General features: G+C 45.1%; 1 protein-coding gene across 1 annotated transcript; it reads left to right on the forward strand.

The window, feature by feature from the left end:
- Window positions 1-41,224: 41,224 nt before the first annotated feature.
- On the forward strand, window positions 41,225-48,138 carry LOC147865125 (uncharacterized). Its single transcript, XM_087317876.1, has 15 exons — window positions 41,225-41,613; window positions 42,235-42,513; window positions 42,639-42,951; window positions 43,375-43,521; window positions 43,606-43,694; window positions 43,783-43,875; window positions 45,150-45,276; window positions 45,374-45,438; window positions 45,569-45,734; window positions 45,861-46,028; window positions 46,120-46,167; window positions 46,555-46,692; window positions 47,202-47,284; window positions 47,355-47,470; window positions 47,571-48,138. Exons 1-15 carry the CDS (start codon window positions 41,240-41,242, stop codon window positions 47,639-47,641), a joined length of 2,277 nt encoding a protein of 758 aa, XP_087174002.1. The 5' UTR covers window positions 41,225-41,239; the 3' UTR covers window positions 47,642-48,138.
- The last annotated feature ends 18,479 nt before the right edge of the window (window positions 48,139-66,617 follow it).

The raw sequence follows: 66,617 nt of genomic DNA on the forward strand, positions 1-66,617 counted from the left end.
ATCGTTAAACTCGTCAATTATCCCGAAGGGGCCTGTCCATCGGAATCGTAATTTCCCCGGCATAGCACTGAGTCGTGTTTGGAAGACCATCACCGGTTTGCCGATGGTAAGTGCTTTCTCCGTACCATTCCAGTGTATCGATCGATGAAGGTTTTGCGTTGTCGTTGGCATTGTTCCAAGTGAGCCATGCTGGCCACTCGATGTTCGCCGAGTTCGAGGAGTTGTTCGAGCTGAGATTGCTCTAATTGGTCCTCGGGTAGCCTTTCCTTAACTTGAACTCGGAGACTCGGAACTTGGAATTCGATCAACATGACTGCTTCCAAACCAAAGGCCATCCGAAACGGTGTAGACTGAATGCTAGTTTTGAATGTGGTGTGATACGCCCACAATGCACTCTAGAGCTTGTCATCCCAATCGGTGTGGTTCTCATTGACGATCTTTTTCAAGATTGTTTGCAAAATTTTATTAGTAGACTCCGCCAATCCGTTTGCTTGTGGATAGTATGGCGTACTTTTCTTATGTACGACCACGTAGTGTGTAGTGAGCTCGCGAATTATGTGGTTTATAAAATGCCCTCCTTGGTCACTAATGAGCTCAATTGGGCATCCATATCGACACCATAGATGTTCGTATACGAATTTTGCCGTGGATGCAGCTGTGTTGTCCTGCAGTGCCTTAGCCTCGACCCATTTTGTGCAATAGTCCGTGGCCATGATGATGTATTTGTTACCAGTGCGGGCCGCAACTGGTTTGAAAGGTCCTACAAAATCTAACCCCCACTTTTGAAATTGCTCTAACGGAAGAATGGGTCGGTGCGGCATCCGAGCTTACTCGGTTGGTTGTCCCATGCGTTGACACAGATCGCATTGTCGACAGAATTCATGAGCATCTTTTTTGTTGTGGGCCACCATAAACCACTCTGCCATATTTTTCTTGTCGTGGCCTCTCCAACATAATGTCCCCCCACGATTTCGTGATGTGCTTCCTGGAGGATTGCGGGTTTCTTGAATTGACGGATTGCACGACGCCAGATGTCGTCCGAGCCTTTGTGGTAGAGGGTGTCGGAGACGAGACAAAAGTTTCAGCTCCTGACAGCTAGTCGTTTTCGAGCGTCGAGGGTCAAGTGGTCAAGAGGAAGACCAGTGCTGAGAAAATGGGTCATCTCTACGATCCATTGATCCTCATTTTTGTTTGGCACCGTTGCAAGACTTAAAAGGGCGGCGTCGGGTAGATCATCGTACGTGGACTCGGCTGGTTAGCCTGACTCGAGGTGGCTCAGGTAGTCAGGTACGACGTGTTGAACGTCGGGCCGATGTTGTATCTGAAAATCAAACTCCTATAGCAGGAACATCCATCGGGCCAGGCGACCTGTGAGGGCCTGCTTATTAACCAAGTAGAGGAGGGTCGAGTGGTCAACGTGGAATGTGAAGTTCCGGCCCAAGAGGTAATGCCGGAATTTGTTGATGTTGTAGACCATACCGAGGGCCTCGCGTTCAGTTGTTGAGTAGTTCTTTTCCACGGCCGAGAGTCGATGACTAGCGTAATACACAGCATGAGCGTGTTGCCGATGGCTATATCTGATGCGTCTACGAAGACATGAAAAGGTTCCGACCAGATTGGTGGATGTACCACAGGGGCATGGGAGACCATTAACTTCAAGGCTTGGTACGCTTCGTCTTCTATTGAAGACCACTGAAATGGGAGTCTATGCACCCCCGCGTGCAAAGGAGTCGCGAAATCGGCCAGGTGTCGTAACATCCGGCTATGCCATCTAATTTGACCCAAGAATCGGCTGAGAGCCTTAGCGGTAGAGGGCGTGGGAGCATTCAGAATGGCATGCACTTTATCCGGGTCCATGGCAATACCTTCCTGGCTGACTATGTGTCCGAGCAGGTTGCCGCTTGACACCAAGAACGCGCATTTTGCCAGATTTAAGCTCAACCGAGCGTGTCGACATCGCTCGAGATAGAGGCGTAGCTGGGTCATATGCTTCAACCGCTGGCCATACACGACAAAGTCGTCAAGGAATACTTGCATGAACGTCGGGATATACTCGTTGAAAATCTCTATGATGATGTGTTGGAATGTGGTCGGTGCCATTTTTAATCCGAACATCATTACCTCGGCGACGAAGTCACCCCATTCCGTTACAAACACCGTTTTCTCCTGATTGTCCGGGTGCATTCTGATTTGATTATAGCCACTGAACCCATCGAGGAAACTGTAGCATTCATGACCAGCCACCGTGTCCAGGACACTATCCGTGAACGGAAGAGGAAACCCATCCATGATTGTCGCGGCATTGAGTTTGCGGTAATCAACGCAAACGCGGATTTTCCCGTTTTTCTTGGGGACAACGACGATTGGGCTTAACCATGTGGCTCTTTTTACTGGCCATATAAAGCCTACTCGAAGGAGTTTGTCGATTTCCTCTTTGACCTGAGCCGCGTAGTTGGGGTTCATATGGTACCGTTGTTGTTGGATCGGCCGAGTGTCCGGTAGGAGGTGTACTTGGTGTTGGTAAATTTGGGGATCCAATCCCTTCATATCAGTGTAAGACCATGTGAATACATCTTGATACTCCGTGAGCAGGCGTATCAAGACGGACCATTCGTCAGCTGGTAAGTTATTAGCGATTTGTAGTTTACGCGGGTTCTCGTTTGAGCCGAGGTTTAGTGACTCAAGCGTTGATGCTTTGACCCGCTGGGAGATGATGAGTTCTCATTCGAACGCGTCCCCAGCTTGTCGTAGTTCTGCGATAGTTGTGGAATCGGCTTCGTCCTGCGGAAGGGAATCGGCCGTGACATCCTCGTCCAGTGGTGTGTCGAAACTCGACATGGCGTTTATTTTGAAGACGGGTATAATAGTGGGGTGATCTTCCATGAAGTCATCCACCTCTTCATCGGCTAAGCCGTCGTGCATGTGTACCCCTTCCGCGTTCCGCGTATAAGGGTGTAGTGTTGTGGGGCGTGGTTAGGCGTTCTTCTGTTATTACCCGTACCTTGGACTTCCCCCGGCGGAAAGAGATCATATTCCACTGCCAATGTTGTTTAATATTTGTTGCGCGCAGCCAGGGTCGGCCAAGCAGCATTGGGTAAGCGCCCGCAGCTTCGAGGCGTAACACGACTGTCGAGATAGTGAACATGTGGCCGCCAAACATGAAACGAAGGTGGCGGATTAAACTGATGGGGCGAACCGATCGCGTATCGGCCATCCGAAGCCAAAAGGGACAAGGTTCCCATTGGTTTAGGCCGAGGTTGTGACATGTGGCCTCACTGATGACATTCACGCCGGAGCCCCCGTCGATTATGACCCATGAAGGTTGCATCCTTTAATCATGATTTTCACGGTTGGATTATGGGAATCCATGAGGGGTGGGCACATCCCTAGCTCCGTCAGGTTAACAGGGGGTGTGACCGATTTGTCATTAGCCGTGAGCGTAGCCAAGGTATCCCGAAAGCGCGGCATGAGCGGTAAAAACTTATGTAATGGCAGCGAGATCCTATCGCTTGTAAGGGTTTCCCACATATGGTCATCTTCTGCCGTGGTGGATGGTCCTGCGGTCGGTGGTGCGCCGATGGTCACGTCCTGCATCTCTGTGTGCATCTGTGCCACGTTGCTTTTATTGGTGGTCTCAATCCAGTCCTTGGCTGCTCGTCGGACGTCATCTTGTTCTTGCCATTGGTTGGCTTGGGTCTTGCTACGTGTAGTGACGTGTTGAACGTCGGCCATAATAGTATTCACAGTCGGGGCCTTGCCGCGGTCCGTGGTTGGGCATTGGGTAGCGTAGTGGCCGGGTTGGTTACACTTAAAGCAAGTAACGAATGCCGAGTTGATGGTGTCACCGTGCGTAGTGTGTGGGAAAAGTTGTGAGTGGTTCCCGGCCGCTTGTGTAGGCGTGTTGGCCCATGGCGCGTTGTGTGAGACGTTTGGAGGGGGGTCCCGACGGCGATTATCATTCTGTCGTCGATTGTTCCGCGAACCGCTATAAGAGTTTCTTTGATCGTTTCGTGAATACCGTTGATCGTACCGGTCATCCCGGTCGTCGTCATACCGATCATACTCATTGTTTGCTCTATATTGGTCGTCGTGGTACTGGTCACGGCAGTCGTCTGATCTCCTGCGATTGTCATGGCGGTACCGATCGTCGTTGTGACGGTAGTCGTCGTCGCGACGGTAGCGATCCGGGGATCGTGGTCGCTCGTTTGCCCGATGTTGGTATGACTAACGTTCATCCTGTCGGGACTATGTATTGCGCAGCTCGATTTGGCGAACTAGAGCCGTCGTTGTGCGGTTGAGCATGTTGTACTCACATTGTTCGATCGTGTTAGCTTAGGACTGACATATTGGGCAGTGTGGCCGATGAGGGCACTCAAGAGCCAGATGGCCTGAGCCTGAACAGGCCGTGCATTGGAGGGCTTGTCGGAAACGATTGTCCTCCTGAGGAAGGGAGCTTTACAAAGAGCCCATGGAGAAAACCGTGTTATGCTGTGTCCGATGACGCGTGCGATGATTTGCTCGATAGACAAGTTAGAGAAATTTGTAAGCGCGAGAGTCGTCCGTAGAGGCTCCCGTAGGCTAGACAGGACAGGTATCAGGAATGTGATGAGCAGAGACATCGTCGGCCAGTTGTTGGTAGAGATCCTGAAACCGGATCGTGAACTGGGCGACCGTCTTGCGAGGTTCTTGGCTCATGGAAAAATACTGTCGGAGTAGTTCACACTTCGGGACTTGGTGGTGAAATAATTCTAGAAACTTTGTCCGGACGTCCTAGAACGTTGTGACCTCCCCCATGTCGAGGCGGGAGTACCATCGAGCAGTCGGGCCATGAAGGGATAAAGCAAAATCCGCGATTTTGGAGGCCTTGATTTCGGCAACCGATAACCGCTGCGTCGAGTGGTTGGCCTGCCATGTGGACACGAAAGCACGAGTGTGTGATTCCGCGTCGGGGCCGTCGGTATATCGTGGGTAAGGGTAAGGCATGGTATCGAGATCCGGGTCCTCAGGTAAAGCCGGAAAAGGGTTAGGGTCAGGTTGGGTGACCTCTTGAGGGCTCGGCAGGGAGGTCGGTGCGGAATCAACTCGCGACTGGGTATCGGGTGGCGAGGATTGCAACCGGTGAGCCTCCGATAGTTCCTGGAACGATTGGTCAGTGACCGCCGAGTCGGAAGTTCCTTCGACTGGCTCAGGGTGTCGGGAAGGTGGCCAAGACCGCGTGATGTGATTGGGCGCCGTAATGGTGGCTGGGGTTTGCCTCCTACGTAGTTCCCTGTGACCTTACAGCTGTAACCGGGCGTGCCAAATTGTGTTAACCGTTTTTGGGGAAACACCTTCGATGAGCCCACAGGCTACAACCCATTAGGCATAAACGTAGCTCGGTTTATGAGTACGGGGAGAATACACAGATAAAAGAATAGTAATAGCGAAACTTATATTTAATGATAAGCTCCTAGTGATTACAGTACACGGCTCTCGGCCGGAAACAGTTTGTGCAAAGCTCGGTGCTACGATATTAATCTTGCTAGGTGTGCATATCTCGGGTTATATAGTTTTCCTCTTTAGACAGAGCCGAGTCATCGGCTGATTGTGAGGGCTAAAACTCGGTTATTTCTAGTTTTACCTATTTCCTCACCTACTCTTCTACCTAACGGCGAGTTTACATAATATATTTATATTTCTAGCCTATGGACAACAAAAGGCAGGATCACCATGACAATGTGCTAAATATGAGCATCGTGATAATGCATCTACTTCTCCTTGTTGCTTCCCTCGACGAAAATTAATTTTGAAATCAAAATGGATAAGGAATTTGGCCCATTGAACGTGTCATATGTTTAATAAATAAGCACCCTAGAAATATGTGAGATTTTTGTGATTACTAAATACAATTATTTGATGAGGAGAGCCTTCCAAGGAATATCATCATTGTTTACAAGAATGGACTAAGCTAATAACTCTTTATCATGTACCTCATTGTTTATCTCAACAACATCAAATTTGTGTGAATAGAAAGCCATTATCACCTTGTTGTGACAAAATGCTACCAAGAGCAAAATCTCATGCATCTACTTCAATAATATGGTTTTTATGGAGCAATATGGACTAAAATAGGGGCAGATTTAGATGCCTTTTTATGATTAAGAAAACACTTATTTGCCTCAATAGTCCAAACTGACAGGAATATGCGGAATAATGCTCGGCCACAACCGAGACTTCAATCACTTCATTAGAATCACAAGCACAGAAGAAATGGGCAATGAAGGTAAATGCACACACACACACGCAACATGAGAAAGAGTATACAGTATGTTTACGTGGAAAACCCTAAATGGGAAAAACCACAGGAGTCCACAAACTCCAACTATCACTATGTAAGGAGAATACAACAGGTAAACACAGAGGCAACAACCTCTTGCTCACAATCTTTGCCTGGCGACAGTTACACCAGAGATTCGCTCAAGGTCTCTCTCTCTCTCTCTCTCTCTCTCTCTCTCTCTCTCTCTCTCTCTCTCTCTCTCTATGTGTGTGTTACGCTCTGTACAACAGTTACACCAATAACTCTATACAACAAAAAAGACAACTCAATAATCTACAACATTCTTCACTCTGTTTGCCCTAGGTTATATTTATACTAATATGACTTTCGGGCTATTTACAAATATAGCCATAATGGGCTAACAGAAACATATTTCCATATATGTCCCTCCATCCGCTGAGAGGTTCTCACCGGGCCTGCGTCATCCGGTTCTCACCGGATCTTCCTTGCTGGGAACTCATCATCCGATTCTCACCGGGTCTTCCTTGCCGAGTACTCATATCCCATCCGGAGGGACCGAAATCCTAATGATTAAATCTTTTACATGAGTTGTGTGAGAGGCAAAATAAGTTTTGAATATTCTTTTATGAATTTGTGATAGAAATTTGCAAATCTTAGAAAATATTGCACATCTCACAAAGAACATGCGATCTAACCAATCCAATATTGTTTGGCCTTCAGTTAGATCCATAGAGATTCCTTCAAAGGAGATGATGTGACTTAATGTAAAAGAATACATGTGCGGAAGTGTGTGTGTAAACACAGAGTACACAGTTCGGAAATAAGACAGTTCAGTAAACGCAAAAAACAAAGAGATGGAGATGGAGATGCAGAGAGAGAGAGAGAGAGAGAGAGAGAGAGAGAGAGCAGACAACTCAACTCTATTCAAAAATAATACTCAATCTATACATTCTTCGTGCTCAGTGAGCACCTTTTATACAAGCCCTGACTATCGGGCTGACACAAGTACTAACAGTACTTGACTACTCATAAATGAGCCTACTACACTAACTCCCAAAATTATTCCTTATGAGAAATACCATACTAACGGCCTTTCGGTTTACGCACCGATACGGCCATGTTATGCGTACTGTTTTACGGACCCAGTTTATGCACTAGGTTACGCATCGTATTACGCACCCAATGTTGAGCTTGTCACTCAACACTCCCCCTCAAGCTCAACTTGAGGTTCCGTCTACCCAGATCTACGCTCCTTTTGGCTTCACACCTCACTCGCGCTCCTCGACCTATTCGATTTCGCGCATTTCGACCTTTCCAGTAGGCTTGTCTACTCATTCTGCCCTTCTCAGCTCCCTTGTTGTCGCGGTGTTGGTGCGTCCTTCGCTACCCTTTCCTCGGCATGGCCTTCAGTTGATTCGAAGTATCCGAATCGAACATTCCGATTGAATCGAACACTTCCGATTCAATTCCGCTCTCATCCGAACTGGTTGTCTCCAATTCGTCTCCTGTCTTTAGGCCTTTGACTGCTTCAGACCACGTCTTGGTCTTGGCCTTTACGCCCTTCTTGGTTGTATCTCCCCCTGATTCGGCTATCCTCAGCTCTTCCCTACGGTTATGGCCCTTTCTCTTTTCTTCGACTTCTTCAGCTGGCCCGAAATTGAATTCTTCATCCAATTCCGCGTCACGATCACTTTCGCCGTGATGAACACCTCCACTCCTTTCACGCTCTTGTTCCTGTTCTTCCTTTCTCCCCCTTAACTTCAGCGTGTCGAGGTGATGCAACCCAAGATCGCTCGAGAAATGTCATAACTTGTCGAGACCAAGAGGCTTGGTGAAGATGTCAGCACCTTGTCAATCAGTCGAAACATGCACCAGTTCAACTTCACCTTAAAGGATCCGCTCACGGACAAAATGGTAATGCACCTCAATGTGCTTGGTCCGGGCGTGGAACATGGGGTTTTTCGCAAGGTGGATACTACTAAGGTTGTCACAAAAGATCGTCGTTGGATCAGACACCTCTACAAGCAGATCCCGTAATAGTTGTTTTAGCCAAATGACTTCGCACGTACCGACAATCGCCCCTCGATACTCGGCCTCCGTGCTATTGTCGGTTGCTTCTTACTGCTCCACGCAATCGCCACACTTCCTAGAGAGAATGCGTATGCGGATGTGGATGTGGATCTACAATCGTGGGCGTTTCCAGCCCAATCGGCATCCGTGTAGCCGATATAGCAAGGACATGTCTTTTGTGCCACTGACATATCCCAATATCCTTTGTGCACACTGAAAGTGTTCGACCGTAGGCTGTTGTCATGATATGGCAAGACTCGAACCCATGACCTTATGCTACATGGGTCGATCTCTTGACCATTAGACCATACATTGTAATACGTAGAATATTATTTTCATTTATGTTTTATTATAGAAAATTGATGTATATTCCAGATTTCTCTAGAACATTCTGGAAACTTCAGGAGTATTCCTTAGAACACTATAAAAGGAGGCACAAGGCATTATTTCGAACCAAATCAGTTCAACGCCAGTCTTAAGCCTCCTAGCTATTACTGTACATTCTCTTCACATAATATATATCTTCTCTTATCATCACTCTCTCTCTCGATCTCTTAGCTTAAGAGCTTGAGGATACCAGATGACATGGTTTGGGCCATCTACGCACTATATTCAAACAAGTGTCCGGATGTGTTTGATGCCCATGTGGCATATCCGATAGTTTCACTAGCACTATTGGTGTAAAACAAGGTTGCCCCTTATATCCGACTCCTTTTGGGATCTATATTGATGAGATCACAGATTTTATTGCTCGTAAGGGAGGCAATGGAGTAGTCCTTGGGGATACGCAGGTGCGTATCTTGCTCTATGCAGACGACATAGTTTTGCTCTCTGAATCCGAACACGACCTACAAAGGCACCTTAATGCCTTAGATGACTTTTGCACACAACGAGGATTGGTAGTGAATCTAGGAAAAACTAAAGTCCTTATCTTCCACACATCGGCCCAAGTTAGAGTTGAGTGTCACCTAACTATCTCCCATAGCCCAGTTGAGGTGGTTGGATCATATGTCTATCTCGGAGTCACTTTCAGTGCCCGCTCAGGTAAATTTTCGATGACACAAGCAGCGAAGGATAGACTTACAAGAGGACATGCATCCCTCTCACTCCTTGAGAGACAATGCCACCAAGCATACTTCCAAGAGCCACGAACTAAAGGGTGGCTCTTTGACTCATTAGTGACTCCCTCTCTCATGTATGCATCAGCGGTTTGGGCTCCAAGACTACCATCTTTCATGTGGACGCAATTAGAGAGACCATTGGTGATGATGTTATCACGCCAACTCCGACGCAAATCATCGGTCCCACATGACATTATTAGGGCTGAGTTCACTCTACCCCCTGTGTTAGTAGAAGCACTTTTTCAACTTGTAGGCTTTATCCACAGGATACATAACCAACCACTTGATAGAATATCCCACGAAGCCTTTAAGGCTTCTCGAGCACTGTATGAGTCCGGCTATACTAGCTCATGGTATGGCATGATGGGGAGTTGGCTTCTTGCCAACGGTCTAGAAATTAATAACCTCCCCCCCCTTAAGTACGACCACACCACTAATAACACTTTAATCTCTCATGAGGACCGTAATAAAGTAATACACCAAGAAATATGGCAAATTTATACTCGGTATAAATGGATCACCCCACTAGAGCCACTCCCATCTAAAATGTCGTACTATAAGGAACACTTTATGCACTTCGCTGAGTTAGGTTTTATCACGCGCCCAAAATATCTAGATGTATTCTTACCACATGCACTAAGGGTTGCCATTGGTCAACTTAGAATATCATCTCACCAACTTGAGATTGAGAATGGACGTACTGATGGAGTCCCTAGGGAGGAAAGGATATGTAGGTTATGCCACGTAGAGATAGAGGATGAGTACCATTTTACATGCAAATGCCCCACCTATGCCGAGATAAGGGCAAAATACCAAGACATACTTGGTTCCTCTCCCACCCTCCCTAAACTATTAGATACACTAGATATAAAGAAATTAGGTAGATACATCTTAGAATTGAAACAACACAGAGAGAATAAGTTACAAAACGTTGATAATAATGTTGCTAATGTTTACCAACATGTAACAAATGAAGTTTTTCAGGAACAGGGGGAGACAATGAATGTCGACACACCTGCACCACTCGGGCTTTTCCTTGATGAAGCAGAAAATCAAAGAAGAACCAAACGCCCTTGGATGCCGGGTTTCAAAGCAACTCGACGAGATGGAGAAGCAATAAAGAAAATAAGGGAACGTGAACTACACCGCCTAGAAGCCATGGCTAGGGCACTCTATGCATCATGACCATGGGTCACACCCACACCAAAAACTTTTGACCTCCCACTTCTTTTTGAGAGACTTGGGTGGAAATGAGATTAGGCTTAGTGCAAAGTTTTGTACACTACTAGAACTTTCTTAGCTTAAGCTATTTTCTTTTATTTTAGTTTTGATGATTGGATAAACACTCATTTTTGTTGTAACCCAATTGTCTCATGGGCCAAATTTGGCCTTAGAAGACGTTAATATATCTTTCTTTCTTTCTTTCTCTCCCTCCCTTTCACTCACTCTTTCCTTCCCTCGAGAGTTCTTCACCTCTCTTAGTACTAATACTTCTTTTAGTACTAATTCCTTCTCTGTCTTAGTATTGTTCCTGAAAGTTTGAATCAATTTTGGTCGATCTTCCTTCTATATCTTCCTTTCCTCCTATTTCTTTTATCTTCTTATTAATCCTCTTATCCTCCCTAGTAAAATGGAAACTGTTAGCGCTCAGGAATACCAATCTGTTTTCTCGGAGCTCCAGTGCTTAAAAGTGAAATTTGTAGCACTAGAACAAGAAAATCATTGTTTGTTGGGGGATCTTCAACAAATAGCGCTGGAAAAACAACAACAACATGGGGAGCTGACGTTACGTGTACAACAACTCGAAGCGACTATCATATCATTACAACAACAAGGATCAAGCACTCAAGGGATTCACAAAGAACCCAAGATCGGTCTTCCTGCAAAATTTGATGGGACTCGATCACAGTTTAGAGGATTTTTGAATCAGGTACGTTTAGTGATACAAATGCATCCTTCTTGATATCCCACCGATGCATCACGAGTGGGACTAGTAGGCACTCTCCTTAGTGGCTCAACGTTAGCATGGTTTGCTCCATTGTTGGAAAAGGAATCTCCATTACTAAATAGTTTTGAAGAATTTATAAGTGAGTTTAAGGCCTGTTTTGGAGATACTGACAGCATAAGGACTGCAATCAACAAATTCCGGCAATTACGCCAAGGTGATCGTCCAGCCTCCGCATATGCTGCAGATTTCCGCCTACTCGCTGCTGATATCCCTTGAGATGATCACGCATTGATGGAGCAATTCCGTTATGGCTTACGCAACGATGTCAAGGATTTACTCTTGACCTTCCCCGAAGAGCCAAAATCATTAACAAAAGCAATTAGTTGCGCGGTGAGATGCGACAACCGCCTCTTCGAACGACGTTCGGAACGACAATTCCAGATTCCGAGGGTAAGATCAGAGCCTACCTACGCCTCAGTGGTAGCAAAACCTTTTCCGAGGGAGTCATATAATGTGCCTCCAGTAAGTACTCCAACTCCGATGGAAATTGACACCACACGTCGTCGTGGACCTCTATCAGAAGAATAAAAGCAACGACGTCGAGCAAACCGACTATGTCTTTATTGCGGTGGACCGGGGCATATCGCGGTAAATTGTCCCCATAGGCCAAGAAGGCAGGTAAACCAAATAGTTGCTAGTTCTAATTGTACTAAACCCGAGTCTATTTCAGTAGGGATATTTGATAGTCCTAATAGTACTAATAGCCCAAATCTAGCGAACAAATTTGATGTCCTTAGTCAGTTAGAGGAAGAGTTAAACGACTGAGTCCAGCCAAAATAGGAGTCGTTTGGTTGGACAACCCTAGATCTGTGCAGCCCATTAGTGGTTCCATTCCCTCTAAGCAAGTTAGTTATGTGTTCGTAGCCCAAGTAACAGTTAGTACTAAAAGTACTCCTCCAGTACATGTCTTAGCACTTCTAGATTCCGGAGCTAATTCTTGCTTCATAGATAGGAAATTTGCCCAAGCTCATCAGATATCTCTCAGAAAACACCCGTGTCCTGCCTCTGTAGTAGTCATTGATGGTCGTCCCATTGCTTCCGGAAATATCATAGAAGAGTCAGAGCCCGTTAATATTGTCCTAGATAATCTAGCATGTGTCGTATCATTTAATATAATTAGCATCCCAGAACACCCCATTGTCTTAGGATTACCATGGTTCGAATTACATAACCCAGTCATAGATTGGTGGACAAGAGAAATCCGGCATCGAAAAGCCCGAGGGTCTACTCATGAGATTGCAACGATTTCACTACATCAGTTGCATGAGGAAGGACGCAAGGAAGAAATGTTCCTCTTTGCAATATCAGTAAAACCCTCCAGCACCACCAAATGTTGGGAGACAGGTCCCTCCGGATGGGAAGGGAGAAGAACAATGCCGATGAACAAACTCAGATGAGGAGTACCCGGCTACGGAGAGTCGGATGGTGCAGGCCCGGTGAGAACCGGATGAGGAGCACCCGGCTACGGAGAGCCGGATGATACAGACCCGGTGAAGACCGGATGAGGAGTACCCGGCTATGGAGAGCCGGATGGTGTAGGCCCGGTGAGAACCGGATGAGGAGTACCCGGCTACGGAGAGCCAGATGGTGCAGGCCCGGTGAGAACCGGATGAGGAGCACCCGACTACGGAGAGCCGGATGACGTAGACCCGGTGAGAACCGAAGGAAGAGACATATTCGTAAATATGTTTCTGAGAGCCCATCGAGGCTACATTTGTAAATAGCCAAAAAGTCATATTAGTATAAATATGACTTAGGGCAAACTTTTTTTGTTGTTGTCATTGTTGTCATTTTCTTGTTGGTGTAAGAAGAAGAGAGAGCGCGTAACTGTACAGAGAGAGAGAGAGAGAACGAGGTCGTTGCCTCTGTTGTAACCGCCGCCTGTGGCGAAGATCGTGAGCACGAGGTCGTTGCCTCCGTGAACTCACTGTTTGTACATTCTTACATAGTGACAGTTTGCAGCCTGTGGGTTGCCGTGGTTTTTCCCCTAGTTTGGGGTTTTCCACGTAAACCTCCTGTGTATTGTGTGTATCCTCTCTCACCTCGTGTCGTGCATTTGTTTCCCGTTTTCTGCGTATGAAAAGAAGCTCGATTGTGGCCAAGCGTTGGACATAAGGAGCGTTGAGTTCCCGTCAAGTGGTATCAGAGCAGGAGGACACAAAAAATGGACGAATCGTTAGGCGGCATGTTCAAGCTCACCGGCTCCAACTATTCAGTGTGGAAGTCGAAGATGAGAGACATGCTTGTGGTTAAAGACCTCTGGCTACCGGTTCAGTTCGGGGACAAGAGACCGGACAAAATCGACGCCGCGATATGGGAGGTGATGCATATGAAGACAACGGCGTACATACGGTGCTTCATCGACATGAGCCTATACAACAACTTCAATGAAGAGAGCAAGGCTCATGAGCTCTGGGAGAAGATCGGCATAATGTTTCAAAACAAAAATGCTGTCAATCAGGTGTCGGTATTCCGGAAGCTAGTAAGACTCCGGTACCAAGATGGCTCCAGCATGGCGGAGCACATGAATGCCTTCCAGGGGCTGATACACCAGGCAACTTCATTGGAAGTACCTCTTGCCGATGAGGTACTAGCGCTACTCCTGCTCGGTTCCCTCCCGGATAGTTGGGAGACGTTGGTTGTCACTTTGGGCAACGCCGGGCCGGAAGGAAAAAGGTTATCCCTAGCAAGGGTGAAGTCAAGATTGCTAGATGAGGAGGCGCGCCGGAAAGATAAGGACACGAGCTCCGACTCCAAAGCGCTCCTTACCGAATCGGAACGAGGAAGACAAAGAAACCGTAGTCCCCAGAACCAGGAGAAGTCGGGGACACGGTCAAAGTCAAGGGGGAGGCCCACTTGCTTCTATTGCGGCAAGCCGGGTCATTTCCAAAAGAATTGTCAGCATTTCCATAAAGACAAGGAAACCGACGGTACCGATTCGAAGCGGACCCCGGACCGGAATGGTAAAGACCGGAGGGGGCCGGACCGGAAGGGAACGACGGCAATCGCGGCGAGTGAAGAAGAGTTGATGCTCATCACCGAGGAGAGTGAGATAAACCTTGCCGGCGACGAGATGACCTGGGTGGTAGACTCCGGAGCGTCGTTCCACCTTACCCCGGACCGGAAATGCTTCTCATCCTACTCAACCGGTGATCACGGCTGTGTCCGGATGGGGAATGAAGGTACATGCCGAATTGTCGGCATAGGAGACGTGTGGCTGACGACACCAACCGGATGCAAGTTGTTGCTGAAGGATGTACGACACGTTCCAGAGGTTCGACTAAACCTGATATCAGTCGGTCGGCTAGATGATGAAGGCTACATGGGTAGCATCCGGAACGGTGTCATGAAGTTCAGCAAAGGGAGCCTGATTGTGGCTCGGGCCCAGAAGGTCAACACATTGTACCTGATGAATGCCCAGTTATGCCCGGAAGAAGTGAACGTGGCATCCGACACTGCCGGTGAGCTGTGGGACAAGAGGCTGTGCCATATGAGCGAGAAGGGGATGAAGAGGCTTGCAGACGACAACCTCATTCCAGTGAAGAACGTGCACTTAGAGAAGTGCGATGATTGTCTGGCCGGTAAGCAAAACCGGACCTCCTTCCGACCAAGGCCACCGATGAGACGTAATGCACCACTGGAGTTGGTGCATATGGATGTGTGTCAAGTAGACACGAAGTCACATGCTGGAGCGCAGTACTTCGTGACCTTCATAGATGACCACAGCCGGAAGTTGTGGGCCACACCGTTGAAGACGAAGGATCGGGTGTTATCCGTCTTCAAAGAGCTCCACGCGAGAGTGGAAAGAGAAACCGGCCGGAAGCTGAAGGCGGTTCGAGCAGATAACGGAGGAGAGTACCGGGGGCAGTTCGAGGAGTACTGCCGCTCGAAGGGAATCCGGCTCGAATTTACCGTGCCGAAGACGCCGGAACTAAACGGACTGGCCGAGAGGATGAACCGGACCATAATGGAGAGGGTCCGGAGTATGCTAGCGCATGCAAAACTAACCAAGAAGTTTTGGGTTGAGGCATTGTCGACAGCGACATACGTGATAAACAGATCACCCTCAGTACCCTTGGACGGACACATGCCACAGAGAGTGTGGACCGGTAAGGACGTGTCCTACCGGCATCTGAAGGTGTTCGGGTGTCTCGCGTACGTGCATGTAGCTAAGGACCGGAGAGGAAAGTTAGATCCAAAGACCCGGCCATGCATATTCCTCGGTTACGGTGACGATGAGTTCGGCTACCGAGTGTGGGACCCGGTCGACAAGAAGGTATTCCGGAGTCGAGATATTATCTTCATGGAGGACAAGACGCTCGCCGACTGGGAGTCGGAGAAGAAGATGATGAACTCCGAGTCGACCGGTAAGGATCGACTCTACGATGAGCAGACCCAACCGGCAAGAGACCGGTTAGCACTCGAAGAACCAGCCGGATACGGTGAGGATACCGAACCGGCAGAAGAAGAAGTAGAGGAAGCAGAGACTGGAACCGGCCAAGACCCCAAATCGGATTCGGAAGAAGAGCAAATGGAGGAGCCGGTTACCGAAGCCCGAAGACGTAGATATCCTCTCAGAGAGAGAAGGGCCCCCCGGAGATTTCCGGATGCAGAGCATGTTCTACTGACCGGTGAAGGGGAGCCGGAAAGCTTCGAAGAAGCGAAGGTTGACACCCACAACCGAAAATGGTTAAGTGCCATGCAGGACGAGATGGACTCCCTGCATGAGAACCATACGTACGAATTGGTGGAGTTGCCGAAAGGAAAGCAGGCACTCCGAAACAAGTGGGTGTACAAGTTGAAACCGGGAGATGCCGGAAACCCCCCGAGATACAAAGCCAGGATCGTGGTGAAGGGGTTCCAACAGAAGAAGGGTGTGGACTTCGACGAGATATTTGCCCCGGTAGTAAAGATGACCTCCATCCGGACGGTGCTGAGTATATCAGCAAGCATGGACCTCGAGGTAGAGTAGCTGGACGTGAAGACGACATTCCTTCACGACGACCTCGAAGAGGAGATCTACATGCAGCAACCAGAAGGATTCATGGAGAAAGGGAAGGAGCACCTGGTATGCCGGCTGAAGAAGAGCCTTTACGGACTGAAGCAGGCTCCCCGACAATGGTACCGGAAGTTCGACTCCTTCATGACCGATCAAGGGTACCACAAGACGCAGGCCGATCATTGTGTGTTTGTGAAGAAGTTCGAAGGAGGCGACTTCCTGATACTCCTTCTGTACGTGGATGACATGTTGATCGTCGGACGGGATCAAGTCAAAATACGGATGCTGAAGAAGGCTCTCAACCGGACCTTCTCAATGAAAGACTTGGGTCCGGCAAGACAGATGTTGGGGATGCACATCATCCGGAACCGGTCAGCGAAGCAATTATGGCTGTCACAGGAGAAGTACGTGACAAAGGTGCTTCACCGGTTCAACATGTCAGAAGCAAAACCGGTCGGATCAACACTTCCGGAAAACTGCAAGCTATCTGGCAAGCAAAGCCCGAAGACGAAAGCAGAGAAGGCGGATATGATGAAGATTCCATATGCCTCTGCCGTCGGGAGCTTGATGTACGCAATGGTTTGTACTCGACCGGATATAGGATACGCAGTCGGAGTGGTGAGCCGGTTCATGAGCAATCCCGGCAAGGAGCACTGGAACGCGGTCAAATGGATACTCCGGTATTTGAAGGGCACTTCAAATATGTGTCTCCGATTCGGCTCCGGAAAACCTCAACTGGACGGTTTCACCGATTCGGACATGTCGGCTGATGTGGATACCAGCCGGTCTACATCCGGGTATGTGATGACATATGCAGGGGGAGCTATTTCGTGGCAGTCGAGGCTGCAGAAGACGGTTGCATTGTCAACCACGGAGGCGGAGTACATGGCAGTTGTGGAAGCCGGCAAGGAAATATTATGGATGAAGGACTTCATCGGAGAGCTCGGTATCCAGCAAGAGGAATACCGACTCTATTGCGACAGTCAAAGTGCCATCCACCTTGCTAAGAATGCGGCCTATCATTCTCGGACGAAGCATATCCAGCGGAGGTACCACTGGATCCGGGAAAGAATAGATGACCAGGAGTTCGCACTGACGAAGATCCACACGGCCGAGAACGGGTCAGATATGCTGACCAAAGTGCTGACACCCGACAAGCTTGACGCATGCCGGAAGAGGATCGGACTGGTAAGACACCCCATGCCGGAGTGAAGGGGGAGTTTGTTGGGAGACAGGTCCCTCCGGATGGGAAGGGAGAAGAATAGTGCCGATGAACAAACCGGATGAGGAGTACCCGGCTACGGAGAGCCGGATGGTGCAGGCCCAATGAGAACCGGATGAGGAGCACCCGGCTACGGAGAGCCGGATGATACAGACCCGGTGAAGACCGGATGAGGAGTACCCGGCTACGGAGAGCTGGATGGTGCAGGCCCGGTGAGAACCGGATGAGGAGTACTCGGCTACGGAGAGCCGGATGGTGCAGGCCCGGTGAGAACCGGATGAGGAGCACCCGACTACGGAGAGCCGGATGACGCAGACCCGGTGAGAACCGAAGGAAGAGACATATTCGTAAATATGTTTCTGAGAGCCCATCGAGGCTACATTTGTAAATAGCCAAAAAGTCATATTAGTATAAATATGACTTAGGGCAAACTTTTTTTGTTGTTGTCATTGTTGTCATTTTCTTGTTGGTTGCAAGAAGAAGAGAGAGCGTGTAACTGTACAGAGAGAGAGAGAGAGAGAACGAGGTCGTTGCCTCTGTTGTAACCGCCGCCTATGGCGAAGATCGTGAGCACGAGGTCGTTGCCTCCGTGAACTCACTGTTTGTACATTCTTACATAGTGACAGTTTGCAGCCTGTGGGCTGCCGTGGTTTTCCCCCTAGTTTGGGGTTTTCCACGTAAACCTCCTGTGTATTGTGTGTATCCTCTCTCACCTCGTGTCGTGCATTTGTTTCCCGTTTTCTGCGTATGAAAAGAAGCTCGGTTGTGGCCAAGCGTCAGACATAAGGAGCGTTGAGTTCCTGTCACCAAAGAGGAATCCACCGTTCAATTTCGAGAGAAGTATCGTCATTATGCCGATGTGTTTGATAAAGTACAAGCCAATACGCTTCCTCACCATCGACCATATGATTGCCCCATCGATTTACAACCGGGGAAAGAGCCACCATGGGGACCGATCTACAATCTGTCACCAACCGAATTGGAAGTCCTTCGAGCCTATATAGAGGAGAATTTGGAGAATGGTTTCATACGGCATTCGAAATCTCCAGCCGGCGCACCCATTTTCTTCGTCAAGAAAAAAGATGGCTCACTTCGTCTCATTGTAGATTATCGTGGCTTGAATAAGGTTACAATCCGAAATAGGTATGCACTCCCCCTTATCTCAAGTCTTTTAGAACGGATCAATGGTGCCAGGTTCTTCACGAAGATCGACTTACGGGGAGCCTATAACCTCGTACGGATCCGACCAGGAGATGAATGGAAGACCGCGTTCCGCACCAGATATGGGCACTTCAAGTATACGGTCATGCCGTTCGGCCTCACTAATGCGCCAGCAGTCTTCCAACACATGGCAAATGATATTTTCCGAGATCTCTTGGATGTATGTCTAATCATCTATTTGGATGATCTACTGGTTTACTCAAAGACCCAAGAAGAGCATGATTCTCATGTATTGTTAGTACTAAAATGACTTTGAGAACATGGTCTTTATCCAAAGCTGGAAAAATGTAGTTTCGGGTGCAACCAGGTGTAATTTCTCGGCTATGTCATCTCCTCAGAAGGCATCTCCATGGACCCAGCTAAGGTCAAAACGGTGGTAGAATGGCAGACTCTGCGTTCGGTGCGGGATGTGCAATGCTTTCTCGGCTTTGCCAATTTTTACCAAAAGTTTATAAAGGATTACTCAAAGCTTGTTTTGCCTCTTACACAACTTACTAGGAAGGGACAATCGTTCGTTTGGTCTGAAGAAGCGGACATGGCTTTTGAGAATCTTAAACAGGCATTTACATCGGCTCCGATTCTAGCTCACGTTGATCCAGAAAAACCATTCATCATCGAAGCGGACGCATCGGATTTTGCATTGGGGAGCATTCTATCACAACGAGGTAATAATGAAAAGCTACATCCTGTGGCTTTTCATTCACGCAAGTTTGACGCCGTCGAAATCAACTACGAAATTCATGATAAAGAGCTATTGGCTATAGTGGACTCTTTTATGCAATGGAGGCATTTTCTAGAGGGATCTTCTCATCAAGTCATTGTATTCAGTGACCACAAAAACCTCGCCTATTTTCAAGACGCTCATGTATTAAATCGACGTCAAGCTCGGTGGGCCCATTTTCTCACACGTTTCGACTTCAAGATTACATATCGACCTGGGAAGCATCAAGGGAAAGCAGATGCATTATCACGACGTTCGTACCTAGCACCGCGTCTCAGCGAGCCAGCTTTCGATAACCAAAAGCAAGTAATCTTGGAACCGGCACAACTGCAAGCAACACAGGTCTTTGGCATGCCCATGGATTCCCACGTTATCAATATCATACGTGGAGACCTGAAGACGGATGCTTTCGCCCAAGCTATACTAGCACAAATTGATCCCTCTCGAGCGTTGTGTTCACAGTCGCAACCACCAGGTACGGACTATCGGCAATTCAAATACCATGATGGATTACTCTTCTTTAAAGAACTTTTATATGTTCCTAATGGTTCTTGCCGCCTTCGAATAGTACAAAACTGTCATGACACATATACATCTGGGCATTTTGGTAGTACTAAAACATTAGATTTAGTACAACAATCATTCTGGTGGCCTCGTATGCGACAATTTGTCGAAGATTTTGTTCAAACTTGTGATATATGCTATAGAGAGAAAATGCCAAGGCATCATCCATATGGTTTATTAGAACCATTACCAATTCCAAGCAAGTCATGGCAATCCATTGCTCTAGACTTCATCACAGATCTTCCAGTCTCTAAGGGGTTCAATGCAATTCTAATAGTGGTAGATCGATATACGAAGATGGCTCATTTCTTGCCATGTACTAAGGAAATCTCTAGTGAAGACACCGCTGAAATTGTCATGCGTGAAGTATGTCGGCATCATGGACTTCCCGATAGTATCATCAACGACCGTGAACCCCAGTTCGTGTCAAAATTCTGGAAGCACCTTTTCAAAATGCTCAAGGTCACTTGTAACCTCTCCTCCGGCTACCACCCACAAACCGACGGCCAAGCCGAACGAACCAATCAAACGCTAGAGCAGTATCTGCAGTGCTTTCTCAGCTATCATCAGGATGATTGAGCAGATATTCTCCACTTCGCCGAATTTGCCTATAATAACTCTATCCACGCATCGACTAAAGTTACACCATTTTATGCTTATACGGTGTCGCGATGTTTCGTGCTTGCGTATAGAAGGGGCGGGACCACGGCGGTCTTGGACTAGGGAGTGACGGAGCGTAGGAAGCCGACTTCTCTCCGGTCCCGGTTGCGCTGGTGGTGGCGCGAACCGGAGCGATTCCGGACACGTACCGGTGGCTACCAAACGCGAGAGAGGAAGAGAGGGCGAGGACACGCGTGCAACACCGACACAACGCACACCTCTTATGTACAGGAAACACAGGGAAGGGAAAGCACCCGACACCGAGAGAGACACAAATATGCACAACCCTGTATATATATATAAATATAATGACAAGAGTGAGTAACAAACGCTACTCCGACTCGGACTGAGGTAGGCTAGATCGCAACGGCAATCTGCCGCCAAGCCGTCGTCGGGGAGCTCTCGGGCTCATCGCGCCGAGTGTGGTCTTGCACAGGAGGCCGAGCGGAAGCAATCTACAACAGGGAGAGATACCACCTCGGCCGCGAGCCGGCTATGCACAGAAGAAGAAAACTAACCTAACAGCTTGTCGTCATAGCTCCTGCTCGACTCCTCGAGAAGAAGCAGAAAAGAAACGAAGAAGAGAAAGAATGTAGCTAACCCTAGAAACACAAAATGGTATACCCTTAGGACTCAAAATGGGCAACCCCTCTACAAGGGACCATCCCTTCCTTTTATAGAACAAGGAGGGGGATGCGTTATAATGTGGGATAAATCCCGATTTACATGGGATTCTTCGTCCCAACTTAACTCCTATTATTCACACAATTATACGAGGGTGAGTGCACATGGTGCATCCCGCCGATGTAGCCAATATTTCTTGGTTTCCGCCTCTGTCTGAAATTCTTCATGACAACGGGATGTCACCCCCGGTGGTGTGTACTTGAAATCCTCGAGCTGTCCACAAATCCTTGCGCGGAGGATCATTTGGCGCGGTTACGCAAGATACAAGCGGATTTATCTACTCATCTCCAACAAGCTCAACAAACATACAAGGTTTATGCGGATCGTCATCGACTCCCATCCAGTTTTAACATTGGAGATCAGGTATGGCTACTACGACGACACATCAAGACTACCCACCCATGCGAGAAGTTGGATTTTCGGCGATTAGGTCCTTTCCGCATTATAGGAAAGATTAATGATGTTGCTTTTCATCTTGATCTACCTCCGCAACTTCGGATACATCTGGTGTTTCATAGTTCTCTCCTCGAACCCTATCAAGAGAGCACCATCCCAGGACGTATTACACAACCTCCACCCCCGATCAAGCTTGAAGATGGACCTGAGTACGAGGTTGCCGCCATCCTTGATTCCAAGATTGTTTGCAACAAGCTCTACTATCTAGTCGATTGGCTAGGATATAGTCCCAGCGAGCGTACTTGGGAACCTATAGAGAATGTCACCAATGCTCGTGCTCTTCTTGAAGACTTCGATCGTCAATATCCAGACAAACCGGGTCCTCAATCCAAAGCGACTCGTTACACTTGTCGTATGAAGGGGGGATAGTGTCATGATATGGCAAGACTCGAACCCATGACCTTATGCTACATGGGTCGAGCTCTTGACTATTAGACCATACATTGTAATACGTAGAATATTATTTTCATTTATGTTTTATTATAGAAAATTGATGTATATTCCAGATTTCTCTAGAACATTCTAGAAACTTCAGGAGTATTCCTTAGAACATTATAAAAGGAGGCACAGGGCATTATTTCGAACCAAATCGGTTCAATGCCAGTCTTAAGCCTCCTAGCTATTACTGTACATTCTCTTCACATAATATATATCTTCTCTTATCATCACTCTCTCTCTCTCTCTCTCTCTATCTATCTATCTCTCTCGATCTCTCACTCCCTCCCTTTCACTCACTCTTTCCTTCCCTCGAGAGTCCTTCACCTCTCTTAGTATTAATACTTCTTTTAGTACTAATTCCTTCTCTGTCTTAATATTGTTCCTGACAGTTGCAACATGAATTGATTGATCAGTTCGATCTGGTAACTGAGGTCTGGCCGAGTAATAGTCAAATAGATGAGGCTTTCGACAATCTGTCAGAACCGTGTCGAGTCACACGCTTTTCCCGAATATAACAGAAGGCTTACCGAGCCGTGTTGACCTTACCGAACAAATAATGAAGAGTCTGACTTCGATGTCGAAAACCCCATCTTACGCAACCGTTGCGTAATCTTTGCGTTCCAAGATCGCGGGGCTTGCTTGATGTTAATCCTTAGGGTCGGACAATGGCCTAACACAGGGTGTCTCCGGAAGCCACTTCACCAAAGGGGTGTTATGGCGAGATAACTTAAGACACAACGATTAATCCAACTTAGTTGGCTACTTAGCAATAAGGCATTCACTTAATACACGCGTAAGATATAACAATTAAGACAGAACGGTAATCAATACATGAAGATAAAACCAGACACTTATATTAATTCTCCATTAAAGTTTTACATTGTAACCGGGCCTTTATATAGGTCACCAGTGCTGCGTACAAAACGGTGCCAACCGGCACCTGTTTGGAATCGGTCCGGATCCGGATCGGCATACCGATTTCAGTCCGTCCGTTCACTACATAATTATAATCTACTTTACTTAATTAAATATATTCCGAATAACCATCCCTTTCACACTCTGGTCTCTGCTCCTTTGTTGGCCGGGTAACATATGGCACGCCCGTGGGACAGTACCTTGTACGTCGAATCCCACTATCCGGCCCTTAGCCTTCGTCCAAGATATCCAAAATACTCTACTCCAAGGTATCTAATGGTTGTTCGGAATTCGGTTGTTGCTGTTGTTGTTGTTGTGGTTGTTGTTGATGTGGCTGTTGTTGTGGTTGTTGTTGTTGTTGTGGCTATTGTTGCTGCGGTGGCTGCGGCTCCTCCGACTGTTGCACCTGAGAGGGCGTTTGTTCGGCTCCCGATACCGGCGGTTGTGACAATGATTCCTCTGTTAGCTGCTCCGCCGGATTTGACTCCGGTTGACTCGCCCCGGCCTTGTCACCGTCCGGTCCTTGCTCCGGTGATGGCTCCTCATCGTTGAGGTTGACGATCGCTGCCTGCTTTGCTTCTTCTCTCCGTAGCCTGTTCCGCTCATAGCTCTCAAACTGGATTTGAGCATCCAGTCGATCATCATCTAGTTGGGTTACAAGTTCCCAGACCACTACTACCTACTCCTCCGCCAGAGTTACAAAATCTTCGGCTAACTCATCTCTTATGGTGGTGAAGTCCGCCTTCGTTAGCATGTAGCAGTCGTCGCCCTCCTTCTGCCGGTTTTCCGCGTCCGCTCGTAGCAACTGGAGCTCGGCTCTGTGCTTTGCCCATTTGTCCCACCATTGCACGGAGCTTTCGTCAATCAAGTGTTTGGTCTTGTTCCTCCATGCCTGGACAATGAACTGGATCCGCTCCAATCCCATCTTTGATTTGTCCTCCGCAGCTTGTCGTTCGTCCTTCAACTGCTTGATGAGTGCCACTGTATCCACCTCCTGCTCCTGATAATGTGACAGTTGGGTTTGATAAGTGTTTTGCCGCCTTTGCAAGATCATCGTCGCTCTTTCCTTCTCTTCATAATGCTGCTTATGCAGCTCCAGCCGTTCTTGCGCGGCTTCCTCTAACAGCGTGGTTTTTTCAGCCCGTTCCTCCGCCAACGCCGTCTCAACTCGATGTACCTCCTATCGGAGCTCTGCCATCTTCTCCTGTTGTTTCTTATGCTCCGTATCCAGGTGCTTGTAGTCCCGGTGCAAGTTCTCAAAATCATCGGTCTTCTGCTTCAGTTTTTGGTTGAGTTGTCGGCGGGCGCGGTCTTCCCGGTCCTTCTGCTGACGGAGTTCTTCTTTCAGCCTTTCGATCTCTATTTCCGCCATCCTTCGCAGCTTCTCCTTTTCTTGCAGCGCCTTCTCTTTCTCCTCCTTTAGCCGGTCGTAGGCTTGATTGTCTTTCCACATATTCTCTTCTACCCGGCGGAGGTTCTTAGTAGTCTTTCGTTGTTCTTCTTCTGCCGCTTTCTTCAAGTCCCGCTCTTGGGTGCGTAATGCTTCCTGTGCAGCCAGTTCATCTCTTAATTCAGCAAGCTCTTTTGCTTGCGCCGCCACTATCTCCGAGACTGGTTCCGTCTCCGGGGTCTTATTGCTATGTATAGGTGTCGATGCTTCTTTATTTTGTACATCTACCGGAGTCACCAGTGCTTGGAGTTGTGGTCTGGTTAAGGCCATTTTGGCCAATTCTTCTGTGGCCAGGTCCAAGTCTTGTTCTAGGCTCCAAATCCTTGACCGGGCCGTCTCTAGTTCTCCGGTTGTGACGAGTAACCGGTCCATCTACGCTTTCTCTTCCGCCTCTATGTAGTGTACCACTCTGGCAATCTGTTCTCCAATCCACCGGAGCCATTGGCTGCCGGTGCCCTGTTGTTGCGTCTGCCCGGAGGGTTGGCTGTTGGTGTCGTTGGCCGGTGGTCGGTTTTGTCCAGTTGCGTCGAGCTGCGTCGAGCTGCAACTCTGGCTCTTGTTGGTGACCACTTTGCCGTTCTGGTTGCCACTCCATTGGCCGCTCCGCCTCTGAATTCTCTTGGCCTGCCGGTGGGGTCGGCAAATGTACTTCCGGCGCTTGCATTTCGGGTCTTGCCGTATCCTGACCCGCCGGTAGAGGTTGTTGTGCAGGGAGCTCTGTGGTCGGTTCGTCCGAACTGGTTCCGGTTCCATCCTTGGTGCGGGCTACTCAGGGCGGGGTACAAGTGTTCCATCCTTCTTTGGGTTCGAACGCTCCTCGGCATGTTCAGAGGTGCTTGCCTTCTAGCGCCGCTGGAGGTGCTCTAACGGTTCCTCCTCCGCTTCCTCCTCCTTAGTCCCGATGCTGATTTTCGCTACCAAGGGGTCCGGTGCTTGTTGAACCGGTCGGCTAAGCCTGATCTTGATAGGTCGTACCGGTGGCTCTTCCTGCGTTTCCGCCTGCTGCTTCCTATTGGCGCGCTCCTTTGCTGCCTGGTCCGTGTCGGCCGCCTTCCCTTTGGTTTCCTTAGAAGCCAACAATTGTTGTCGTTTCGAGGCCATTTTCGGGGTGCCTTCGGTTGTCCTTCCCCGCTTCATGGTCTTGACGGGCTCGATAGGTGGTGCCAATAGGGTGAGCCATTGCGCCACTGCCGTCCATATCTTCCGACCCTCTTTGCCTCTGACAGAGTCGATGGCCGCACAAAGGCCATCCGCAATTAGTACCGCCCAGTCCACCTTCACGCCTTCATATGTGGCTATGATTAAGCCGGCCCGGTTCTGGGGCATGCACGGGGGTCGAGGGTATACATGTCCGAATTCATGGAGTACACGGGCAATCTCTCGAAAGAGAGGATCTTCGCCGCCCTATGTCCGGTAGGCCTTGCTTGCCAGAGAGTATTCCCCAAAATATTTTCGGAGTTGTTCCGGGGTAGGGTTGTCGATATTGAAGATTCCCCCTTCCGGATGGCCAATCAACACATGGATGGCCTCCTCAGTAATCAGCTCCGTGTCGATTTCTTTGACTATCTTCTCCGCCTCCTGGTGCGATGGCGCCTCCATGATGGTGAGGAAACCCTCTAAGCCATGTTGCCTTCGCCACTTCTTGGCTGCTTTAGAGAGTGCTTGGCAGTCCATGGCTTCGTCGAGGTCGGTGAGCGCTGGTGAGGGTTGTGTGTGAGGAGTCTCTGTGTGTGTGGGTTCATGTCTGTTGATCTTCAATCGTCTGTCTGCGTTTGTGCTCCTATGTTCGCGAAATGTGAGGGTTTCTATGTGGCGGGGGTCTTTCCTGCTCCTCTTGCGGTGTCGGAGGCTTCTCCTCCTCAACTTCCGGTGTCGGAGGTCTCTCGTCCTCGACTTCTAGTTCCGGAGTGTGGCCGACTTCCGGTACCGGAGTTTCCAGCCTTGTCGATTCAGGTTCTGGTGTCGGCAAAGTATCTGATTCCTCGTCCTCTGGTCCGCTTGGGGTGTCACTACTGCTGCGGTAGTTTGTCTGCGCGTTGTATTCCCCGTCTAAACCCGATTCAAATGTCGAAAATGCTTCGGATTCGCCTTCCCCCGCTGCCAATGCTTGGAGAAGGGATTCCGCTTCCCGGAGGCTGCTTAGGCTGCTTCCTTCGTCCGGGTAGGCGTTTTGTGATAGCCGAAGTGATTCCTTGGCCACTCTCCGGATCACTTTCGAAAATGAGCGATCCGCTCTGATTTCTTCTACCGCTTGCTAGAAAGCCTCTCGCTTCCTCAGTCGTTCAACAAGTCACCTTGCTCGCTCCGTAACCAGGTCGTTCGTTGGTCGCGTCATTCATTCCCACCGTTGTTCGCTGCGATTGTGCAGGAATCGTGATCGCCAAAAACTGTGTTAATCCTTAGGGTCGGACAATGGCCTAACACAGGGTGTCTCCGGAAGCCACTTCACCAAAGGGGTGTTACGGCGAGATAACTTAAGACACAACGATTAATCCGACTTAGTTGGCTACTTAGCAATAAGGCATTCACTTAATACACGCGTAAGATATAACAATTAAGACAGAACGGTAATCAATACATGAAGATAAAACCAAACGCTTATATTAATTCTCCGTTAAAGTTTTACATTGTAACCAGGCCTTTATATAGGCCACTAGTGTTGCGTACAAAACGGTGCCAACCGGCACCTGTTTGGAATCGGTCCGGATCCGGATCGGCATACCGATTCCGGTTCGTCCGTTCACTACATAATTATAATCTACTTTACTTAATTAAATATATTCCGAATAACCATCCCTTTCACACTATGGTCTCTGCTCCTTTGCCGGGCGGGTAACACTTGAGTTCGTAAAGTGACTTCTTCAGTCGGCAAACCGCCGAAGTGTTCTGTTCTGATAGACTTCGCTCTTCTTCGCGATTTTTCACACCCACGTGTGCCAAGTGAAGTCGTCGATGAAGGTTACAAAGTAACGGCTTCCACCGAGACTCACGTTCTGTGCCGGTCCCCACACATCCTAATGGATCAAATCCAGCGGATTTCAACTACGATTACGCTCATTGGGGAATGGAAGTCAGTGTTGTTTTCCCATCTAATAGGCTTCGTAGACTTTGCCATTCCGGCCACGAAATTTCGGCAACCCGAAAACAATGTTCTTCATCTGCATTTCACGAAACCGTGGGAGGTTAATATGGCCGAACCACTTATGCCACAGGTCGATGTCCGACGCGACCTTCTGCCCTTTCACAAACATAGTGGTGCCCACATTATTGGTTTCGAGGATAAACGTCCTACCTTCACGGTGCCCTTGCACGATCACTTTACCTTCTTCTTCAATGAAGCAGCCGAGATGCGTGAATCGAACCTACATCCCTTGGTCGATGATCTGACCAACCGAAACCAAGTTCTTCATTATTGTTGGGATGTGTAGCTCGTTCAAGAGTTTCCCTTTCTACCCAACATGGTTGAGGGGAACATCACTGACATGTTCGATGGTATGCGGAGTGTCATCTCCCGTTTCGACTACCCCCTGCTTTTCCGGCTTCTCAAAGTACGAGAACCATTCCTCGTGACTCGTCATATGATTTGACGCTCTGGAATCAACGTACCACACTTCGCTCGATTTCGAGGTATTCACGGCCATTGAATTAGCCTTGTGCTTCATTACGAAGGTAGGGCCCGATCCATTTCCGGCTCGTTCGAAGCCCTCAACGCAGTGCGACTTTTGACGCCTTCCTACGTCTCTTCCGCTCAATCCAACTTTGTTTGAATCATCTTGCTTCTTCCAGCACTCACTCTCCTTGTGGCCTATCTTGCCACAGTACCAACATTCCGATGCGACCTTCTCTTGTCGGCTTCCGGCGCCACCACAACTCCCCCTGTTTCCGGAGGGTTCAGAATTGCTTCCGACATTTCAATTATGCCGTACATTCTGCTCTTTTCAGCCACCTCCATTACGTGCTGATCCGCCTCGTCCACCACGACCACGGGACATATCTTCCTCTGTGTACAGCATCTTGCCGTTAGCGTGCATACCCACATGGTATTCCTCCACGAGCAACATTGACTGAAGCTCGAAGAATGAAGGCGTACTCTCCCTCGTACAAACCGTCGGTCGGAGAGCTCCGAACTTGGACATTAACCCACCAAGACAAACCTGCACCATTTCGTCCTCCTCGACGTTCACATTGACAGAGGCGAGAGAGTCTCAGATTTCCTTGATTCTGGTCGTATTATCGACCACAGACAAATCTTTCTGTTAGACATTGTTGAGCTCCTGTCTGAGTTGCAGCTTCCTGGTCGTTGTGCTTGCAGTGAAAATCCTTTTGAGATTCTCCCACGCGTCCTTTGGCGTCTTAGTATCCCGAATGTAGCTCAATAACTGGTCGCTCACACAGGAAGCAAAGTAGTAGAGAACTCTGCTTGTTGCTTGCTCCCAAGCCGAAAAATCTCTGTGTGTTTGTCATTAACACATGACCATTATGGCATCACCCAGACTTGAACCTCGAACCTTGTAATCCATACTTGAAAACCTCAACCATTAAGATAGCTTATTGTTATATGAAACAATAAAAGCTACTTCTTGTATTACATTGATTATTGTAAAACCTCTAGATTATTCTAGAATGTTCTAGAATGTCCTAGAGCATTCTAGGTCTAGAACATTCTAGAACATTCTAGAAATCTCTAAGCTATTCTATAGGAACCTATAAATAAGGGAATACATGTATTCTCAAATCAATTTGAATCAACACCAGTCTTTAGCTCTCATTACATATCTTGTATCCATTCTCTTTCTTTCTCTATCTTATACATCCATTCTTCTCTTAGTATTTCGTTCCTTTCTTCTCGTGTTCTCTAATATCCTTCTTCCATCACTCTATCTTTTATCCTTGGTTCTGACAGTGTCAAATTTGGTGCTACATCATTAGCTCCTTCGACATAACTCCAGTAGCCATGACCAAGCAGGTATTGGTGCATATTATACGACCAAGATGCGTAGTTGCTCCTGTCGAGCTTCTCGGTCAGTAGTGAGCTTCCCATTCCTCTGTCCATGTTGTTGTCTTTTTCTTTTCCAAAAAAAAAAAACAAGGAACAACTTCAACTCTGTTTTGTGGCAAGCTTTTCTTGTCGGCTGCAAAGGACTTCAACCCTCGTGCTCTGATACCATATAAAAGAATATGTGTGCGGAAGCGTGTGCGTAAACACAAAGTACACTGTTTGGAAATAAGACAGTTCGGTAAACGCAAAAAACAAAGAGATGGAGATGGAGATGCAGAGAGAGAGAGAGAGCATACAACTTAGTGAGCACCTTTTATACAAGCCCTGACTATCAGGCTGACACAAGTACTAACAGTACTTGATTGCTCATAAATGAGCCTACTACACTAACTCCCAAAATTATTCCTTACGAGGAATACCATACTAACGGCCTTTCGGTTTACGCACCGATACGGCCATGTTATGTGTATTGTTTTACGTACCTAGTCTATGCACTGGGTTACGCACCGTATTACGCACCCAATGTTGAGCTTGTCACTCAACACTTAAGAATTCCATTTGTTTGCAATCAAAACTGCACTTCTCTAGTTTTGCATAAAGGCCATAGACCATATCAGAAGGTGGGCACCTCTTGTGCGTTTAAATAAATTAGTAGATCATCTAAATAGAATATCTAAAAGATGTTCAAGTGATCTTGAAAATATCATTAGCCATATGGTGGAAAATTATTGGGGCATTTGTGAGACCAAAGGGCATGAATGTATACTCAAAATGACCATATCAAGTGTCGAAGGCTATCTTCCATTTGTTTGCTAAGCGAATCTGTATAGGGTTATATGCACATTTGTGTCATTCCTGTGTGATACATCGATGAAGTTATCCTTTTTGTCGATGTCATTGGCCTAGGATCCATAGTGCCTATTATCTTTTTTGTGGCGAATAGGGCCAAGGTGGTTATCAAGCACGTTAGAGCTGCGAGCTTACTTAACTATGATTATTAGTACTTAAGCTCACACACACACACTTTATTCTCTCTTGCACGTGAACATGAATGTAGAGACAAATAAGATATAAACAAATTCACCCCTTCTTATTGCAAAGAGGTTTAACACCATACAAGAGGAGGAGATTAGGGTTTGGCTTATTCACAGCTTACTTAGTTCTAATGGAATATTAGGGGGATACACTAGGAGCTTTACTACACCAATGAGAAGGATAAAGTCTAAGATTGGAGAAGAGCTAGAAAATTCACCAAAATGTGGCATTTATAGCTTTTTACAAGGTGAGGCAGTTCCTTTCACACTAGGTTACCCATTGCCTTATATTGCTTCCTATTTGGTTTGTTCTATCCCCCTTTTCCTATGATTAGTTGAACTTGGTGTCCTTTGTTGGTGCCACAATCTCCACAACTGGTGTCTACCGAGTGATGAATACTTAACATTCACCCTAACCTAATGAATGTGCACTCTGGGTGGACCACATTAGGTGTGCGTCGTGAGTGAAGATTGTGGAGGCAAAGGAGGGGGCTCAGGAGTGAGCCTAATGAATTATGGTGGATTGGGTGGGTGAGAGGGGCTGAGTGGGTGTTGTGAATAGGGACGAGGTTGAAGGCATTGGATGTTGATGGGGGAAGTCTTATATCCTACATTTGGTCAGTGGTTATGAAGAACTCTTTTAATATGCAAGAGAGTCATGTGGAGATGACATAGTCAACGAAGAGGGAAGGAGGTCTTCTATTAAAGCTAACATACGCGGCTATGAACCATGTGTCAATCATGGTTTAGGTTGTAGGGAGAACGCTGACATGGGTCTAGAGACCAACCATTTGTCGACGTGTTGGTCCCTTATTTAAGCCGAACACTAGACCCCATGATGAATGGCTATGGTTGCGAAATTCATTTGCGTCAATTTGAAGTGAGTCAAGTAAAACTATCAAAAGTCGCAAAATGTGAATGTTGGGTTCAATGCTTGAGTGTTCAACTTGAATGCAAAATGTGAATCTCGATAGGTTTGAATGAATTGCCACATTACCCAGAGGGCTTATGAAAAGGGGTTGGTGCACCTTTGCCACACCGCAAGGAAGTTGGGCACAACCAATGGGTAGGGAAGTGGGAAGAAGGTAGGATTGATGCAGAAGTTCATCTGGTGCATCGTGAACCCTTGCCGAAACTGTTGGCAATTGTGGGAGTTCCACAGAGGCTGAAGGCCAAGTTAGGGGGTCAACAACTACACCTGACCATCCTTGTGCATAAATTGGCTTTCCATTGAGCAGATTTGATATGTTTCTTTCCCTATTGAGATGGGGTCTTCAATTTGAATGAGCCTTGGATTTATGCGAGGTTAAGTTGTATGGGACGTGTGGCATCGCTAAGTATTTCCTCTCATTCGTTAGGAACATTGTTTGTTATGTATGCAACATAGTGATCTAGGTTGGTTCCACAGGTAAAATTATTTCACATTAGGAACAACCATTATGGGGGCAGCGGAGAAAAGGTCAAGCACGATAAAAAGGATGGCTTAAATTATGGCAACAAAGTTTGGATGGATTGGTCAATGTTTTACCAATTGGAGGGTGGGGGTGTCATGTCGAGATTGTGGCAATCATGTTACGCCAAACCTGATTTTATGTATTAATTGTGTAATACTAGGTGTTTGTGAGGGAGCGTACATATAATTTATGTATAAATGAGAGAGAGAGAAGGAAGGCATGAGGCATGAGTGGAAATTCTTCTGTGTGTGTGTGTGTGTATATAACGTAAATATGTTGTTAATGTCATGCCCCTACCCCTGGCCTGGACCATCCATATCCATATATCCATATATATCCATCCCATTCATAGCTCTTACTTACCTTTTGACCTTTTTGTTTTAACTTACTTACTACATCTCCTCTTCTTTTTTCCTTTATTATGTTTGTTACATACTACTGATACTAACGCTTGTTCCTATTTGCAACCAAATCATAATTAGGCCTGGTGAGGAAATTGCAGACACAAACGGTGCAGGACACGTTTTGAATGGCGCATGTGATTTGCACCGTTCAATCTCTATCCACAAAAAGCGCACACCTAAAACCTAACCCGGGTATGAAGAGCCTCTATCACATCTAACCCGACTCTGACAATCGGATCTGTCACATCTAACTCGGCTTGGGTCTAACAGGCCTTTGTCACATCTAACCCGTGTCTAACAAGCCTCTGTCACACCTAACCCAGGTCTAACAAGCTATTCTGTAACACATAAACCTAACCCTGGTACCTGATCCTAACCCAGGTACTTAAACCTAACTTGGGTACACAAACCTAACTCAAGTGCATGCACCTAACTCGGTACCCGATTAAAATTTCTGAAGAGATCATTGTTTAAAAGAGATGCTAAGATTACTCAAAAATATCAAAAACCTTTTTTAAAATACAAAATTGCACGATTTTACATATAAAAAACACATTATGTAATGTAATAAAAAACTATGAGATCAAGGCCCTTATTCAAAGCATGGCAAGTTATAGCCACAATTTTTGTAGCATTTTGGATTGGAGTCTCTTGAAGTCAATGTCAAACCATCACAATGCAAACACCAAACCTTCTCAGTGTCACATATTGGCAACCACCTCATAGCACGACGAGCACCTCTTTGTAGTCTGCAAGTGTGTGTTTTGGTCGTGTTTGGGGATCTGCCAATAAGTTCTTGTGAAATGTTAGGCATGGCTCCTTTTTTCGCACCAATTTGTTGCTTCTGACTTATTGAACCTCCTGATGCCATATTGGTTGTTGCCGATGCACCCATAGATAAGAGAAATTCCTTTCGAAAATCTACCATGAGTTGCTGACAACGCTTAAGAGCCGCACTATTCATTGCTCCCCATCCTTGCTCAAGAAGTTGAAGTGCTTCCATAGTTTGATGTGCTTCTAACTTTATTTCTTCCCTTTTGTCAACTTCTACATTCATCTCGACTTCTACTTCTTGTGTCAACTCTAGTTCTCTATCCATTGTCGCATCATCCATTCGCATTTGGGTTGCATGATCTATAAATGGCAATGATCCACATAGTGATGGCATATGTCTCTCAATGATCATCTAAATGGCAAGCAAATGCTTACATTTACTTGCAACGTCTTGACAATCACAATATGAACATTGGTGTGAGACATTGTACCATATTATGGGAGTGCTCAATATTCGAAACCAATATCGAGCCTCGTCCACAATGTGCACTAAGTTGTTATAGGTCACATATCAAGGGAGTCACCATCGGACTTCCGACCTTCGAGTCAACCGAGTATGCGAAGCATGTCAACTTGGCAAACAACATCGACTCCCATTCCCGAAGGAGAGCCACGCGAGCAAAGGCCTCCTTGACATCATACACTCGGATGTATGGGGACCGGCTCAAACGCCGACGATCGGTGGATGCCGATTCTACGTCACCTTCATCGACGACTTCTCACGCTACGCGTGGATCTTCCTGATGAAGAAGAAGAGTGAAGTGTTCTCCCACTTCCAAAAGTTCAAGGGCCAAGTCGAAAAAGAAACCGGTCGGAACATTCGATGCCTACGATCGGATGGAGGCAAGGAGTACTTCTCCGATGAATTTACCTCCTACCTCCAAAGTGAAGGCATTAAGAGAGAATTCTCGTGCTGACACACGCCCCAACAAAATGGAGTAGCTGAAAGGAAGAAATGGCAAATACTCGAGGTAGCACACACCATGATGCATGAGAAGCACATGCCGAATTTCTATTGAGTCGAAGCGGCATCCACGGCCGTCTATCTCATGAATCGATGCACCACTAATGGAGTGCATGAGCTAACTCCATACGAGCTCCTCGTCATAAGGAAGCTAATCTTGTCGCACCTCAAGGTGTTTGGAAGCATTGCGAATGTACGCATCCCGAATGAACAACAACAGAAACCTAACGCGAAGTCGAAGGAATGTATCCTCATAGGATACTCGTCCGAGAAGAAGGAATACCAGTGCTACAACCCTTCTACCCAAGCAATTCGGGTAAGTTGAGACGTAGTCTTCGACGAGTCCGCATCCTGGTACGCACCAGAGACAACTTCGACTCTGACTCCGCTCGACCCGGAATTCTCCGAACAAGAGGTAGAAGATGGAGATCGCTTCGAACACATGTTCGAAGAAAGTCCGATTATGGCAAGGCCTAGTGGGCCACAAGAGCCCCCACGCGACCCAACCACGTCACGACCAAGTACGAACTTGGACAAAGGTAAAGGTAAGATGCCCGAATACGAAGTCGATCACCCCGACGACAATGATTCGGATGTGTCGGCTTTGGTATACCCATCATGCAGACACCCGGAGCAAAGAAGGTGCTCACATCAGGGAGCAAAAAACTTTGACGCTCATCTAGAGCTAAGAACCTCGTCGCCCGGCTCGACTACAACGAGTACATGGCCCATCACTATGCCTTCGCAATGAAGGTAGCGGCCGAACAAGAGCCCAAGAGCCCCATTGAAGCGGCTCATAACCCAAGATGGGTGGACGTAGTCGATTTCGCCCACACACTACAAGCCTTCGTCACCAGCTTGAGGGGGAGGAACCGAGATTGCCATGGCAAAGAAAGCTGATGGATGGACGGAAGCACACGAAGCCGACGAAAGCCAAAGCGGATGTCGGACGCCTCACGCTTAAGCTTGAGGGGGCGTGTTGAGAGATCAAGCTCAACTTAGTTTAGTTAGTTAGTCAACCATGTAACTTCGTAGTTATCTAGATAGAATCTAGTTAGAAGTGTTGACTATAACGCCTTAAATAGGACCTTGTACTTAAGTGGGATATTCTAGATCCTCCACTCCTAAGTACATTTAATATAGGACTTACACTTTTCTACCTATATTACCCTCACACATGTGCACCCTTGCACATGAGATATATATATACCTCATTGTAGGTATTTTTGTATTTGATGATGATAATGCTAATTTAATATAGTTACTCATCCCCCATCTTGTGTTGTTCATAATCTTCCGCTTATCAACTAATCACATAATTAGGTACTAATTAACCCTTGCTTAATTACTTACCTAATTCTTAACAAAGATAAATGGTGTTACGGGCATGACCATATCCCGTGGTAAGTTTTACCGTAGTACTTTATCCACGTGGATAGAATACTACCGTAAAACTTACCACGGGATATGATCATGCCTGTAACAAATGGTTGTCGAGTTGGAGACCCATTTGAACCAGGCAAGTAGGATTGGACATGTGCCACTTTGCATAGATCTCAGAGTGCATTGGCATCTTGCATCATCAAAGACTAATCAACTTCCGACAATGCACTACCTATTTTTAACGTATTGGCCATGTTATGTACCTCCTTTGGTATCATAAAGAATCTAAAAGTGACAAGTTCTAATGGAGTAGCCTTGGACTTGTGATGTGCTTCTTTTCGCATGCTCATCCGTGCAACATGCCTTGCACAACCAACATAAAAATGTTATCTTTACAACATTCTATTACATTAGGATGGACCAGCAAGTGGTACACGTCGGGTCTCGTTCCTGGGACATGACCTGAATGGCATCCGTATACATAAATGTTCATGATCCCATGTTTATCCCCTTCATTCACTCTTACATTCAAATGAAAACTACATCCAAAACGTTTCGAACCCTTGTGCAAGCGAGAGCATCCGACGACTCGTCGAGGCACACCTGCACAATGACAATCATATCTAGTCACTTTTGGGACTCCTCTATGCAAGCATGTATGATAGTTGATTTGAATCTCTGCCAAAGTATCATCTAACTTACTAGCTTCTACCTTTATCACTTCTGTGAGCATTGTAATCTTATCATATTTACTTACACTTGTGCTGAACATGTCAATAGAATTCACCTTTTGTATTATTTGACATCCACATTGGTCAAATAGTGCTTTTATGTATGAACTAGTTATTCCATGATTGCGAAGATCCATGGCCCAATGTTTCTTCAATAAGAGTTTGTGAGAGCGGGTAATGGGATGTCCCCCCATGTGTGTGCAATATGATGGGCCGCCATTGCTCTACACATGATACCCTTAGATGTGGCGACAACTTTAAGTAGAGTTCATGCTCATTTTTTAGCATGAGTCGAGTCTTCATGCGTCTCCATGCTAAGATCATGAGAGGTGCACCCTTTGAGATCTCTTTTAAAGATTCTATCATAACCTTTATGTGTCCTGATAAATCTTTAACCATTAATTTATATGTACCTTCATTAAACACAAAATACCTTGGCGAACAAAACACGAAGGGATCTAAGTCGTCCTTGATGTTGGCATCGTCGGACCCTTGACCATCAATTGATTCATTCGAAGTTTTTGAATCTGAGAACGAATCCTCCAATTCGAATTTTGAGTGAAATAGAAATTGTGTTTCATCCACTAACCCACATGAATCATCCTTGATCACAAGTTTGAAACGAGAGCTAAGTGTTAACAAGAACAATGTGTAATTGAGAGCAAAACGATAATGAGAGTGGTATGATAGTGTGGAGCAATATGACAATGAGGGCGATAATATGATCCTAATCAGAGCAATTATAATCGTCTGATTCAATTCACGTGATTATGGTAGCTCTAATAGAGTTAACTACTTTTGTATCGGTATCATATAATCATTTGATGGAGGTGACCGTTTTCTAAACGTTGAAACAAAATCATTGCACATAGTTGGATTGAATCTGGCCCCGGCTTAGGTGGATGGATCTAGTAAATTGATCCCGTGTTAGGTGCAGAGAAATACTTTTTCCCTAGGTTAGGTAGACATACATTACTTTCCCGGGTTAGGTGCAGGCAAATACTTTTTTCCCTGGGTTAGGTAGACATACATTACTTTCCCAGGTTAGGTGTAGACAAATACTTTCCTGGGTTAGGTGCAAATATTACTTTCCCGGGTTAGGTGACAATGTACAACACATCTACCATATATATCTGACATCAATTTTCAATTTCTTGTTGCACTATTATTGACAGATATAGATATGTTTGCCCAATTATGACGTAATATTGAAAGAAGCAACATGTCTAATTGATTGTTTATGGCGTAATATGCACGAACAAAAACTACAATATGCACAAGAATTTATCAAAAAGTGTTGCTTTATATTGTGTAAAATACAATATATTATGGGCAAAATTACATGCCGAAATTTACAATACCTACAAGAGAGTCAAAACAAGTTTGTTTACACACGCCATATGGCTTTGACAAATGGACCGATATTACGTCTTCGAGATACAAGTGTGGCTATTACAATACCGCGGGGTATAATAACAACATGTACAAGCCATATAGAGGATGAGGTTACAAGTTCAGAAACCCAAAACACGTCGTGCCCATTTAGCAATCGTAACGCGTAGAAGGTAGACGCCATCATCACCGTACCAATGCTCAAACCCCTACCAAATAGGATGTATAAGAACCAATAATCGAGGATGACTATATAAAATGGAAATTATAAGATACTTACAAAGTTTGGTGATTTGAGGCCATAAGCAAACTCTTCGACAAACATACAAATTGTTTGCATTACATAATATCCGTAATCTGTTCTATTGGGCTGAGTTGGGATGTGGATTTCAGTATATCGGTTCTCAGGTATGATGTTATGGTTTACAACAGTGCTTGTGACTTTGGTTATAGCCATTTCTGCCAAACTCTTCAATTCCCTAGTAGCAGGATTATTCATTGGGTCAATAAATACAACTGGACTTGTTACCTTGTCTGCATGTAAATCAGTTGGAGCATGTTGCATTTTTACCCAGAGGACCCAATGCCCTTCATGCAATATGGGTATGAATACAAAATCGCATTTGGGCACTTGTCCAAGGATGTTGTTGGCATTATTGGTTTGCTTGTATAGTTGGACCCAAAGTGGATCGACTATCCAATATCGATCGGATATGTGTTTGTGGTTGGGTGTATTCCATCCACATATGGAAGACATTCATGGACCATGTCGAGGCCATCTCTCTGTGGGTGCACATTGATTGCAATTCACCTTCCCCGATGTAAACGGACAAATTCAACCTTCTACAAAAAAGTTGGAATATGTTTTGCATCATAATATTACAACATGAGAATACCCTTCGAATGTTGATTACTAGGACACTAAACCAGAATGTACAACCAGAATACCTGGTGAATGTCTTTCCATTTGTCATGGATAAGGATATGATGATTTCCTCGTATGCGATCTGAATGTAGCTGACATCTTCACAATCCTCCTCTGACTCAGATGGAATCCGTACCCATAAGGTCAGGTCCAACTTTGGCCATCTCACTGGGATTTTGGCTCTACTCGATGGGTATGCTTCCAAGTTAAATGGTGTCTTATGCCCATTGGTAGTTGAGATGTTCCCATCATCTTTGTCCATTTGCACCTTCTAAGCCCTACACTGTAAGGTATCAAATTGTCAACATATTATTAGTTCGATGAGTATTATTAAAAATACATCAACCCAAAATACAATACTTACATAAAAATCATAACCTTTTGCAATCTTGGCCTTAATCTTCTCTATCCGCTTCTCTTTTGTAGAATCGTATTTCTCGATCTCGTGGCATGTAAGGTTTTGTACAAATTCTGCCTCTGTGTAGGATTGAAGATCATTAGGGATTGCCTTTGTATTCCTCAAGTGGTTTTTGCTTTATTGTTCTTAAGTGGGACAGACGAGCTCTATTATATTTTTGATCAACATTAAAAAAGCGCTTGATTGATCTCGCTCGTTTGTAGTTGCTGAAGTATTTAGGACTACCTTCCAATGCTTCCTCCTCTTCCACTATCTTCAACCCTCTTGGAAGCATGGTCCTAATGCCATGTTCCTTCAATAAATGTGCATCTAGATCCACTTTATTGTGAAACCATCGTGGGTTTTCCTGGCACGACTTTGCAACTATGCATACTCGACATTTGATCCCCATCGAATCTCGAACACACTTGAACATTGGGAGGGTGTCAACTCCACTTGATTTCACAATGACGACAATGTATAAGATGCATTACAAAAAAACATTTTGTATTAATTAGCCTTATCTAAACCCTTACATGTTGGAGTCACATCAACATCTATCGCATTTGTGGGCTCAAAGTGGGTCTGTTGGCTCACGATGTCTACGCTTTCAAAAGCCCTTGCCCCCTCCATAATTGTCTTTGGGTCTCCATCCATCTTGAATTGTGGGGTTTTTTCCTCCTTCGTACATAAACCTTCTTGCCATTGTTGAAAACAGAACATCTTCATTAAAACCTTCGATGACATGAATGAATCTGAATAGTACCTTTCCTCACTGGTTTTTCTTTCACCCCAAAATCCATCCATGTCAAGGAAATGTAAGGATTGAGCAACCATCAATCTGACAATGTTATACATTTGAAAGCAATTGAAGAATCGTGACATGAAATGTCTTCTATTTAAAACAATCGGTGCAAGAAGCCACAAACGACAAAGCTCATAATGAAGCAAAAGATATAGAATCATGCAACTTAGAAAGCTCATATCCAAGAATAGGTTATGAGAAGCCGTACACAACATATTGATAAAGCTCAAATCACATGTTGAGACTCAACATATGTTTCGTAAATCCCAAAACAAAGATAAATATAGACGGCGTGGTGGAAGAAAGTTACTTACTAGGCTCGAGTACCTAGGAGCTATTCTGATGCAGGTGCAAGTGCAAGTGCAAGTGCAAGTGCAAGTGCAAGTGCGGGTGTAGGTTTTGGTTTTGATGAACTTGCAGATGTAGGTGTAGCAGGTTTCAAAATTTGAAAAATTGGGGAAAAAGAATTTATGCAGGGTTTTAACAATGTTGAAGTTGTGCCCGAGTTAGGTTCGAAGAACTGCGTTAGGATTATAGGATTATAAGGCCCGGGTTAGATGTGATAGGGGCTTGTCAAATCCAGGTTAGGTTTTAAGCGCACACTTTTTATAGATAGAGATCGAACGGTGCAGATTGCACACGCCATTCAAAACGTGTTCTTGCACCGTCGGTGTCCGAGATTTCCTCACCAAGCCTAATTATTATTTGGTAGCAAATAGAAACGTCGGATACTGACTACTACTACTACTGATGATACATACATACATACATATATTGATATATTTATTATTATTCCCACCCTAAAAACCCCTCATGCCTCCCTCTCCCTCCCCTCTCTTTTTTCTTCTTCTCCGTCTCTAAAACCCTCCCCCTTCCCTTCATACCTCTCTTCTTCTCTTGTCTGTGTGCCGCCTCTGTTCTCTCTGTCTCTGTCTCTGTCTCTGTGTGATGAGTGTGATGAAATAGGAGAAGAGCCAAACCAAGCCATACATACTGATACATACATACATCCAGCTCTCGGAATATGTAGGTACAGAAGGCAGAGAGAGAGTAGTGAGTCGACAAGTAAAGAGTTTTTGCTGATGCTCTCTGCCTGCCCTACCCATCATCCATGGCTGCTGCTTCTACGCACCTCTTTTCCGCTCGCAGGAGGATCTTATCGCGATTTCGAGGAGGATATCAGACCTCCTCCTCCTTCAAAGTAGTCAGCCATTACAGAATCCTTCCTACTTCTTTTCTGATCCCTCCTCACACTCATTCTTCTGTTCCACAGGATTTGCATGGGAAGTATGCAGATCAACATAACAGTTCTTGTTTTTTCTTAAAAGAGGTTGGTTTGAGGTCTTGGCAGAGTTGGTTAAAGCAAGCTGAAGCTGAAGCTAAGGACAAGGTGAAGCTACCTTCTCCTTCTCTTTCTGCTGCTGCTGCTGCTGCTGCTCGGAACTCCTCCTCCATGGTCGATGCAAACAATGTTGTCTGTAGAAGGTACTAAGAATGAAAATACCCCCCTTTATTATGTAGCTATGTTTCATGGAGATTATTACTAGGGACAGAATTGTGTCAATCGTGGTAGTTTTTTTTTTCTTTTTTTTTTTCCAATTCCAAAAACGTGTCTAACTCTATAGATATCTCAAGTTCCTCTTTTATTACTATGTTGTGCTGGAGTACCTCTTCTTTCAGTTTATAGGGTGATACTATTATTTTTCTAGAAACATCACAAATTTTGGATGTGTTCTGGAACTTGAATTTGGAAGTCCTTAATGATTCTAATCTCCAACTTTTGGTTCTGTGGACCTTCAATTTAGATTAGAGGTTTTTTATTAAAAATATATTGTGAAGCATCTAGAGAAAGTGGTAATATCTGTACGTTTAGTTTAAAGCTTTTTCTGTTGTAAATTATCTGAAGTCTTGGTGATACATCAACTGCTGATTTTGAGTTTTTGCTATTTTAATTCATTTCAATATTTGGGTGCCTTTGATTTCATACTGTAAGCCAAGTGACCAATAATTGTTAGTGCAAACTATACTAATTCCGATTCACTGTTTTGACATTGGATTGCAAACTCAATTGTTGACAAGAAGCTCTCCCATATTTGTCATTATTAGACATGCTTCTTCGGCTTCATCTGCGGCTGCTGTGAAGTATCATGATGACGATGGTGACAATGATGTTCATGGAGAGGAAGACAGGAAACCAAAAAAGAAGCATCAAAAGGAAACTTCTCCAGAAGAATGTGATCAGGCTGTTGCAGGATTAAGTTCTGCCAAAGAGAGAGCCAAGAAAGTAATGGAGATGCAGAAGAAAGGAGTGAGCATATTGAAGAAAATGTGGAGTATTGTACTTCGAATAGGCCCATTTGTGAGGACTGTTGCCTCAATGAGCAGGCAAGCATACCCCCTTTTATAAGTGAAAATCTGTTTCTTCTAACGAGCATATACTTTGTTCCAAGCTTGACCTTTAAATATGATAACGTTAAGTAATACTCGATTTTCTTCATTCTTTGTTAAAGAGAGGATTGGGCTAAGAATTTGGTGCACCTTAAAGAGGAGGTAAAGGATACGTTCAAGCATTACTGGTTGGGTACGAAGCTTCTTTGGGCAGACATTAGGATTTCATCTAGATTGCTTCTCAAACTTACAAGTGGGAAGCATCTTACGCGAAGGGAAAGAGAGCAACTCACCAGAACAACGGCAGATATTTTTCGTCTGGTCCCTTTTGCCGTTTTTATCATTGTTCCCTTCATGGAGTTTTTGTTACCAGTCGTTTTGAAGGTGTTCCCGAACATGCTTCCTTCCACCTTTCAAGACAAAATGAAAGAACAGGTAGTTTCTGAGAATATTTTTGATATTTATCTGAATTTTTGAAACAATGCTCTGTATGTAATATTAAATTACTGCCGGTGCTTCAACTGTTCATCAATGCGCTTCTTTGTCCTTATTTTCATCATCAATTCTCTGCTTTAAGAAAATAAGGAGCTTCCAAACTCTATTTGAGTGTTTTCTTTGTTTCTATGAAACATCAAATCACAAGTGTCACTTCCTTGACTGTCGACTCGTCTGCTTCAAAAGTCTTTATTCAGCAATTAGAACCCATATCTACAATTATAATGCATCCGGAAACTTTCTACTGTAAAGTACTGTAACTGTCTACCATCAACAGCGATTCCTATTAATATCTCTGTTCCTTGACCTCAAAAGATTTATAACGTCCATTCTATTCATAGTGTAATCTTCTGTATCAAACAGGAGGCCCTTAAACGAAGATTGAACGCACGAATACAATATGCTAAGTTTCTGCAAGATACTGTGAAAGAAATGGCAAAAGAGATTAAAAGTACCCGAACTGGTGCGATTCAGAGAACTGCTGAGGATCTCGATGAATTCATGAATAAAGTATGTTTCTTGACTGAAAGTTCAGCTGGGTTATTTAGGTTGTTTTATGTTTAATGTCAGTGTGATTTGCCATTTATTTGATAGGTACGCCATGGGGAGAGAGTATCAAATGATGATATCACTGGCTTTGCTAAACTGTTTAATGATGAGCTGACTTTGGACAACATCAGCAGGTAAATCCTTTCGAAATTCTTGAGCCCAGATTTCATTGTTTTAGTGGACCAATTGTTAATGTTTTCTTTTCTTTAATTCAAATGTCAGGCCTCGTCTTGTTAGCATGTGCAAATATATGGGAATTCAATCATATGGAACTGATGCTTATCTGCGGTACATGCTTCGTTCCAAATTGGCACGGTGAGTCAAATTAAACTAAGAGATTTTGATATTTTTTTATTCTTTACTTTCTACTTGTTTGCTCTGGACTGCATTTGTAATATTGAAATATTTCATAAAACTTGCTTAGCAATGGAGCATAAAATGTATCATTGTTGTGCATCATGAAAATGTCCGGCAGTGTATAAAAAGGGGAACAGGTGTCAGAAATATGCGGAGTCTGTGAATGTGTTGAATTAACAAGATCTAAAAGAATTTGAATTCATGGTGTTTTGATTAAAGATATATATACGAACACATCTGGTGTATATGAATGTCTAATTATATGGAGATGTATAATTTGCAATCAATTAGATTCTTATTATGCATTTGTATTGTAATGTTTAAAAAGGGAAACAGGTGCTAGTATCATGCGGAATCAGTGATTGTGTGTAATACGTAGAAGTGTTTCAAATTAGTTTCTTTAGATGTTTTGTCCTTTGCAAATGGGTTCACAAGTTCCAAGGGACGTTGAATTCATTATATTATGATTAAAATTATCCATATAATTACATCTGATGTATATGAATGCCTAATTGCATTGAATGAAGAGGAATTTACAGTCAAATAAGGTTATCTTACAAGAACAACTACGAATATAAAAAGATGGTACTAGTTTAAGTATCAGTTTATAATAGACGGTATAAAGTAATTTGTATTACAGTACTAGTTTAGTACCCAAAATAATAGATTGGATCTACTCTTATACCATCTTACTCCAGTTTTGAAAGTCATTACTTGTTAATTTTATTAATTGTTTCATGGCCTTATATTAATAAATGTATCATGATCTTATATTAGTGCATCGGTTGTATGTGTAAATTGGCTGCAATAATATCATATAAATGAACAGAAGAATATTCAAATTTCCAAGTGGTCAAAGTGTTAAAATTTGAAATCATTTGCAAAAATAAACAGTGTCAATAATCTTGAAACAGAAAATCAAGACACTTCCGTTCAACCACAACAGACAGAAATTTAAAACAAGTCTCCAGTCTTAATAAAATGCATAGTCAGTAGAAGTAGAAAAGATTGATCTGAGAAATGATAGAATGGAAATTGGCAATATATACTCTCTAAAATCTCGACATAAAATTTAGGTTCTCATTCATTCAAATCTTCGATGAGTAATACAGAAATGCCACCCCGTTTAAGCATGGGTCAATCTATGCTGTCCTTTCTAGAGGCTGAGTTTGTATCTAGCTTTTCTATTTCTACATGCAGGAACTGATACTTTTGTTCTAATTGTGGTGCAGTATTAAGTCTGATGACAGAATGATCCAAGAAGAAGGAATTGAGTCACTCTCAGAAGCAGAGCTTAGGGCTGCTTGCAGGGAGAGGGGAATGCTGGGGCTGCTGTCCATAGAACAAATGCGCCAACAGGTGCTTTATATTGTCCACGTTTTCTTACCCAAATTTGTGGTTGGAATTTTTAGAGAGCTTGATTTAAATTCTGGTGTACCTTACCTCATATCTGCAGTTGAAGGACTGGCTTGATCTTTCATTGAATCATTCTATACCATCATCACTTCTCATTCTATCAAGGTCTGTATTTGTTTTTTAGACTCCTTTTCCCATTATCATATTAACATGTGAGAATTAATGCAAAATTTCTGCATGCTTGGCTTTAAACAATCATCTTAAAGTACTTCTTTGTCTTTTTGAACTGTTTCAGAGCGTTTACTGTTGCTGGTAAACTTAGGCCTGAGGAAGCTGTCCAAGCAACACTCTCATCTCTTCCAGATGAAGTTGTGGAATCAGTTGGATTTTCTTCACTTCCTAGTGAGGATGCCCTTACTCGGAAGTTGGAGTATATTCAAATGCAGGAGGAGCTTATCAAGGTATACTAGAACTACAACAACAGAATATCAATTCGAAGCTGTAGATTGAAATAGATCTCTATGCATTATTAATTATTTATCAGAGTAAATTAATGATCTGTCTTTTTCTATGCATCTCTTTGACAGGAAGAGGCAAAGGAGGGAAGGCCGATGGATGAGGAAGATAAAGCGCTTCGTGAAATGAAGATAGCAACAGCTCGAGATGCACAGGAACTAGCTCTAAAGAAATCCCTTGAAAAGCAGGAAAATCTTTGTAAACTAAGTGGTGCACTGGCTGTTTTAGCATCTGCTTCTGTGAGTCTTTTAGATTTATTTGGAGACTGTTGTCCTTTTGTGGATGTTTTGTAATATTTAATGCTCATTTGAATGTATGTCAACTTTACAGTCAGTCAGCAAGGAGCGTGCTGAGTTTTTGAGGCTTGTTAACAAGGAGGTGAGACCAGTACTTTTCTTTGTCATCTCATTTGATGAGTTTAGAGTTCTAGTTTGAAAGGAGATTGGCTACTCGTGATTAGGTTCTTGTAGTTTTATCTTGTTATTGGGTTTACAGTTCTCTTCTTTAAGATTGGTGTCATATAGCCTTGCTCAGAAATTCATTGTTAACCCTATATTTTAGGATTAGAAAATGTATTGCGGTTTCTTTTAAGAATGGATTGTTTTCTTAAAGTACTTGAGCTTTTTACTAAGATATAGTTCCTCAGTTGTGCAATACACTGACTTTCTGATAATTGATGTGATTGTAATTGTTTTTAAATTTATTTGACTATGCTTGCTTTAAATTCTCTGCAATAAAAACTGTTTATGATTCGTTGTATAATAGATTGCATTGTACAATGAAATGGTGGATAAAGAAGGAATGGAAGGTGCCCTAGATGCACGGCAAGCATATCAAGCATCTTATGAAGATCGAGAAGTATCTGAACCTGAGTCCAAAATATCGACAGCATTAAAAGAAAAGGTGATAGGTTTTCCTTATTGAACCTGCAACATGCTCTATAATTAGGAGAGCTTGACTGGATTCAGAAAATTGATTCTGACCTATGGAAATTATCTTTCATATATATATATATATATTGACATAGGTGTTACTATGTGGATATATATGTGCAAATAACATTTAATCAAGTCAAAGAGAAGAATTAGTTGAAATGCCCAATACTTGGACATTGGAAGATAGCTTAGTGCTGCATAAGATCGTCCTTGCATAAATATTAGAGAAGCAGAATTAGATTAGGATTTTATTTATTTGAGGTGTCATATAAGCCTGACTTTCTTTCTTTCTATGAGCCTGATCTTATTGTTGCATATTCTATGGATTGAGAAACTTGATAATCTCACATGAATAATTTGTATGAATAGGGCCAAATCTGTGGAAGTTTAATGATCAAAATAGTAAAATCCATGTTGCCTAATAGATGGTCCATTTTGGATATGCGTAAGAGCTGATTTTTCCATTGATTACTGTAGGTTGATGCAATGCTGCAAAATTTAGAAAAAGAGATTGATGATGTCGATGCTCAAATAGGTGATAGATGGAAACTTCTTGACAGGTATTCATTTTACTCAATTGCATTTTTTATTGTGCTGGATAATTGATACTTACTGATCTTACTGCCTCAGAGACTCAGATGGGAAGGTTACACCTGAAGAGGTGGCAGCAGCAGCAATGTTTCTTAAAGATAGTTTGGGTCAGATGCCTCTTGAAGAGCTTATTACCAATTTAGCCAAGGATAAAGGTAGAACTGGCTAACAGAGACAGTTATCTTTTTGTTTTTGTCCCATTGTTATTGGAAATCAAGTTGAGGGCATAAAGTAATCAATCCTTGATAATTGCAGATGGGAAAATTTTGGTCGAAGATATTGTAAAATTAGGGAGTGCAACAGATCCAGAGAGGTTGGAGAAGTGAAAGTGCATGATGATCGACAGTGACCCAAGCCCTTAATGTTTGTTCTATTATAGATACTTCAGTCTTATATCTTCTTTGAATCATTGCCGTGAGAGAAATCTGTTGAGCAATGCATATTTTTGCAAAGATGTACATGTGGTCGGTCATGACCCATGGCACGGTCCCAGCTGCGTAAATTTTCATCATATTGTCACCATTCATTACCAATTGTATTGTGCAGCGCCAGGTATCTGCAAAAGGCTTTTTTCAGATATGTCTGGGATCTATTATTCTTTCTTCCAAAGATTGCATGAGGAGACCATTGACCCATTGGCTCAGTGCTTCTTGCTTGCCTCAAAACATTACACATAGATAGCCATATATGAAAGAAAATGAACACTGCTATATAGAACGCACAATTGTGTATGTTGGGAGTTAAAAGTACATGAATTGTACAGTTAATATCTATTGAAAAATTTCATATATTGTTAACAAATACATGGATGCTGATTTTGTTCTGTTGTAGCTGAGCTCTAGAGTTTTTTGAATGCATGGCCTTCCTTTTGGGGATGACTATTTATGATTACCTAATGCAGTAATCAATTTAAGTTTGGGAATGACTATATATGATTACCTTCTGGCAGTAATCAATTTAAGGAAGCTTCATAAACCATAGTAGCAGACATAGATTGACATATTCCCAATCACGTGATTGACATAGTAGCAGACATAGATTGACATGTAAATGTATTCATTTTCTTTATTTTTCTGAAAAAAATTTGTTTCTTTTTGTGAGTGAGTGAACAGAGAGCAGCAAGGAGGAAGCCTCACCTTGCTACCTGTGTGTGATGCTTACACCCTCGCCTCTCTCTGCATCCTGTTCTCGGCCAGAAATTAGGGCTTTGGCTGAAAACCCTAATTTCAGTCAAAATCCTAAATTTGACCGTATTTCTTCTTTCTGGCCTGCGTCCTCGTCTCCCTATCTTGCTCTGCACTAATCCTACATCCTGTTCTCAGCTGCAAACTCTAAGTAAATATTTTTTAATGAATTAGTAAATTAAGTAATGTACTAGTGAATTATTTAATGTTTAAGTGAATTAGTTAGTTATTAGTAAATTAGTTATTATACTAATGAATTAATTAATTATTGATGTATGTGTATATACATATATGTATGGAAGTATATGTATGTGTGTATGTGTATGTATATGTATATGTGTTATATCAACTTATATGCATAGTTCCTAATATTCGCGTACGTCCAATTTACTGGACGTACGCGAACGTTTGCAAACGTACGCGTATGATACGCGATATTCGTTTGGCTTTCTTTTTTTTTTTGACTTTTTTTTGGTTTTTTTAATTTTTGATATTCATAATATTTTGTGAATAGAAGTGACATCTGACACACATACACACACTCTCTCTCTCTCTCTCACACGAGAACTGACAGATTTTCTCTCTCTACAAAATCTAGATATCTAATATACATATTAGATACTCCCTCACACAGACAAAACCCATAGCTCCTCTCTCTCTCTCTCTCTCTAGAGTCTAGATATACACTCAATCACTGTCTCCTCACACATGCAAAACAGGGCTTCTCTCTCTAGACCACACACGCTCTCTCTCTCTCTCTCTCCCCCTCACACACACACACACTATGTACACCATATACACCATATGTATATATAATATATCTATGTACCGCGTATGGATTTCAATCATACTTGGAGCCTTTTCACGTATGAGTATGATACGAATATTGGCGTTTGAGTATGACACGAATGAGACGTATGGCTAGAACTATGCTTATATGTATATGTAAATGAATGGTTTTATAATATTCTTGGGGCCATTTCCTATTCTCGAATTGTGTGAATATTGCAAATGTAGAAAATCACAAATGCCACGCATGTGTCAATATATGGTAGCAAATATGTGTTATGTTTTCCTTGTTTGTGCATGGTTATACTTACCAAGTGCTTTTGATGTTATTAATGACTATTATGTGGTGTCCTTAAGACACTATCCAAATGAGAAACATTTGGTCTTGCTTGCTTGAAAATATTGAAATCTAGGAGTTGTAGAATTTTTAGAGACATCTAGTTGTTAGTAGTTCAATTATGATACGAATATGCTAAATTGCCATGTGACTATTTCTAAACCCTTAAATTTTCTACTCTAATATGTGTGCACAAATGCACCCCCTTTTGTACTAGCATATGTAAATACTAAGTAACGATAGGATTCTGGTGATTACTAGGAAATTAGGCTTTAATTGGTGCTTTAATGTCACGCAGGTGGAGGAGAATAATGGGGGGGAGGGCGATAACAAAAGGTCATTAGACTTGATCTAACAACCATCCCTTACGCTATAAAAGGGGCAACCCTAGATTGTTTTAGGGATCCATGCTTTAGGAGGAGGAAAGGCTATCGATCAGAGTATCGAAGCTCTCTCTCTCTCTCTCTCTTCCATTCGAACCATTGCTTCCATGCGACTTAGCTCACATGCATTGCGATGTGAAACAGGGCGTTGGGGTACAAGTGATGAGAGTGGTCAGCTATGCACATTTTGCCCTAAACAAGTACGCGAGTCTGAGTATCACACTTTGATACAATGCTCTGCCTTTGATCATATTCGACCATGCTTTCCACATTTCTTCGCATCGAGCCCAATCTTTGCATGAATTCCTCTCACAACCACAATGTGCACTCTCGATTGCAAAATTCATTGGTAAAGTTCTTGAACATCGAGAGTCACTACTCACTTTCACACGTATCACGTGAAATGTAATATTTTTGGTCATTTGACCTCCGAAGACGATAATATAATCTCTCTCTCTCTCTCTCTCTCTCTCTCTCTCTCTCTCTGATTTCGACCGACGACCAAACTCTAGAAGGTGCATCCTCTGCTTGCGTCAGACGTTCATGTGCTCCCGGCAAGAGGATCATCACTTTGCGTGCGTCTACTGTGGAGCTCGAAGCTCTGTTCCCAGCTCAGACCGGTTGTACTCCTTGCGCATCATGTGCACATTCTAATTAATACCGTTAATCTATTTTGTTGTCTGGTGTTGCAATTTCGTCATATCGTCTTGTAACGGTGACCTATGACCGTCTCACTCCTATCCCTCTCTATTTTGTCTACGGTTTGCTTGTACACAACGCGAGGGATATTCTTCGCCTTTTGCTCGATTCCTTGGTTCAAGACCCCCGTGGTCCTGCCCCAGTTCTAAGCGTCCACGCGGAATTATGCGACAACGTTTCAGTTGGCTTGCAATTGGATGAAGACGATGCATTAGTCGCTAGTGAGGAAGAGGACGAGACTTCAGAATGTGCTACAAGTTCATTAGATGGGTCTGAAAATGATGGAATAGACTTGGAAAGCGACAATTTCAACTCATAAACTATAAATATTGTATTCTAGATTAAACTGTCAAATACCGACTATATATCGATTTAGATGTTGCCATTTTGTATACTATTTTGTAAGTTTGGCTTGCCAATTATTTAGGTGGTTTTGGACATGCCACAATTATTTTTAAATCTCCTTTACGCATGCGCATACCCTTCTTGTGAATCAACCTATTTTTGGTCCTCTTTTTACGTGGCGTTCTCAAATTGTGACATGTATTACCTGTTTCAAATGTCTGGGTGTTTTCTGTGTCTTTTCTTCTTTTCTCCGTGCTGCAGAATCTCTCTCTCACATGCGTGTACAAACAACAAACATCCGATCTTGTTGGTTCATATCAACACTCGTTCGAGTCTCTCATGCGTCGTCACCACCATTTCTCGCACATCATTGTCACCATTTTCCACACATCGTCGATTCGATTCCTTGCTCCCTTGCACGTCACATACTTTTGTTTCCCGCACATTGTCTTCGCCATTTCTCACACATTTCCACCACGTACATTCATCGACTTCTTCCAAAAGGGGTTCACTGTTGTGGTCGCCAAAAGAAGTGTTATGGGTTAGGGTTAGGGTTTATAATGATGGTAGTGATGAAGATGGAAATGGTGCATGTGATGATGATGGCAATGAATGTTGCGGGGTTGATGGTTATTGATAAGTGTTATCGTACAATATGTATGGTTTTTTGTGTCTTTTCTTCTTTTCTCTGTGCTGCAGAATCTCTCTCACACATGCGTGTACAAACAACAAACACTTGATCTTGTTGGTTCATATCAACACTCGTTCGAGTCTCTCATCCGTCGTCACCACCATTTCTTGCACATGATTGTCACCATTTTTCACACATCGTCAATTCGATTCCCCGCTCCCTTGCACATCACATACTTTTGTTTCCTGCACATTGTCTTCGCCATTTCTCACACATTTCCGCGACGTATATTCATCGACTTCTTCCAAAAGGGGTTCACTGTTGTGGTCCAAAAGAAGTTATGGGTTAGGGTTTATAATGATGATAGTGTTATCGTACAAGATGTACGGAGAGTTGAGTGTTATGGGTGAGGGTTTAAGACTATAATGTTGTTGTTGTGTATGTGTAATGTATGAAATTACGACTGTGAGTATATCTAAATTGTTTGATTTTAATTCTAAATTATTAGGTGTTAAGTCTAAATTATTTGACGTCTTTTTTTCGGTATCCCCTTTCTTTGTACTTGAATAACTAAGATTAGATTCTATTATTTTTAGAAAAAAATTGTTAAATTCCATAGGATCTGGAACTATCCATAACTTCAAATCAAAAATTGAATTTATCTTCATTTTTTATTCGTTATTTTTTTGTTGATAAAATTTTCTTGCATATGCTATTTCATTAAGATAACCAATATCCTCAACATCAGGAATATCTTCAATATCACCAATTCTAGAAAATTTTGATATTTCTGGACACGTGTGCATGTGGACAAATAAGAAGAGGTGTGCGTGAGTGATTAGTGTGGATGGCTAAGAGGGCTTGCACCCCTATGTATCTACTCCCTCTTTGTACTATTTAACCCCCTTATGGGGAATGAATGGAACATAAGAAAATATTTCTCTCTCTTGTCATCATTTTCATTAACCCTAACCCAAACCAATAACAATGTGAGCTCTCGATACCGGAATTGGCTTGATGCTCCACGACATGTGTGACACCATGAAGGTCACCATGGGTTCCACCATCGTAGGGTTAGCACACCCTATTTCGCAAGGTGAGAAGGCAAAAGCCTTCCCATGACTCTCAAGCATCTTTTATCCTCGAGAGGTAGGAAGTCACCCCCACCAATCTCGACCTTCTGTAGCGTTTCATCGGTGAACTCGTGCCCTATGTTGTGCAAGTCTTGTAAGCTTGGATAAACTACAACCCCTTTCATCTGCTCCTAGCCATCCCATGACTCTCAAGCATCTTTTATCCTCGAGAGGTAGGAAGTCACCCCCACCAATCTCGACCTTCTGTAGCGTTTCATCGGTGAACTCGTGCCCTATGTTGTGCAAGTCTTGTAAGCTTGGATAAACTACAACCCCTTTCATCTGCTCCTAGCCATCCCATGACTCTCAAGCATCTTTTATCCTCGAGAGGTAGGAAGTCACCCCCACCAATCTCGACCTTCTGTAGCGTTTCATCGGTGAACTCGTGCCCTATGTTGTGCAAGTCTTGTAAGCTTGGATAAACTACAACCCCTTTCATCTGCTCCTAGCCATCCCATGACTCTCAAGCATCTTTTATCCTCGAGAGGTAGGAAGTCACCCCCACCAATCTCGACCTTCTGTAGCGTTTCATCGGTGAACTCGTGCCCTATGTTGTGCAAGTCTTGTAAGCTTGGATAAACTACAACCCCTTTCATCTGCTCCTAGCCATCCCATGACTCTCAAGCATCTTTTATCCTCGAGAGGTAGGAAGTCACCCCCACCAATCTCGACCTTCTGTAGCGTTTCATCGGTGAACTCGTGCCCTATGTTGTGCAAGTCTTGTAAGCTTGGATAAACTACAACCCCTTTCATCTGCTCCTAGCCATCCCATGACTCTCAAGCATCTTTTATCCTCGAGAGGTAGGAAGTCACCCCCACCAATCTCGACCTTCTGTAGCGTTTCATCGGTGAACTCGTGCCCTATGTTGTGCAAGTCTTGTAAGCTTGGATAAACTACAACCCCTTTCATCTGCTCCTAGCCATCCCATGACTCTCAAGCATCTTTTATCCTCGAGAGGTAGGAAGTCACCCCCACCAATCTCGACCTTCTGTAGCGTTTCATCGGTGAACTCGTGCCCTATGTTGTGCAAGTCTTGTAAGCTTGGATAAACTACAACCCCTTTCATCTGCTCCTAGCCATCCCATGACTCTCAAGCATCTTTTATCCTCGAGAGGTAGGAAGTCACCCCCACCAATCTCGACCTTCTGTAGCGTTTCATCGGTGAACTCGTGCCCTATGTTGTGCAAGTCTTGTAAGCTTGGATAAACTACAACCCCTTTCATCTGCTCCTAGCCATCCCATGACTCTCAAGCATCTTTTATCCTCGAGAGGTAGGAAGTCACCCCCACCAATCTCGACCTTCTGTAGTGTTTCATCGGTGAACTCGTGCCCTATGTTGTGCAAGTCTTGTAAGCTTGGATAAACTACAACCCCTTTCATCTGCTCCTAGCCATCCCATGACTCTCAAGCATCTTTTATCCTCGAGAGGTAGGAAGTCACCCCCACCAATCTCGACCTTCTGTAGCGTTTCATCGGTGAACTCTAGCCTCACCTTCCGTCCATCGTCTTATACCTGGTGTTACAATCGACTGTCTAGTTCTCCCTGGCTATCTATCCGAACTCCTCAATCACTTCATACATATATACAGGATGCCACATGGAATGGTGGGGGTTGAACCCATGACCTTCTGGTCTTATTGGGCAACCTTACCAATTGAGCTACATCCATCTATGCATTATTGTATTGTGTAAGACTCAACTTATTTCATTATAGATTGATCACTAGAACTTTCAAGAACCTTCTAGAGAATGCATCTTCATGCACTCTCTAGAAGTTTCCATGCACTCTCTAGAAGTCTTCTAGCTTTCATGCATACCTCCACATTCTTGTATAAATATTGGGGTGCACCTTGGTTACAATCAAGGTGAACAACACAAGTTACGAAAGCATATACAGTTCTTGTTTATTTCTGTAGAGAGTAACGTGCGGAAGCAAGTATGAAGACCAAACAGAAGGGAGGAAACTCAGGTTTAATGGAGAGCTTGAGCTTACACAGTATACGCAGGAGAGACAGAGAGAAGGAAACACAAAAAACTATATTCAACACTTTATTCACCACTCTCTATACATATGTGTGTTCAATGAACACTTTTATACAAGTCCTAGAAGGACTGACTGAAGTACTGACAGTACTTCAACACTCATTAAGAGCTCCTACACTAACTCCCAAATATATTCCTCACGGAATATCTTTCCTAACGGCCTCCCGGTTTACGCACTCGGCCTAACCGATCGGTCCCAACCGATCCGGTCCTCGGCTTCTTCAGCCGATCCGGCCGATGTTGAGCTTGTCTCTCAACACTCCCCCTCAAGCTCAACTTGAGGCTCTTCGGGATCTTCGGGCTCACAGCTCCGGTTCCTCCTGGCTTCACGCCTAGCTCGCGCTCCTCGACCTGTTCGACTCCGCGCACTTCGACCCTTCCGGTCGGCTTGTCTGCTCATGTGGCCCTTATCAGCTCTTTTGTTGTTGCGGTGTTGACGCTTCTCCTACTGCCTTTTCTTCTGCTTGGGCCTCGGTTGATTCAGTGTATCTGAATCAAACATCCGAACCAACTTGGCTACCACTGATGGGTTTTCGCTCTCATCCGAGTTGGCTGTCTCCAACTCGTCTTCGGTCTTCTCGCCCTCGATGGCGTCATCTCCCCCATGCGTGGTTGGCTTCGGCTCTCTCCTTCGGCTGCTCCCCTTCTGTCCACTTTCGGCCTTTTCCGCGGGTCCGCCCTCGTCGAACTCGACAACCGAGTCCACCGACTCGGACTCGATGTCACGGTCTCCGCTCCTTTCCTGCTGCCTTGCTTGGTTGTTTGGGACTATTCTCCCCCTCAAGTTTGGCACGTTGAGGTGACGCAATCCGAGCGCACCTGAGAATTGCCGCAACTTGTCTAGACCAAGAGGCTTTGTGATGATGTCGGCAGCCTGCCGATCCATCGGCACGTACTGAAGTTCGACTTCACCGGACAGGACACGCTCACGGACGAAATGGTAATGCACCTCAATGTGCTTGGTCCGTGCGTGGAAGACAGGGTTCTTCGCGAGCTGGATACTGCTGAGGTTGTCGCAGTAGATCGTCGTCGGATCTAACACCTCCACTTGCAGGTCCTTAAGTAGCCGCTTCAACCATATGGCTTCGCATGTCGCGACAACCGCTCCTCGGTACTCAGCTTCGGTGCTCGACAGTGCAACTGTCGGCTACTTCTTATTGCTCCACGCGATCGCGGCACTCCCGAGGGAGAACGCGTATCCGGACGTGGATCAGCGATCAGCAGCATTGCCAACCCAATCAGCATCGGTGTAGCCGACTAACCGCGCGGCTGCACCAGTCCGATATAGCAGTCCCCGGTCCTTAGTGCCGTTGACATACCGAAGTATGCATTGCGCACATTGAAGGTGCTCCTCGGTAGGTCGCGCCATGAACTGACTGATCACTCCGACCGGATAACTGAGGTCGGGTCGGGTGATGGTCAAGTATATGAGGCTTTCGACGATTTGTCAGAACCTCGTCGGGTCGCATACCTTTCCCGTATCGGGACGAAGCTTGACGGTCCTGTCTAGAGGAGTCGAGACGGACTTACAGTTGGCCATCCCGAATTTGAAGAGCATACTCAGCACGTAATGGCGTTGGCTGATCAATATGCCTTCGGGGGTACGGATCACTTCGATCCTGAGGAAGTAATGAAGGTCCCCCAGATCCTTCATGTCGAACGATGCCGCAAGCTGGAGCTTCACGCGGTCGATTTCACCTAGGTCGGCACCGGTGATGACCAGGTCATCAACATATAGTAGAATACTAACCGGTCCGAGTCGACCTTTCCGGATGAACAGGGAAGAGTCCGATTTTGACGTGACGAAGCCCATCCAACGCAGTTGTTGCATGATCTTCGCGTTCCAGGCACGCGGGGCTTGCTTCAGTCCGTAAAGGGACTTCTTCAGTCGGCAGACTGCCGAGGAGTTCGTTCCGGAGTGAAATCCGAGGGGTTGTACCATGTACACTTGTACCTCAAGGTCACCTTGCAGGAACGCATTCTTTACATCCATCTGATGTAAGTGCCACCCCTTCACCGCAGCTACTGCGAGCAAAACACGGACGATCGTCATTTTCGCGACCGGCGCAAACGTCTCATCGTAGTCGATGCCGTGTATCTGCGCGTAGCCCTTTGCCACTAGCCGAGCCTTGTACCGATTGACCGAGCCATCGGTGTTATACTTGACCTTGTACACCCACCTACACCGGATCGGTTTTACCCCTTTTGGTGCGTCAACCAGGTCCCAGGTCTCGTTCTCCGCCAATGCGTGCATCTCTTCCTCCATCGCGGCACGCCAATTCGCGTTTTTAGCCGCTTCTGCGTAGCTCTCCGGCTCACGCACTTCCGCTACACGGGTCATGTACGCATAATGATGCGCCATGTACTCGTTGTATCCGAACCGCACAACTGGGTTCTTTTGGCGGGTAGATCGGCGCAATCTCACATTAGCCGATGTCGAGGCCTTCTCGGTCGACGCGGTCTTCATCTTTAAAGACCCATCACCGGTTCCCTCGGAGTCGGACTCGCGTCGGTCTGACTTGTTCCTATTCGTGCCGGAATCCGACACCTTCTTCTTCCCTTTCTCTTCACGCGTAAGCCGTCTCCTCGGCTTGCTACGCGGGGAATGCACGGCCGAGTCTCCACTACTCGTTGACTCTTCATCGGACTGGTCGTACCGACTCAGTCCACTTAACCGGAGTGAGATCGGACTCTCTTCGCGGGTCTCGATTTCGGGCTCATCTGGAGGCATCTTGGCCTCGCTGACCTCATCGTCAGAGCTCGGATTGGGGGCAGGGTTCGGAGACGGGGGCAGGTACCAGGACGCGGACTCGTCAAACACAACGTCGCGGCTGACACGCGCTTGTTTGGTGCGAGGGTTATAGCACTTATAACCCTTCTGCTCGTCCGAGTAACTGACCAAGATGCATTTCTCGGCCTTTGCGTCCAGCTTCCTCCTTTTCTCCTTCGGTATATGCACATACGCAATGCTACCGAACACCCTCAAGTGTCGCAGGTTCGGCTTTGTTCCGAAATATTGCTCGTGCGCTGACACTTTGTCTCCGATCCGGTTCTGGATGTATACCGCGGTCCTTACCACCTCGGCCCAATAGAACTTGGGCAAGCTCTTCTCCTCCAGCATTGCCCGTGCTGCTTCCACAACTGACCGATTCTTCCTCTCGGCCACGCGCGTTCTGCTCCGGCGTGTATCTGCAACTGAATTCGTGCCGAATTCCCATTTGTTGTAGATAACTATTGAATTGACCGGAAAAGTACTCTTTCTCGCCATCCGACCGCAAGCACTTGATCTTTCGTCCCGTTTCCGTTTCCACGAACCCTTTGAGGTCTCGGAAACAGTCGAAGACTTCGCTCTTCCTCTCAATGAGGTTGATCCACGTGTGCCGCGTGTGGTCGTCGATGAAGGAGACAAAATATCGGCTCCCGCCAAGACTAACGTTTTGTGCCGGCCCCCATACATTGGAGTGTATAAGGTCGAGCTTGTTCCAGCTCCAGTTTCGCTTGTTGGGGAAGGGAAGTCGGTGTTGCTTCCCGAGCTGGCAGGCTTCACAAATTTGTGCCTTTCGGCTACTAAATTTGGGCAAACCGAATACTACCTGTTTCGATTACAGATCTTGAAGCCGCTAGTAGTTGACGTGGCCTATCCGCTTGTGCCACAAGTCGATGTCCGACTTGGCTTTTTGTCCCTTCGCGAACATTGCGGTGCCACCGTCAGTGGAATCGAGGATGAACATCCTCCCACCTCTGCGCCCTTGCGCAATCACACGGCCTTCTTCCTCAATGAAGCACCTGAGGTGTGTGAACCGAACCTCCATCCCTTGGTCGACGATCTGTCCGATCGAGACCAAGTTTTTCGTGATTGTCGGAACGTGCAACACGTTCATGAGTTTCCCTTTCTGCCCGACATGGCTAAGGGGAACTTCTCCGACATTCGCGATCGGATGTGGAGTGTCGTCTCCAGTTGTGACTACTCCAGGTTGTATCAGTTTTTCCAGGTACGAGAACCACCCCTTATGGCTCGTCATGTGGTTTGACGCGCCGGACTCTACGTACCACACCTCGTCCGATCTCGGGGTGCTATGTTTCATTGAGTTTGCTTCGTGTCTCGACACGAAGGCAGACCCTTCTCCGTCTCTCCCGGAGTCTTCGGCGTAGTGCGATCGCTGCCGATTTCCCTTGTCGGTATGTTCGGAGCCATTTCCGGAGCCGGTTCTCTCCAAATCGGCGCGCTTCTTCCAGCACTCACTTTCCCTGTGGCCTTTCTTGCCACAGTACCAGCACTTCGCGATGGCCTTCCCTTGCCGGTTCCCATCGCTTCGACTCCCCCTGTTTCCGGAGGGTCCGCAGTTGCTGTCGGCGTCACTTCGATGCCTTCTTCCTTGATCTCGTCGACCGCTTCCATTGCGTACCGACTCACCTCGTCCGCCACGACCACGGGGCCTTTCTCCCTCCATGTACAACATCTTGTTGTCGGTGTGCGTGCTCGTCGACGCACCCGCATGGTTCTCCTCTACCAGGAGCATTGACTGTAGGTCGAAAAAGGACGGCGTATTCTCCCGGGTACACACAACCGTTCGGAACGCTCCGAACTTCGACGCCAGACCTCCGAGACAGTTCTGGACCATCTCGCTCTCCTCGATGTTCACCTCTATGGAGGCGAGGGAGTCGCAGATATCCTTGATCTTCGAGGTATAGTCCGCCACCGACAAATCGCGTTGTCGTAGGTTGCTCAACTCCTGTCGGAGCTGAAGCTTCCTAGCTGTGGTGCTCGCGGCGAAAATCTTCTTCAGATTTTCCCACGCACCCTTCGGCGTCTTTGCATCCCGAACATAGCTCAATAGTTGTTTGCCCACACACGACGCGAAGAAGTATAATACCTTGCTCGCCGATTGCTCCCACGACGGGAAGTCTCTGTGTGTCGATTCGGGTGCCGCGTCATTAGCTCCTTCGACATAACTCCAGTAGCCGTGCCCGAGCAGGTACTGGTGCATCTTGTAGGACCAAGACGCTTAGTTGGTTCTGTCGAGCTTCTCTATTGGAAGTGAGCTCGCCATGCCTCTATCCATCATTCTTCTTGTTCTTCTTCGTCAAGCTGTGTCGGCTGCAGAGAAGTTCTCAACCCTCGCGCTCTGATACCATGTAGAGAGTAACGTGCGGAAGCAAGTATGAAGACCGAACAGAAGGGAGGAAACTCAGGTTTAATGGAGAGCTTGAGCTTACACGGTATACGCAGGAGAGACAGAGAGACAGAAACACAAAAAACTATATTCAACACTCTATTCACCACTCTCTATACATATGTGTGTTCAATGAACACTTTTATACAAGTCCTAGAAGGACTGACCGAAGTACTGACAGTACTTCAACACTCATTAAGAGCTCCTACACTAACTCCCAAATATATTCCTCACGGAATATCTTTCCTAACGGCCTCCCGGTTTACACACTCGGCCTAACCGATCGGTCCCAACCGATCCGGTCCTCGGCTTCTTCAGCCGATCCGGCCGATGTTGAGCTTGTCTCTCAACAATTTGTCTATCCTCTCTCTTGCTTGTTCTCTTGTCTATGCTCTCTCTCCCGTTATCTCTTAATATTGAGCCTCCTCTACTTGTTTGTGACAATCTTGTGATCTTGCTTATGCTCTCCCTCGCTCTTAGTACTTAGCCTCATTCCACCCGTTCGTGACAGTTTGTTCACCTTGTAGTACAGCAAGACAGAGAGCTTCACGTTCTTCTTCTTGTGCTTGATCTTCTTCGACTGTGTGTATGTTTCTTCTTCCTTTTCTTAGCCCCACCGCGCAACCGCAACACGAGATGGAGAGTGGATTCCTTCTGGATGTTGTAATCAGCTAGGGTTTGTCCATCCTCAAGCTGCTTCTCGGCGAAGATCGACCTTTGTGTTCCGGGGGCATCCCTTCCTTATCTTGGATCTTGGCTTTGACATTGTTGATGGTATCGGAGGATTCTACCTCTAAAGTGATGGTCTTACTAGTTAAGATTTTCACGAAGATTTGCATCGTGTCCTACAGTCGAAGCTCTAGACTTTTCCTTCATGACAGTTTGTTCACCTTCCCATTTTCTAAGCCTCAACATGTCGGATCTTACCGAGAGAATAAATCACCTCATGGCAGCCATGCATCAACTTCAACTTGAGAATGACAACCTTCGGTAATCGTTACTGAAGCTTCAAGTTGGAACACCGATGGAACTCGAAGAAAATAACAACTCTCCTACATCGACAAATGTTCTAGCTATAGAGCCTGGTTCCTCGTCTATGCTTTCTCTGACTCCTTCCCATCCCACTACAAGTATGGATCCCAATATTAGTTTACCTGACAAGTTCGATGGCATGAGGAAGCACTTCTGAGGGTTCATAAATCAGATCAAGCTTATTATCCAACTACAACCTCAATGGTATGCGGATGATTTTCGTCAAGTTGGTCTCATTGGGACCCTTCTGTCCGGAGCTACACAAGCCTGGTTTGCACCATTGGTCGAAACTTCATCACCACTTCTACAAAATTTTCCTGCCTTTCTAGCAGAGTTTGAGGCAACATTTGGGGATACGGGCCGACGCCGAACTGCCATCACCAAACTCTATTCATTACATCAAGGTATGCGTCTGGTATCCGTTTATGCCTCTGAATTTAGACAATTAGCATGTGATGTTCAGTGGGATTGCCAAGCTCTTTGCGACCATTTTCGTCGGGGACTTCGAAGCGAGATTAAAAATTTACTTCTCAACTTTCTGGATCCTACGTCATTGTCGCAAGCCATCACACGCAAGCAGTTAGTTGTGACAATCGGTTGTTTGAGCTTCGTCAAGAGGAACGAGCAACTTCAAGGTGGAAACCCTCTTCGAGATCTTCTCCATCATCATCGTACGATGACCCCGTGCCAATGGAAATTGATCGAGCTCGCGCCCCGCCACTCACCGAGGGTGAACAGAGGTATCACCGAACCAAGGGACTATGTTTATATTGTGGTGTATCCACCCATCTCATTCGTTTTTGCCCAATCAAGAATAATCAATGACTAATATCTACAAACAAGACGACAAGACGACCCTAACAACAGGAAAACGACAGTGTCCAACTACAATAGGAGCCATGTGGTTGGACAATCCGCATTCGTGTCGCTCCCATAGTTCGGCTACATCGATAAAGGATTTCTCCTTTCCGGGAAGCCTCCATTTCAAGTCGATTTCAATTAGATCCTTAGCACTTCTAGATTCCGGGGCAACAACGTGTTGTATGGACGAACGGTTCATTCATAAACACAAATTCCCAGTTGTCCGGTTGTCCAAGCCAATCCCAGTGGAAGCTATCGATAGACGCACGCTTTCTTCGGGAGCAATCACCGAAGCCACTGTCCCACTTATCTTACAGCTCGGGGACCACCAGGAGGCCTTAACGTTTTATGTTATCACTTCACCGCGACATCCAGTCATCCTCGGTTTGTCTTGGCTGAAGGCACAAAATCCACTTGTTGATTGGCGCAATCATTCGATTACTTTCTCCCAAACTAGCTTGGAGGTACAAGCAATATCTCATGTTGTTGCAGGCGCTCACCCTCCCATTAATGCAGGAATAAAATCCAAGGCAGATGCTCACATCCCAGTCACAACAAGGAAAATAGTGTAGTGCCTCGTCCAACAATCCAATGAGGACAACTACTGGCTCACTACCGTCCAAGTATGAAGGCTTCAAGGACATATTTGAGAAAAAGAATGTTGATCACTTGCCTGAGCATCGATGCTATGACTGTTCGATCGATATGCAAGAAGGTGCCAATCCTCCCTTTGGCCCAATTTATGGGTTGTTGGAACTAGAACTCCAGGCACTCCGAATGTATCTCGATGAGAACCTTGAAAAGGGTTTTATTCAACACTCAAAATCATCAGCAGGAGCTCCTATTTTGTTCGTGAAAAAGAAAGATGGATCCTTACCCCTTTGCGTCGACTATCGGGGTCTAAACAAGATTATTGTTTGCAACCGCTACCCACGGCCTCTCATCCCAGAGCTTTTGGATCGACTCCGGACTGGGATGATCTTCTCTAAGATTGACTTATAGGGAGCATACAATTTGGTCCTAAAGCCACTATAAAAAGAGGAACGTGATATTATCAAGAACCAAATCGGTTCAACGCCAATCTTAAGCCTCCTCGTTGTTCTTGTATCTTTCTTCTTATAATATAATATACTTCTTGTTGTTATCATTATCTCTCTCTCTCTCTCTCTCTCTCTCTCTCTCTCTCTCTCTCTCTCTCTCCTCTCACGTGGTTCTCACACACTCTTTCCCTTCTTAGGACTAATCCTCATTCTTTTCCTCTACCTTTAGTACTAATTCTCCTTGCCTCTAGTATTGTCCCTGACAGTTTGAACCGATTTTCCTCTTCAGCTTCGTATCCCTCCTTCCCTTCATACTAATCTTCTTATCCTTCCTTCCTCCAATACTATGACAATTGTTAGCACTCAAGAATACCAATCTGTTTTCTCGGAGCTGTAGTGCTTGAAAGAAAGGTTTGTCGCATTGGAACAAGAAAATCAACGGTTGTTGGGGGATCTTCAACAAATCTCTTTAGAAAAGTAGCAAGCGCTACAACAAATGGGGAGTTGCAACAACAACATGGGGAATTAGTGTTACGCGTGCAACAACTTGAAGCAACCATTGTAGCATTGCAACAACAAGGATCAAGTACTCAAGGGATTCATAAAGAGCCCAAGATCGGCCTTCCTATGAAATTCAATGGAACGCGAACACAGTTAAGAGGATTCCTTAATCATGTACGATTAGTCATTTAAATGCATCCTTCCCGATATCCCACCGATGCATCACGAGTGGGTCTAGTAGGCACATTACTGAGCAGCTCAGCTTTGGCATGGTTCGCTCTGTTGTTGGAAAAAAGTTCTCCCCTACTAAATAATTTTGAAGAGTTTATAAGCAAGTTTAAAACCCGTTTTGGAGATAATGATAGCATAAAGACGACAATCAACAAAATCCGACGATTACGTCAAGGTGATCGTCCAGCCTCCGCTTACGCTACAAATTTCCGTCTACTCGCTTCCGATATCCCCTGGGATGACCAAGCATTGATGGAGCAATTTCAATACGGCCTATGAAATGATGTCAAAGACTTACTCCTAACTTTCTCCGAAGAACCAAAGTCGCTCACAGAAGCAATCAATTGAGCGGTACGATGCGATAACCGGATTTTCAAATGATGTTCGGAACGCCAGTTAAAAATGCCAAGGACTAGGTCAGAGCCCACATACACCTCGGTCGTAGCAAAACCATTTGCAAGGAAGTCATATCATGCATCTCCGGCAAATACTCCAACACCGATGGAAATCGACACCACACGTCGCCGTGGACCATTGTTGAAAGAAAAAAAAGCAACGACGCCGAGTAAATCGATTATGTCTTTATTGTGGAGGACCAGGGCATATCGCAATAAATTGTCCACATAGGCCAAGCAGACAGGTAAATCAAATAGTTACTTGTACTAAACCTGAGTCTATTTCAGTAGGAGTGTCTGATAGTCCTAATAGTACTAATAGCCCAAGTCTATCAAACAAATTTGATGTCCTTAGTCAGTTAGAAGAAGAGTTAAATGACTAAGTCCAACCAAAATAGGAGCCGTTTGGTTGGACAACCCTGGATCTGTGCAACCCATTAGTGGTTCCATTCCCTCTAAGCAAGTTAGCAATGTGTTCTTAGCTCAAGTAACAATTAGTACTAAAAGTACCTCACCAGTACATGTCTTAGCATTCCTAAATTTCAGAGCTAATTCTTGCTTCATGGATAGGAAATTTGCCCAAGCTCATCAGATATCCCTAAGAAAACTCCCTTGTGCAGCCTCCATAGTAGTCATTGATGGTCCTCCCATTGCTTCTGGAAATATCATAGAAGAGTTAGAGCCAGTTAATATTGTCCTAGATAATTTGGCATGTGTAGTATCATTTAATATAATTAGTAGCCCAGACCATCCCATTGTTTTGGGATAACCATGGTTCGAATTACATAACCTAGACATAGATTGGAGAACAAGATAAATCCAATATGGACAAACTCGATGATCTACTCATAGGATTCCAACCATTTCGCTACTCAAACCGTATCACGACAACACTATTTCGAATCGTATTATACCACCTCCACCCTCGATCGAGCTTGAAGCAGAACCAGAGTACGAAGTATCTACCATCCTTGATTCCAAGATTGTTTGCAACAAGCTTTACTACTTGGTTGATTGGTTGGGCTATAGCCCAAGTGAGCGTACTTGGGAACCAGTCGAGAATGTGGCAAATTCTTGAGCTCTTGTTGAGGACTTTCATCGACGATATCCCGTCAAGCCAGGCCCTCCATCTAAGATGACTCGTAGCACTCGTCGTCTTAAGGGGGAGGGGGGGGTTAGTGTCATGATATAGCATGATATGGCATCATATGGCTTTAAAAGGATTTGAACCCATGACCTTGTGGCACGTGGGCAAAAGCCTTACCATTAAGCTATAAGTTGTAATACAAAAAATATTATTTCCATTTATTATTTCACTTAGGAAATCCACGTATATTCTAGATTTCTCTAGAACATTCTAGAAATGTCAAGAGTATTCCTAAAGCCATTATAAAAAGAGGCACATGGCATTATCAAGAACCAAATCGGTTCAACGTCAGTCTTAAGCCTCCTAGTTGTTCTTGTATCCTTCTTCTTATAATATAATATACTTCTTGTTGTCATCATTATCTCTCTCTCTCTCTCTCCTCTCATGTGGTTCTCACACACTCTTTCCCTTCTTAGTACTAATCCTCATTCTTCTCCTTGCCTCTAGTACTATCCCTGACACTCATATGTGTGGTTTTCATGCAGGGAATCCATTTCGTTATACATGGCACTTATCCACTTGCAGCTGTGGGTGTACCTCTTTGCTTCCTCAAAGCTTTCTGGCTCCTCCTTGTCGGTTAGCAGCACACACTCTTCTTTCGAAAATCTACGAGTGTTGCTATATCGGACTGGTGTAGTCGGGCAGCTTGTCGGCCACACTGACGCCGATTGGGCCGGAAATTCTGGGGACCGCAGGTCTACATCCGGTTATGCGTTTTCACTTGGAAGTGCCACGGTTGCCTGGAGCAGCAAAAAGCAGTCGACAATGGTGTTGTCAAGCACCGAGGCCGAATATAGAGGAGCGGTTGTCGTGACATGCGAAGCCATTTGGCTCAAACAACTATTGAAGGATCTGCGAGTGGAGGTGTCCGATCCGACGACGATTTACTATGACAACCTTAACAACATCCACCTGGCAAAGAACCCTGTCTTCCAAGCCGGACTAAGCACATTGAGGCGCACTACCATTTTGTCCGTGAGCGAGTCCTCTCTGGTAACTTGTGGAACTTTTGCATGTTCCAACTGATGAGCAACTTGTTGACATCTTCACCAAACCCTTAGGTCTTGACAAGTTGCGGCAAATTTCGGGCATGCTTGGTCTCGAACACCTCGATATGCCTAACTTGAGGGGGAGAGATAAAGCCGAGAAGGAAGATGATGTCCGAAAAGCCGAATTGGATGATGAATTCGATTTTGGACCAACTGAAGAAGCCAGAATGTTTAGATCGGTTGAAGAAGATGAGGATGAATGGACATGTGCAGAAAGATCGGCCAAGTGGAGACTAGTCAGACGCAGGGGGGGCGGCCACAAGGGAAAGCCGAAACCGGAGCCAACCGAATCGAGGGATGGAAAAGCCGAGAAAGGCAAGAGAGGCG

The sequence above is a fragment of the Azolla caroliniana genome, unplaced genomic scaffold, assembly GCF_043228905.1.
Source record: "Azolla caroliniana isolate FFs.n. ecotype wild unplaced genomic scaffold, voAzoCaro1.0.p SCAF_4, whole genome shotgun sequence".
NCBI lineage: Eukaryota > Viridiplantae > Streptophyta > Polypodiopsida > Salviniales > Salviniaceae > Azolla > Azolla caroliniana.

Coding starts and splice junctions, on each gene's coding strand:
- LOC147865125 (XM_087317876.1), top strand. CDS start 41,240: ATGGCTGCTGCTTCTACGCACCTCTTTTCCGCTCGCAGGAGGATCTTA. Junction 45,277..45,373: donor TAGAACAAATGCGCCAACAG/GTGCTTTATATT, acceptor TCATATCTGCAG/TTGAAGGACTGGCTTGATCT. Junction 46,168..46,554: donor TGAGGCTTGTTAACAAGGAG/GTGAGACCAGTA, acceptor GTTGTATAATAG/ATTGCATTGTACAATGAAAT.